This window comes from Coptis chinensis, chromosome 9, assembly GCF_015680905.1.
Source record: "Coptis chinensis isolate HL-2020 chromosome 9, ASM1568090v1, whole genome shotgun sequence".
In the NCBI taxonomy this organism is placed as follows: Eukaryota; Viridiplantae; Streptophyta; class Magnoliopsida; order Ranunculales; family Ranunculaceae; genus Coptis; species Coptis chinensis.
Window position 1 is genome coordinate 52,172,485 of NC_141464.1, and position 59,539 is coordinate 52,232,023.

The 59,539-nt window shown below is 38.4% G+C and overlaps 7 protein-coding genes across 34 annotated transcripts; 3 read left to right on the top strand and 4 right to left on the bottom strand.

Moving 5' to 3' along the window:
* The first annotated feature begins 4,057 nt into the window (after positions 1-4,057).
* LOC147476597 (protein NUCLEAR FUSION DEFECTIVE 6, mitochondrial-like) lies at positions 4,058-7,562 on the top strand. Of its 6 annotated transcripts, none has more exons than XR_015209575.1 (4): positions 4,171-4,383; positions 4,477-4,598; positions 4,698-4,792; positions 7,150-7,562. XR_015209575.1 is itself a non-coding variant. In XM_086584968.1 (3 exons), the coding sequence occupies exons 1-3, from the start codon at positions 4,235-4,237 to the stop codon at positions 4,718-4,720; spliced, it is 294 nt and encodes a 97-aa protein (XP_086441094.1). In that variant the 5' UTR covers positions 4,058-4,234; the 3' UTR covers positions 4,721-4,992. The 6 variants fall into 6 exon arrangements, 3 of the variants coding, with proteins under 3 accessions (XP_086441094.1, XP_086441096.1, XP_086441095.1); XR_015209573.1 differs by having other exon boundaries at positions 7,164-7,562; XR_015209574.1 differs by having other exon boundaries at positions 7,174-7,562.
* Positions 7,563-8,526: 964 nt separating this feature from the next.
* On the top strand, positions 8,527-10,496 carry LOC147476598 (protein NUCLEAR FUSION DEFECTIVE 6, mitochondrial-like). The gene is made up of 3 exons (XM_086584955.1): positions 8,527-8,733; positions 8,853-8,974; positions 10,159-10,496. The coding sequence occupies exons 1-3, from the start codon at positions 8,594-8,596 to the stop codon at positions 10,176-10,178; spliced, it is 282 nt and encodes a 93-aa protein (XP_086441081.1). The 5' UTR covers positions 8,527-8,593; the 3' UTR covers positions 10,179-10,496.
* A 1,538-nt stretch (positions 10,497-12,034) lies between these two features.
* LOC147476599 (uncharacterized) lies at positions 12,035-19,375 on the top strand. Of its 21 annotated transcripts, none has more exons than XR_015209569.1 (5): positions 12,038-12,266; positions 12,351-12,472; positions 15,041-15,058; positions 15,555-15,641; positions 17,472-17,861. XR_015209569.1 is itself a non-coding variant. In XM_086584960.1 (4 exons), the coding sequence occupies exons 1-3, from the start codon at positions 12,043-12,045 to the stop codon at positions 15,049-15,051; spliced, it is 357 nt and encodes a 118-aa protein (XP_086441086.1). In that variant the 5' UTR covers positions 12,038-12,042; the 3' UTR covers positions 15,052-15,058; positions 15,555-15,844. The 21 variants fall into 21 exon arrangements, 12 of the variants coding, with proteins under 12 accessions (XP_086441082.1, XP_086441086.1, XP_086441090.1 ...); XR_015209565.1 differs by lacking the exon at positions 15,041-15,058 and adding an exon at positions 19,022-19,375 and having other exon boundaries at positions 12,040-12,266; positions 17,472-17,582; XM_086584960.1 differs by lacking the exon at positions 17,472-17,861 and having other exon boundaries at positions 15,555-15,844.
* A 7,729-nt stretch (positions 19,376-27,104) lies between these two features.
* On the bottom strand, positions 27,105-30,017 carry LOC147476600 (reticulon-like protein B17). The gene is given in 9 exon segments (XM_086582796.1): positions 27,105-27,384; positions 28,253-28,375; positions 28,478-28,543; positions 28,656-28,725; positions 28,796-28,863; positions 28,866-28,936; positions 29,017-29,091; positions 29,174-29,327; positions 29,454-30,017. Coding segments are annotated over 9 exon segments (1,209 nt in total). The 5' UTR covers positions 29,899-30,017; the 3' UTR covers positions 27,105-27,247.
* A 1,889-nt stretch (positions 30,018-31,906) lies between these two features.
* On the bottom strand, positions 31,907-34,006 carry LOC147476601 (uncharacterized). The gene has a single exon (XM_086583815.1). It carries the CDS (start codon positions 33,537-33,539, stop codon positions 32,130-32,132), a length of 1,410 nt encoding a protein of 469 aa, XP_086439941.1. The 5' UTR covers positions 33,540-34,006; the 3' UTR covers positions 31,907-32,129.
* A 1,294-nt stretch (positions 34,007-35,300) lies between these two features.
* Positions 35,301-43,095, bottom strand: LOC147476602 (uncharacterized). Of its 3 annotated transcripts, XR_015208192.1 has the most exons (11): positions 42,883-43,095; positions 41,565-41,692; positions 40,530-40,577; positions 40,301-40,414; positions 39,044-39,112; positions 38,875-38,931; positions 38,460-38,609; positions 36,029-36,109; positions 35,782-35,936; positions 35,577-35,609; positions 35,301-35,486 (listed from the first exon to the last, which is right to left on the bottom strand). XR_015208192.1 is itself a non-coding variant. In XM_086583284.1 (9 exons), exons 1-9 carry the CDS (start codon positions 43,067-43,069, stop codon positions 35,868-35,870), a joined length of 903 nt encoding a protein of 300 aa, XP_086439410.1. In that variant the 5' UTR covers positions 43,070-43,095; the 3' UTR covers positions 35,726-35,867. The 3 variants fall into 3 exon arrangements, 1 of the variants encoding a protein (XP_086439410.1); XR_015208191.1 differs by having other exon boundaries at positions 35,301-35,609; XM_086583284.1 differs by lacking the exons at positions 35,301-35,486; positions 35,577-35,609 and having other exon boundaries at positions 35,726-35,936.
* An 818-nt stretch (positions 43,096-43,913) lies between these two features.
* On the bottom strand, positions 43,914-44,634 carry LOC147476603 (signaling peptide TAXIMIN 2-like). Its single transcript, XM_086583285.1, has 2 exons — positions 44,388-44,634; positions 43,914-44,252 (listed from the first exon to the last, which is right to left on the bottom strand). Exons 1-2 carry the CDS (start codon positions 44,492-44,494, stop codon positions 44,129-44,131), a joined length of 231 nt encoding a protein of 76 aa, XP_086439411.1. The 5' UTR covers positions 44,495-44,634; the 3' UTR covers positions 43,914-44,128.
* Between the last annotated feature and the right edge of the window lie 14,905 nt (positions 44,635-59,539).

A 59,539-nucleotide genomic window follows, 5' to 3' on the forward strand; every position in this document is an offset into this window, starting at 1 on the left:
AGCTTTAGCCAAATTGTTCCTAGCACCAGATTGACTCCACAATTCTAGTAAAATGGCCATTAGCCCCTATGCTCGCAGAACCAGATTGAGCTTTTCATAGCAAATCACATCTGAAAATGTAGTTCGTATCTGCTGGTTACTAAGTGCCCGGTTATCACTTCTCTCCCTCGTCAACTGTCTCGACCCCTTCCAATACCAGAGATTCCCATCTCTTTCTAGCAGCAGCCATTTCATTCACCTGCTTAGTTTCACTATCTCCACCATCAACTCTCACTTGAAAACTAGCTAGAATTATGCTGCTGGCTTCTGTAACTGCGATTCAGTTTGAGAACGGATGTTGTAAAAACAGCAAGTCACGTGTTCTCTGTTTCAGTTTCTTACTCACTTCTTGGTGGAGATTATGGTTTGGAATGGTTAAATTATTGAGAGCTGGAAAACCACAAAAGCTTTCATTGTTAGAGACGACCCAGAGTGAGCATGTATTGTACAGAAGGACTATCCCTCGGGTCGCCACCACCCAAATTTGCTAGTCAGATCAGAGTATTCACCCTCGAGCCAGAATTTCTTCATTGAAGTTTCTGGTTACTTCACAAAATCTCTTAACAAAAGCTTGTTCAAACAATCCAAAACAAAACCACAAATATTTCAGTTCATCTGGGCGATTAGGATTATATTTTCCAATTAATTGGGATCGAAGGAGAGAACAAAATGGATTAATCGGAGAAAGAGAATGAAATTACAAAGTTGGGGTTTGTCTTGGCGAGAGAGAGAGAGAGAATGAAAATGGGAGGTGAAAAAAGAGATAAGAGAGAGCAATTAATGAGTGGAGTAAATTGTTTGTTCGCCACAGACGGCGCCATTGTGTGAACCCAGTTTGTACCCTTTAACCTCACATCTCCACTCTCCTCTGTCTCTTCTCGAAGATGAGACTCCCTCCTTTTGAACCTTTCAACTGAACCCATTTAGGACTGCCTATGTACCCCCGACTTCCCGGGGGATCAAGCTGTGCCGTAGTTCTCCTCTTTTTCCCCCTCCACTTTCATTTTTCTCATCCCCTTTTTTATATCCTCGTAACCGCTAACTGCTCTCTGGTTCCATGATCTCCACCACCTTCTCCCCATGATCTCTAACTGTCCATCTATCGCATTAGATATCGCGGACTGGATACTGTACACCTGACTCCGGTTTCACTATCTTGCATCTTCTTGAGTCACTGAACCCCTCCTTGCCACTATGTCTCTCTGGAGTCCACGTCCCTTTAATGTTTTGCGGACTGGATCCTATGCTCTCTCTCCCTTGTACCTTATATTACCTCGGTCCATGAGACGTGTCATCCTGATAGTCATGAATTTGGCCGATACAAGTATGTTATTTTTAAAGTGGTCGATGGGGATTTTTAGTGGCTTTTTAGTGACGTGTCATCGAGCGATTGAGCCGTATAGTACCGAAAGTAAGTGAAGGAGGGAAGTGGGAGTGGGAGAAGTGCAGGACATGGGGCAAGAAGAAGAGGGAAAATAGGTGTACTGGTGGAGGTGAGTGGTTGTGAAGGAGGGAGGAGAAGAGTGGGTAAAGCAGGAGAAATGGGTGGCTTGGGGAGAGAGAAATAAGAAGAAGCAAAATATAGAAGGGGAGGGAGTGGAGGAAGGTCAATTTTGTTTTTTAGCAGACAACTTTTTCTTATGCACCTAGGCCCAAGAAAACTCGTTTCACCAGTTCAGATTAAATAAATGTTAGCACCATATATTTTTACAATAGAGGTTCAAAACTTTTTAGTAAGGGAGTCACCCCAATAATGTTACTTTGGTTTTTGAAACGGTTATCTGGGGTTAAGGCAGACCCCCACCGGCTTTATTAAACCAGAACAGAGCTACAAACCATCCTATGTATGATTAACATGAAGGGGAGGGGGCAAGATTACAAAGCAATTCATCCATAGGCCAAGCCTTACGATACAAGAACACAAACATGTAGTCACCGAGTAACTCAATTTAAACATATCTAATTTCTTCTCTTGGTGTTTTTGTTTTTTGACTCTCCATAACTTCCTTGATCATGCTAAGTGTTGGAGTAACCTCACCTCGAGCGAATTTTACAACTGTCTTAGTAGCTTTTATAAACTGTTTTTCCCCTAAAATATTAATTTTGCTAGGAATACACAATTTGCTTACACAAACATTTACCTGTTTTTGTTGAGAATGTTGTATGTAGCTAAACGCCTAAACCTGATATTTCTATTTTGTTTTATTGTGTATATTTTTGTTCTTCTAATAACCATCTTCAAACATTAGATTCAAGAAATGGAAATCTATGATTTTTTTCTTCTCACACTTTTGACACACATACTTGTAACAAAACAAATGCCAATAAGCAATGCCTTTAAAGACTTTGATAGTCTCTCTTGTCGAGAATGATGCAGGATCATAGATGAAGTCTTCAATTTATCGATATGCAAGGCTGGACGCAAGACTTTGATTAAGTATGACAACTTAGTACTTAGTAGTAGGTTTATATTGTATTCAGGATTCATTTTTAGGTTCCTTTTCATCATGTAAAGAGCCTCGGTGCTCATATGTTGATTAGTATTGCAATGCTCGTAATAAAAGGTTTGAAACCATTTTTGATGGGTGAGATTATTGTTCTAGTTCTTGATTGCTTGCTTTCTATGTCTCGTTATTGAAGAAGCTTCACTCCATAGCTTTTCATCAGAGATAAAACCTATTACAGATATTAACAAGTGTTTCTGTGCTCCAACACAATCCATTTTATATATTTGGAAGTACTTCCTAACAATTTATCCAATCAATACTCAAACTTTAGATTCCATGTACTTAAGTTTAATGTTTTGTCATTGTACTAATGTATGTATGTAGATAATGATCGCATTGTCCTCATTACGACATTACCTTTGTAGGATATATATTGAAAAGCTTAAAAAATGATTGATACAGCATGAGGAGCACCATTCAATGATTCATTTTTTCTTGAAGAAATGACATTTTGACAAAATTTCTCAGTCATATTAAACTGATTGATACTCTCTGTGGTTAAACGATAATTATTGCATCTATTTTAAGGGATTGTCAAATTGTTATGTTGTAGGAACAATTGCGGAATGTAATTGTTGGCAAGTCCAGAAGAAATGCATAACTTAGAGTATCGTTAGCCGTTTAATATACTGTACAGATGCGTGTTGTCAGATGATTTAGACCAACAAATCTGGACGATTGTTTCCCCATGATTTGAGCATTTTATTCTCTGAGTGATGGTTCTAACCTTTGAACTTGGTGGCATTGTATGAGCAGGTCCTTAAACTTGGTTTGATTGCTCAAGCGACAGTTGTGCACAAGTTCCAACGACCCCCCAAGTAGAACTTTCTCCCAGGCGGCTAACGGAATGTTCCCAAACTATTCCTAGACACAAAACATACTTCGGGTTTTGGAAAGGAGAACTTGTATTACCTAAATGCAAATGAGAGATTTTATGTTCCTATTCTTAGTTTTGGGAGGAGGGATTTTTTTGAAGTTTTGATTGCTCTAGTGCCTAGAATATGTTTATGGATGTATCATCCACACACTGCCAATACTCAGCCATGAACACTGCTTCTGGTGGATTTAAAAAATTGTAGTGCTTAACATTCATCATGATTCATGACTTGGTGCTGAATAAACTTACGAATGCTGAACGTGTTTTTTAATAGTCCTGAATGGGAAATCCCAAACCAAAATCTTGTTTATGCAGAATACTTGTTCTATAAAAATAAGGGCCGCAGTATTGGCACCCCATAAAATATTTCTATCACTCCTTTTGGATGTTATATAGTGTCTTGATGCATCTTATTTAGTGTTTTGAATAGTTTATTTAGTGACTTATATCATCCAAAGGGGCTAGTCCCATTTTATGGGGTGTCAATACCGCTGCCCTAAAAAAAAAAGGGCTCACCGCATTTCAGCATTCAGAATGCGAAACAAACTCATCCTACGCAGTCACAATGGGACGGAAATTCACAGGACAAAGCACTGAAGATCAAAGTGCCAAATTTTGGAATATCAGCAACCTGAAAAACGAAAATGTCCAGATAAAAACCCGATTTCAGCACATATCGGCAGCCAAACCATAGTTCAGTTTGAAATTCCGAATATGTCGATGAAGTATCGATAATTTTCACATCAGTAGGGTTTTGACTTTTGAGACCTAAAACCTTCAACACCAAAAAAAAAGAATCAAAATAATATCAATGGCAACCTCGTGCGCCAGATCATTTATCCGGAGCTCCACTTTCCGCAGTGCAGCGGCTAAAGTGACTCCTCAAGCCAAAGCCGCTCGCTCATCGGCTTCCCCATTCCGTCTTCCAAAACAAACACCTCTCACTAATCCCATTTTCAGGTACCAGATTAATTATTAATCCACTTCTTTTTTTAATTATTTATTTATTCATTTATTAATCAATATTTTTTTTAATGTGTTTTATATTACCAGGTCACCAGTTGAATTGAGTTGTGCTATGGAATCATTATTACCATTTCACACTGCCACTGCTTCTGCATTGCTGACTTCCATGCTTTCGGTTACTCGACCCGGTCTCGGTTGGCTTCCCGAAGGTAGTTAAATGTAATACTTTTGATTCTTTATTGCCATTGTTTTTTTTTTTTTTTTTTTTTTTTTTTTATTAGTATTTGTTTTTGTATTGATTTGATTAGGGAGAAATGACGGGACTGATTGATTGAAATTCTTCTTGCTTGTGAAGATCCGTAGCTGTTTTTGTTTTAATTGGATGCGATGAATTTGAATTTGAGTATGTATTGTTCATTTTGATGAATAAAATAGCCTTGGATGTTCAGATTGTGTTTATGTATTGGTTCCCTGTTGCAATACGTAAAGTGAATTTTTCATTATATCTGGTAGTTTGTTGCTCTGACTTTACTCTGTACTTTTTTTGAGAGAATGTGGAGTACAGTAACTTTTTGAGATAATACATATTCTTGGTTACCTGAAGTTGAACATTGGTACCATACACGGCACCTAGGTGTTGAATAGTTCTTATGTCTTCGTTAGCAGGATACCGTTATGACTTATGACCTTCATTTATTCCATCTCCAACAACTGTTTTTCAATGGCGAACAAATTTCCCACGCACATTCAAAAAATGTATACTTCGGTTCCGAAATACAGTTATAAAAGTAAAAACAAGTGTGAAATATTGTATTGCTATTATCTCGGGGTTTGATGGTCTTGTTCGTTGAGAATGTCGACAGTTCTTTGAAATTTCGAATAAACCACTCATTGTGCCATCTTCATCATCCATGTCTCTTTCCTCTCTAACCTCTTCTTCATGACCAAATGACTCTTCTAACACTATATGTTGTTCAATTTCTTCAACACTTAGAGATAGATAATTGTGTTGAGATAAATTATCAATTTGAGAGTTGAGTATTGATGAATCATCCTTTGGAGAGTTGGATATTGGAGAGATTTAATGTTGTGAGAGTTAAGAGGTGGAGGGGTTGAGAATTGAAAAGTGGAAAATTGAGTTGAGTTGAGATTGTATGTTGATTGGAGAAGGTGGAGAGTGGGGTTATATTTTTATGGGGTGTGCCCTCTTAGATTTTTTTTTTTTTTTTGGAAGCCTGTTTTAAATGAGATCAGTAACTTGGGCAACTCGGATGCTGGCAGGGTTCGAACCCGGTCCTCTGGTAGCATCACCCAAAGGTTTTACCAACTAAGCTAGCTGGCACTTGCGAAAACTTGGTTTTTTGTTGGGACATAAATGTAATAACATTTTTCCGGTCCGGGTATGCACTCTTAGGAATGGTGTGCGCCTATAATATCAGCCCTCAGTAAAGGACCTTGGTCAGGTCTAGACTCTAGCACAAATAAACTATTAGCCTCTCATACTTCCACTAAAACCTTTCCAAAAAGCCAAAACCCCCTTCACAGTCCAATCCCAATTTCTTCCCAAAAACTGTGGAGATCATTTCTCCACTCAGCCTCACCGCAACGCAGCATTAAGAGTACTCACTTCTGAGGCCAAAGCCGCTTGCACTTCCGCTTCTCAGTTTCGACTCCCAAAACAAAAACCTCTCACCAATTGCATTTTCAGGTAAAATCTCAAAAAGCCTTATTAGCCAACTTACTTCTGGTTTTTTTATAACTAATTAATTGATGGGTTTTACATGTATCTTTCCTGGTCAGTCTTGAATTGAGTTGTGGAATCACTAATTCTCATTTCATACTGCTACTGCTTCTTCATTGTTAACTTCTATGCTTTCAATCTCTCCTGCTTGTTACAGTCCGCTCCCAGAAGATGCTTAATTGTCGTATTGATATTTACAGACATTTTATTTTTTTCCCGATTGTTAATAAATAATGAGGCGAAGAAAATGTAGTGTTGTTTTTATGAATTTAATTTTGAAATTGTCGATGAGAAATAGTGTGCACTGATTTCATTACTTGTGAGAGATTATACATAAGAACAGATTCTATGAATTGATATTTCAAACTACCACCATTGGTTTTGTATTACCATATACTAGTTCACCGCATATCGGTGAGTGAAGGAGATGGAGAGGGAAAAGTTGGGAGTAGGAGAGGAGCAGGCCAAGGGATAAGAAGAAGAGTGAAAAAGAGGATGTGGACTGAGGAATGTGGTTGTGAAGATGGGAGGAGAAGAGTGGGTAATTCATAAGAAAAGGGTTTTGTGTTGCTTGGAGGTGGAACAAAGGAAGGGCAAAATTTGTTTTTACATGACGAACGTCAAGATGTTGTTTTCTTATGCCCCTAGCCCAAAAACACTCACATCGGTCGTTGGGGATTAAATATATGTTAGTACCTATAGTTCTCAATAATATGACCTTCCTTTTTACTAATGTAGTCCCCCAGAATGTTAATTATGCTCTTGAAAGGCGAATTACTAGTGCTAGGATTACAGAAATGGCTAACTAGAACAGTATACAGAACGTTGGATGTAGCTAAACCTGAATCACGATAAAAGTCTATTTCTTTTATGTTGTGTCATTCTATTTCTGTTGATAACCATCTTCCAAACTTTAGATTCGAGATATGGAAATCCATGATTTTTTTTTCTCACACTATTGACACACACTTGTAACAAAAGTAATGCCAATTAGCACGGCCTTTTAAAGACTTTGATAGTCTCTCTTGTCAAGGATGATGCAGGATCATAGATGAACTCTTCAATTTCTTGATATGCAAAGGCTGGATGGAAGGCTTTAGTTAAGCTCTGCCAAGTTAGTAGTAGCTTAGTAAATTTGTGTTCTGTTTAGAATTGTTTTCAGGTCCCATTTTATCATTTAAAGAGCCTGCGTGCTCAATGTTACGTTGTTTTTTCACACATGTTTTCTTGTGGGAAACCATTTTTACTGTCTAGTTTACTGTTATAGTTCCTGATTTATTCCATGTTTGCTTGAGTTTTATATGTCGTTATTGAAGAAGCTTCAGTCAGTAGCTTTGTGTCAGAGAAGAAACCTGTTACATACAGATATTAGTGATTGTTATGTGCGCCAATGACCCATATATTTTTTAATTTAAAAGAACTTTTCAAATAATCGCTCCAAGCAATACTTAACATTTTAATTCCATATGTTCTTTTATTGCTATGTAAATGTTGAGTCCATAGATTAGTTGCATATTATTTAAGTTCGATCTTATTTCATTGTTCTAATGCATATAGAAAGATAGCAGTTGCTTTGTCCTCAGTACGCTTAGACCATATATGGAAAAAGCTTAAGATACATGAATCCAACGCAATTGGGACAAATTGTGGAATCTATTTAATTGCTGATGAGTAGAGAAGAAAATCAGGAATGATGACTTAACCAAACCAATAGGATTGCCGCTTTCTGTACTGTACGAATGCGGGTTGTCAGGTGTTTTGACCAACCAATCTGAAAAATATTTTTGTAATGATTTGAGCATTTTTCTAAGTGATGTTCTAACGACTAAATCTGGTGCCTCTGTATCAGCAGGTCCATAATCGTGGTTTGATTGCTCAAGTGATAGATTATGCAGAAGTCCTAGGCGAGTACTGACACCAAATGTTTTCTTCATAAGTGGGGAACAGAGTGTTCCCAAACTATTCCTTGACGTAAAACACACTCGGAGTTTTGGAAAGAGAAACTTGTATTGCCTAAATGCAAATGAGAGGTTTTTGTTCTTATTGTTTTAAGAGGTGGGATACTATGTGTACTTCATAGAATAGATACATTTATTCTGGTTCAATGAAGTTTTAGTTAGTAACATTCATCACGACTAGTTCTGGGAAATGATAGGTAAAAGGTTTCAAGCGTTGAACAAGCTATATTAATCCATCTCTCCATCTTATTTTCTTTCAACCACATTCACGGACACAGCTGTGCTGCATTGCATTTTTATCCCGATACCAGTCCCCACTCACCAGTCACTCTTCCAAATTCAAGACATGTATCAAACCAAACTTCCAACTGAAATTCCAAAATATCGATTTCCGATATTTCGCGTGACACTTAACTTGGTCACTGATAGGGTTTTAGACCTGAAACAAAAACCCCATTTCATTCCCAAACTTACAAAACAAAAAAAAGAGGAAGCAGAAAAAAAAATGGCAACCTCGTGCGCCAAATCATTTCTCCGCAGCTCCACTTTCCGGAGCGCAGCTGCAAAACTAACTCCTCAAGCCAAACCCGCTCGCCCATCGGCTTCCCCTTTCCGTCTTCCAAAACAAACACCTCCCATTTTCAGGTCTCATCTCAATACTCCTAATAATAATATTTCACTTCTGTTTTTTAATTTTTAATTTTTAATTTATTTTATTTATTAATTCACGTATTTTTTTTAATTGTTTATTTTTATATTGCCAGGTCTCCAGTTGAGTTGAGTTGTGCTGTGGAAACTTTGTTACCATTTCACACTGCTACTGCTTCTGCATTGCTGACTTCTATGCTTTCGGTTTCTCGACCTGGTCTCGGTTGGCTTCCAGAAGGTACCTAAATGTAATGCTTTTCATAATCATGGGGTCACAATTTAATTATGTCTAAATCACGTATTAGCAATACTTTAGCCATAAATGAATAATACAAGGACTTGTAGATTCTTACCTGGTGACCCTAAGTGGTAGTTGAGAAGCATAAAAGCGGTGAAGACTATTTTCCTTAGATTGATATGTGGTGGCGTTGTGGATCCTATTTTGCATGAATACGAAGACCTTGCATCTTCAGAAGTCATCCTTGGCATGAAAAGGGAACCAAACAATACTACCAAAACAATCTCTTTTTCTTTCGTGCAAGTGTTGGGCATAACACAATCAGAAGCCATTAATCCTCACAAAGCCCAAGCGCATAACTTCCCGAAACTGATATCAACCTTTGATAGGTCTTAAAGTTAGTTGATCATTATGTAATTATAGAGAGGTGGTAACAATATTAAATTTGATCTGTAATAGTGTGGCACATCATTATGATTTGACACTACTTTATTTAAGGATGTAAATGAAGCAGTTAGTATTACCTATGCTTCAGCCACAAACGAAATATAAGGTACTCTAGCTACTCACTTGGTAGAATGTGGCTGGAACCTATTTTGTTAAAGGTGGCACCGGGGCGGCAATTTTCAGTAAATATAGTTGCAATTCGTTGTCTAAGGCATTACTAACACCTTGCACCTCACCCCTGCCAACATAGTCTGGAACTAAGATTGCGATATTAGATTTTATCTTTCTGATAAGTAATGTGCATGTCAGTATAAGCTAAAGCTTATGCCATAACTGAATGTCCATCATATAGAATTAATGCTTGTACAAAGATGTCACAAATACCATCTCCTGCATGAGGGATGAACACTCATAACTATTTATCTTAGTTAAATATGTGGTAGTGTTGTAGATCCTCTTTCTATTCTCTCTATCTTGCTAGAATAAGAACACCTTTCATCTTCAGAAGTCATGCGTGCAATGGAATTGGAATTTTGGAACCAAACAATACTCCTACGTAAACTTGAATGTATGTCAGATCTCCCTTTTGTGTGAAGGTTAGATTAATGTAGAACTAGGTAAACCATTCTACATTAGTCAAGATCAGAAACAGAGCAGTATACAACTGAGCCAGTTCTGACTTATGCTTAATCTTATCGCATCTGTTTATTGTTTTTCTTGCTTTTGAGAAATTGTAGGAAGCGTGGCTGATAAGTGAAATGTTCAGGTGCATGAAGTAGAAGGGATGGACATATGGAAGAAGTTTGCATGGATTAACACTCGTGACTCATAAAGATTAAGAGTTGTACCTGATAACAGAAGTTTATTTACAACTGTCATAAATGAGATGCATACTGGAAACTTTTTTTTAATCAATTTTTTGGGAATTCTTATATGATCAATGTACTTGTTTTCTTGATCAATGTTGTTGTTTTCCTGATGAGATTGTTGGTCAAATTCATCAACTTTGCTGCACCGTACCTGACCCTGAGCTTGAAATGTTTTTTTTTAATCTAAGATAATTAATTTGCTTTTAGTTATTTATGTCATTTTTATGCTGACAGTATCTTCAAAGTTAGATTAGTTTTAGATGATTCAAGAAATAAAATCTATGTTTTTTTCTTCTCCTTACAATTTTGGATGATACCTCACTGGCTACTTGGCTAGAATGTTTGCTATACCAGTATATATCCCCTCATTAGGCTGACGGTAAGTGACATGGTATTAGAATTGTCTAATTGTAGCTATGCATCACTTTACCAAAAAAAGATTGTAGTTATGCCACTATGTATTTTACTAGAAAACTATATAGCAGTGGGTTTTGGAAGCCTCAATTCCTTGAAATTCCCACAGATATGAGACATCGATCTAGTAGAGGTTTGGTTATCTAAATCTGAGACAATATTCCATGAGATGAAGACCAAAATGAGGCAGATGCAGGTTTTCCGGGAAATAAGCAAAAGGTTCGCGCAACATTTTTCAATTCTGGTCGTGTGGGTGAATGTAGACAGATTGGAGTTTGAAGATATAGGTGAGAGTGTGAGACAAATAGGGGTTTTGCTGGGTTTAATGAGGGATGGAGAGATATTGATGAGACAGTCTACTAGACAGTTGTGAGGGACTGAGGGTAACCCGAATTTTGTAAACTACATTTAGGTTCCCACTCCCTCTTCGGCAAGAGTTCAATTCACTCACAGTTAGATTTAGTAAGAGAAAAAATGGCACTTTCACATTAAAAATTGATCCATTACAGAAAAGAGACAAGCCCAAAAGTAAAACTAGAATTTTAGATTCTAATTGATTTGATATTTTCAAAAGTAAGAGTGCTTGCATGTCATAAATCAATTACAAATTTGTTGATAATCTGTTGTTACAGAGAAGGTGAGCTGGAATTCTGAAGTAACGATACACATTGAAATTGTCTTCTCAATACACCTTCACAAAATTATTATTTATAATTCACTCTCAGAAATAATTTGATGTGTAGTCTGTACTCTGTTTTAGATCCACCTTCAGTTCTCTCAATCAAAACAAGTTCAATTCTGAATTTCAAGAGTGTAGCAAATCTACTATGACTCTCCTCTCCAGAAGACCTAGACTTCCGAAGCCACCCATTTCCATTGGTTAACAAAATTTATAGGGTACAAATAAAACATAATTTCCAAAGAGTGAGATGCGCTATTAAAAAGAGCTATGGTTAGCTATGGTTAATATAGCATACAGAAATTTTCCGGTGGTTATGAGATAAGGAGATATTGGTATTATTAGAATTTTTCAATGAACCAACATAAAGACATGTTGGAAAGTAACGCACAAATCAGTGGCAAAAGTCATGTCAAAATCATGCGACTTAATGATAATTGCGTTGCTATGGTAAGTTGGTGATCATCAAAATCGCATTCATATACATAAAAGAGAAAACATTCTCGCCTCTTTTGGACTAAGATTGAGTGCCCAATTATATCCTAAGCATTAAGCTTTATAGGCCTACCAAAATCAGTTCACAGCACTGTAACCACTGTTGTCTCCAATTCTAAGCAAGGAATGAAAGCTTAATGCCTAGTACGTTTCATAGAAAACACATGGGTCTGGACCCTGGCCCAATGAAAGAAGTTACCCACCAGGGTTTTAGCCTTCCTTTACTCATCATTAATCATTTTTCCCCGCAAACAAAAAATAAAATGGCCGTAGCCACCTCGTGCGCCAGATCATTTCTTCGCTCAACCACTTTCCGAACCGCATCAAAATCCGCACGCTCTCCATTCCAACTTCCAAAGCAAAGCCCTCTCTCAAGTCGTATTTTCAGGTCTTATCTCAATAGGCAATACCCCCCTATTAGTTAACTCTTTTATTATTATTGTTTTTTAATGTGTTTTATTCTATGGGCCAGGTCACCGGTTGAGTTGAGTTGTGCTGTCGAAACATTATTACCATTTCACACTGCTACTGCTTCTGCATTGTTGACTTCCATGCTTTCTGTTTCTCGACCCGGTCTCGGTTGGCTTCCAGAAGGTAGTTAAATGTAATACTTTCTTATCTTTGCATTTTTTACTTTTTTTTTTTATTGTTTGTTTGTGTATTGTGAACTGATTCATTGAAATGCTTGTCTTTTTAAGATTCGTAGCTGTTGATGGAATGATGATGATGTTTGAGTTTGAGTATGTAATGTTGGTTTTTAAGGTTTCGAGAAATTACATCATATTTTTGCAGTTTATGTTAAATGTTTGAAGATCCTATTGAATAAAAACATTCTTCCTTTTTGGATTTTAATATATGGGATTCCATGATTATCTATTTCTGCTGCATTTAACACTTTTGGGGCCGGAACTACTTTCTTCAATTTATGAATATCTATCTCATATGGGTGTTACACTTCCTGAATTATGTGAAATGAGTTTCATGGGTTTCTAAGGTTCATGTCATGGTTTTATTTGCCACACAAAATGACACTCCTTAGCATGCCTTCCCTATTCTATGCTCTTAGCCTCTGAGTGAGCTTTTGACCTCCCCTACTTGCTGTGCTTAACATTAAAGAATACTAGCTTCATAGGATTGTGATCTTCTTATATCGTGATAAAAGCCACAGATTATTTGGTGTTGACTTTAGATTTTGGGGGCATTAAGTATAGAATTATTAGAAACTAGGAGAAGATCAATTTGAAGCTATCTCATGCTGCTAGCACATCTTTAAAGAGAAGGAATTATATTACCATATCCTTAGCCTATATATGTGGGAGGTACTAATTCTTCATACGAGGAATTTTGTTGCGGTTTACGGTGTTGAACAGTTGCAAAACAGTGTCAAGGTTACTTGATAGAATACATGAGAGAAGATAAAGAGTTACCATGATTGTTACATATGCATGGCAAGGTTTGTACTTAGTGGCCAAATGCGTTTGGTAACAAATATGTCAAGACACTGGGGCCCATAAAAAATTTGCTAGGTTTTACTATCTTGCATGCATACCATAAACTTCGTCTGGTGAGTTCAGGGTTCAATATTTGTAGAATATCTAGAAATCTTAAATTGGTTCTATGTTCTCAATTACTTGAGTGATATGTTGAGACTTGAGACCCATTTATCGGTGTATATCAGTTGGTCAGGGAAAAAAGAGAGCGTTCAATGGCTACATGCTTGGGTATAGACCTACACCAAATGGGTGGGAATGGATATGGAGTTGAACATGTATCGGCAGATACTATCTAGAACAAAAAAGGTTTTTTTTCAAAAGTGATCAGTGTTCACACTTTCTAATGTTTGTCAGTAAAAAGGTTGAATTTGGGAGGGAGTTCCTGTACCGGTTATAACCAGGGTAAAACAGGCACTCCAATAGTTATGTTTGTGCCCTTGTCGGATTCTCCTCGACATGCCAACATAATTTGTTTTTTTTGGGACTGGACAGTAGGACACCTTTGGTCAAATCTATTCTTTGGTACGTATAACAAAATTGCAAGTTTGTGGAGTGCTGTTAGGCACAATGCCATATTTACTTTATCACATGACATGCCTTTAAGGCTTTAACACTTTTTTCTCTTATCTGAAGTTGATCACGAAAAAGAAGATGGATGAGAAAATGAGGGATATGTAGAGCATAAAGACATTGGGATACTTTTGGCTTATTTTTCTATACCATATTCGATGAAGACTATGAAAGTTGTTGGAGTCTTTTCGTATGAGCTATATATACACTTAAGGCGTGAATGTACGTGGATGGAATGTAGACGTAATGGATGTTGTTACTTAAATACATATATATCCTAGGTGACTATGGAAGTACTGGATCCTTCAGCAACTGTGATGTAGAACTGCAGAAGATATTGTAGGTTTACCCTGTTTCAACAGGGGTAGGGGATATGCAGGTGGCATATATGATAAGTCTGCTTGATAATGTGTTTGTATCTCTGTTGCATGGGTACTTCATATTTTCTGTTGTGTCTCGTGTCGCCGTGTCCGACACTCCCGTATCGGCGTGTCACGACCCAAATACGTCACCTACACTTCTACAGTAAGAGGTGTAGGATAATGTATCTTTTATAAGATATAACCCACAGAAACATAAAATATTAGAATTGAGATCCTGTAACCACAGAATTTTACTTATCTTTTCAATAACCTTATTGCCAAATAGTTTTTCTAATAAAAAAATTAAAATTAAAATAAATATTAGGCGTGTCCACGTATCTGCTTTTTAGACCATGCCGTGTTCAAATCTCCGTACCGGTGTCCAAATTGGACACCCCCATACCCGTACCCATGCAACACAGGTTTGTATTGTGTGTTTGTTGGTCTGCAACTCTGCATCACTGCATGTCTTCCTAAAAGGTTTTTTTGTGTGTATGGATGGGGTCCTTATTCCTACATATGTACTGTATGTATTATGGTGTACTTACTACTAATAACAAGTGATTATAAAGGGAAAACTCAATTAGTTTATTTTTTTAATAATTACTCCCCCATACTTTTTTGTTTCATAATATTTTTTGGTAAATGTTTCTGAGAAAATTTTCGGATGTTTCTAAGAAGAAAGTTTTGACAAATTGGGTTACCTAATGATCCTGTTTTCTTGGATAAACTTTTAGGGGGTACTTAATGGCGTGGTAAGCTTTCTTTCACAACAGAATATAACAGCTTATCACCCAGTGTCCAAGAATAGAAGTCTATCCAGTGGCCTACTGCTCAAGACTTGGGAGGTTGGACCCAAGGTCTTGCGATCAGTTCCCACCTTTGCTGGGGAAAGGAGGATTTAAGGGATTTTGGAACATAGTTCTTATTACCAAAAATCATATAAGTCTTTCCAACTAGCTATAAAGTAATCTAAAGGGAAGTCTCTAAGCTCTCTGAAAGTCGTTGACCACCTATTAAGAATGCTTTATGGATTTGATAAGCTAAAACTGAATCGGGAAATATCAATGTCCACTGTCAACATAATACTTTAGATGCTGTGATCACGTCATATGATGTTGGCTTACAGTAGGTTTCTCTTTGTAATAGATTTGTTTGTATTGGTTTTTTATTTAATGACGGCAACTTGCTGCTATCCCCTTCCTCTGCCTTCAGTTTTGAAAGACTAGTGCTTTTTTGTTCCTGTTGTAGGCAAAGACAAGACTAGATGAAGGGCAAGCAATGATGAGATGACTTGGATTTTTTGTTGTTTGTCAAAGGGTCTCTTCTATAGATTAGGTGAGAAGGTTAACTTTATGAAATAACGAGAAGTGTATGCTAATAATGTTGAAGAGGGCCCATTATATTACATTCTGAATTTGTTTGGGATCCATATGTACTTTTTACGAGGTGCTATTCTTCACAAAAGGTGGAAAACGATTGTTATTTTGATTGAGGATAAGTAAAGTATGGATGCAAACCTTTTTTTATGGGTACTTAAAGTACTGACATTCCACATTCTTATTTAGTGGGTTTCCTTAATGGTTATTTTCTCACTTCAGTTTTGTTGCCAATTATTTGATTTTCCTTTCAAATGCTACCTATTTTATATTTGGGATGTCCGAATCCCCATGAGCCATGACCTTGAAATTTGCATTAAGTGGGAATGTACCATTTAGGCATACATACCTTCTTGTACGATGCAAAGTTGCAGAGTGAACCATAATTACACATTTGCAGTGGTGGTTTATTCGAGGCAAAGTGAGCGACTAACTATATGAGTGTAGTTTCGATCTACAATCTTCATCCCCTAGGTGCTTTTCAGCGGAAGAACAATTATGTTTTTGACGCTTGAATCATGGCCTCCGCCTTCCAGTTTTGTTTCTCTTGTCTCAGCTCCCAAGTTTTGATTAAGGTTATTTAGGAGAAGGATTTATGTTGTTTTTCTGAGGACTCAAACGACGTTTTCCTATTGATGTCAGTATAGCAGTTGAAGTCAAGTACTTCTGTATGCACTATATGGTTGTGTCAAGTTTTTGTTCAATCAGATCAAGAAGTTTTCTTGCTATTTGGGCTCATGTAAGCTTGCTGGTTCCATGAATGGATTTAGGCATCTCTCATGTTGAGCTAAGGCTGTGTTTGGTGCATTAGGGAGTGTAACCTATGGGTCTGGTGAAGAAGACATTTTGATTGTTTTTTAATTTTGGTTCCTCCCTTATGTGAATAGCGGCTGTGCCCAGGTAATTAGTGCATAAAGAAACGGCTCATTAATGTGAGTAAAGAAGTCTGGCGTAGAAGCTTTGATGCAGTAATTCATGACATGAATAAGACAAATCAGCAAGGAAAAACACTTACTGAAGTGTTTCTTAGAAGGATAAGGTTGAATGAATGGGTTTTTTTTACATGTGCAAGTAGGACACCTTGTTAAGTGCACCAAACACATCCTAAATGAAGGCTATATATGAAGAGCTGCTCCTGAGGCCTATCCCTGTATTTACTTTGATGCTTTCAAGCTCAATTGATTGAAAACATATATTTCCTTTTACATGTTCATTGTTTTTGTTTGGTTTTTGTGGTTTGTGTGGAAGTTAGAGAGATAATATTTAGATACACATGCTGTCTTCTTTATGCTTCACTGAAGTATGCTGTGGTAGTAACTAATAAATGGTGCACAAAAGTAAAGATGATCTGAATATTGTAATGAATTCCGACCAGTTATAAAGTATCTGTTTGTATTATGACTAAAGTAGCCTTTACTGATTTGCTGTATTTAATCAGCTTGCACTGATGATGTGTGATGAATGCGGTGGATATGAGCAAAGTCTTGTGTACCAAAATCCTGCATTAAGACAGTGACAGCCGATAAGTTGTTAAGTGTTGAATAAGCTGGGAGACTGCTAATTTGTATTTAAGAGAAATTGACTTTTAGAATTCATGCGCAACTTTGATGCCTGAATTCACAAGATATTTGTTATGTGCTTGGTATAAAGTCTAGTGACCATTAGATATTAAAAGATGCCCAAGTACTTTTTGAATTTTATCTCCATTTTTTGTTCTTCTTTCCTTAATGTGTATGTGTATATTAATATAAATTCTCAAGGAGTATACTGATTTCTTGTATTTAATCAGCCTGCAATGATGACGTATGATGTCCTTCACTGGATCGGAGCAAAGTTATAGGTCCAAAAGTCATTGATTTGTGAAGCAGTGACTCCTGATAAATTAGATGCACTCAGTGAGGTGAAACTCTTTAGTTTTTTTTGTGAACATCAAGATAGGTGAAGATGTCTGTTGCTTTATCAGTGGCCAAGTTTAGTTAGGGTAAATCCTTTTGTTTTGTTTCTGGTTCCAACCGTTCAAGGAATGGGATATCAAATGTCTAGATCTGCATAAAAGTTTTCACAAGTATGTATTGACGATAAATTTGTCATGAAATTGTAGCTACTTTTTGTAATTGATTTTCTTGGTACTAGTAGATTGGCACCTGAAAAGCTAAATGGATACACCTTAGGCACTTAATACCTTGTATAACTATTTATACATTTCTTTTTCTTGTTTTATTTTTGTTTTATCCATTTTACCCTAATTTCTTCCTCCATTACAAACAACTTTGAAAATCTCAGAGCTATCTATTAACTTTGTTAAATAATGAGAACTTTCTGGTTAGTAGGGTTTAGGCCAGATGCAAGAGTTCCCTCTTCTCAATTGAATCTTTCGTCATTTCTACTTCAGTTTTCCTTTCAAACCACCAAGTTACTTTCAAAATCTAAAGTTGCCACCAAGGTGTCCCATCCACACTGGATGTTAGAATGAATTGCATTCTGACCATTGTTAATTTGAAGAATGGTGGAATATGTTTGTCAGATTTGTATTCCTTTTACCTTGTACATGCTGATGAAGTTCTGAATTTTCACCATTTGTGTGAGTAAGTGAGTTCACACAGGGAATGTTAAGGTATACTTTGTTGTGGTTTCACTTTATGGAAGTCCTAGTGATTCCCATTTTACTTTTGTTGTGGTATGATTTGGAGGATGAGTTTCTATGTGTTTATTTGTGGCATTTGGCTGGGGTGAAATCGGAACACTTTGAGGGGTGGCCTAGAGGTGGGACAGATGCTATGTGGCAAAAGTATCTAAGGATGGAATTCTGACATAGATATGTCAGTTTTGCATTTGATATTGGAGTATTCCACATGGATATGACACCTGTATGGAGTATTGCTTCCACAGGACTGATATTGTTGTGTAGGTATTGGTATTTATAAAGACTAGAGTTATAAATGACCATTTTGATGCTTTTGCATTGCTGCCGTTTCATATTAGTTATTACCGTGCAATTATGCTGTACATATAGATGGGAACATCCTCTTCTGTCTCCCAGCCAATTAATTCCTTTGTTTTTCCTCCATTTCATTTAGAGTGGCAATATTTAAGTCTGATTTGTTGTGGAAAGTCTATGCATCACACACTGAGGTGCAAAACAGTGATTGAATTCATTTTCATCCCTCATTTTAGGAAGCTTTTGGATTGATACCTTCTCCTCTTTTCTTTTCTTTTTTGATTTTTCCCAGAGTAATGCTTTCTTTTCTTGTGGGTATATAATGTAGCTGGCAACACACACATATATATATACATGCATGTAGGTTTTTGATAGCTTCTACACGTGTTCTTGTATTGTAGATGGATGATTGTCATTCAAAATGTGCGGTGCGCTGGTGGTACTTTCCATGGATTTCAGACGGAATTTGTAGAGCTTTCCAGTTTTGTGTGTGGAAATTCCAAGTTGGAGATTTTGTGTATCGAGTGATAAGTTAACAGTAGATTCATATTCCCAAAAATTGAGTCTTGGTGTGAATTTGATCAAATTTTGAACACAAGTCATAACCAATTACAATGAGCTTCACAGGCTAACATGGTTAGACTATCAGTAAGCCGATTGGGTCAGGGTCACAAACTCGCAATGCTTAGCTTTTCTTGTGTGTAACCACAACAGTGTATGATTAATATTGTGGTTGCTGACATGTTTTGAACTTACCTCTATATGGTAACTACCTAGCAACTCCCACAAACTTTCCCATGCTTCAGAATCTTAATGAGCACCGCTGCACCGTCGGTACCACTTTTTAACGTTCGTAGTTGGCAATTATGTCTCCTTTACGAGGGACCCAATTTTGATGAATTAGGAACACATGAACTTCATTATGCACTTGAGTATGCCAAAGGTTAGATAGTTGGGCTAACAAGAGGTGGTATTTCGTCTAAAATTTAGCATACACTAGACGGGGAAGTGTTGGTTTCCTACGTGAGAACTGGGGCAGCTGTGGCGTGAACACTTAAATGTGGTCGTAAACATGAGCTTTTGGATGTCCGATACCCTTGGGTCCTTTAAATATACATTAAATTCTCATGAACTTTAATCTGTCATTTTGTTAGTATAAATTTTAACATCTATAAGCAACCACTTATAAAAGCAAGATCATTATTTTTCCCGATAATTAAAGCAACGAAGTTGAGGTGTGTGCTCGATCCAAATCGGGGGAGGCATAATCATCCATAGGATAATGTTGTTCAAAGCTCTCCTATTCCAAATGGTATACACCCATGTGATAAGGTTCAACTCCATATTTTCCGACATTGACATAGCCTTCACGGTTATCATTGGTGAAGTAAATGCTATTCAGTTTACATCCAGGAAAGCCTGAAGCTGCTAGAGAGAAGGAAGAATTATGACCCACACAGGCTCTTCAGTTCAATCTACTTAGTAGAGTCCAGGCCAGCTTGAAGACAAGGAAACCACGACTATAATAATTAACTAAATACACATCATCAATCTACTTATCCCTCCTGATTAGTAACAAACTAACAATTCGCCAGGTGATTCCACATTTCCACCACATACTCGCCTACCACAGAATCGGTCGCAAAAGGGGACGGTTGGATGATTAAATGTTTGGGTCCATTCGGATGAATGAGATCATAAATAGCTACAGTTTCAGTCTAATCCACCCTTTGTCACCCGGCTTGCAGAAGGCTAGTCTACATCAATCACCATAGATTGCCATAACTAGATAATTAGGATTTGATGCCGGGTTTGCAGATAAAACTGCCTTATGTAGATAACCGGGGAAGCAAACCGTATCCAGTGTAAGTAAAAAGAAGGAAATCTTCAAATTCTGTTTGTGTGACAGACTGACACTAATATCCATCAATGAGAACATTTGTGGAATGCCAACAAGTTTCGGCCAGCTTTGCAAATTGAAAATGCTACGTCTAGCAGACTAGCACTGGTGCGGTAACTATAGTTTTAGATGAAGTATCTGTGAATTGTTGGGATTATTACAGACACAATTATCTACTTTGTTTTGGAACTTGTCCTCAGATTTAAAGGTCTTACAACCAACTCGGAGGGAGCCTTTCTCTACGGACTATAAATTATAAATTGAATGTCAACATGGTCTTCTAAGGAAGCCGTATCTCCTCTACTTGCATTTTCTACAATGAAAACCATACATACATCTTAGTAATAACTCGCTCTCTGGAAATAACCTCTCCAACATCGGTGAGATGATGCCAATGTTAGATATTCCGGCAAACCTAATATGCAAGCCTAGGATTGCTAAAATGATTAACTATATTCCTGCACACCGGACATAGAAAAAATCTCTGTAAATATCTAAAGACAGCGAATGTGAAAGGCTCTTGGGATTTACATTGATGCTTTCCGTGTATGTTGGACAAGTACACAAAAAATTTATTCAATGCACAACATTCAAAATGTTATCACTTCAATCTCCACATATTTCATCTTTCATATTGAAGTATCTGTTTCATATTTTAGTACCAGATACTAGGTAAACAGAACCATCACTGTCTGCATCTAATTGTAATACACGTTTCATATTTTAGTAGCAGATCATAGCACCTGAATGCGATCAGGAAAACAGAACCATTGCTGTGTGCACGTATTAACCATGCTACGTTTACGTGCTTCTAGCACTTCAGGCTCTGGTCTATCTAGATAGCGCCGTTTTGGTTATGGATAGTCCACCTATATGGTTAGAACAGAGTCTGGAGCAACATGATGTATCAGTCGGCCATTTAGATTAGTACATCTAGTAAACTGCATCAAAGTACGCAGCTCTTTGACGGAATTGCAGTTCCTAACAACTTGAGGCTGTTTAGTCAGGATGCAAAAATGCAAATTTTGAAGTCATATGTTGACTCTAGAATAAGAATTTCCACTTAAATATAAATAGCTAAATACAAGTAGATTTAGTTGATGTTGCTACTAAACATTAAAGAACAATGAGCTGATTTAATATTTGTTGGAGTTATCCCTCACATGAGGAGAGAAAACAGAGCTGAGAGAAAGATGTTGAAATGTCGAATAGGGGATTAGCTGACTTCGCTTTGGTTCCAGAGACTAGGGCGACCAAAGCCATAGAGGGCGACCAGCTTCGATCTCCAAGATTTGAAGGCCAATGTCTAATTTTTTAGGTGGGCTTTGCTACAGTACCCGCGAAATTTGGTTTTTGGAGATAAAAAAAAAACCCAAAATCAAGGTTTTGGAAAACCTAACCTAACAAGTCAGAAGGATTGGAATCCAGACTAAAACAAAGAGAGAACTTTTACGAGATACAACCCTCAGAAAGAGATAAAGAGTGATCTAGTAAGGTGAAGAAAGGAGAAATCTTCCTTCCCACTTTATTAAGAACCGGCTCTTGTGGAAGTAGGCATCATTGGCGAACCACGGTAAATCTTTGTGTTGTGGTTTTGCTTTTACGCTTTACATTATTATCCATTGTTAATAGTTGTTTAGCGAGTTGGGCATGTTAGTATAGGTTGTAGTTGATATTTAGATTTTGTCCCGAGTTGAATTGTGTTCAAATACAAGTTATCCGTGTAATTGGGAATCGATTGGTATTGATATAATCCCCAACAAGTGGTATCGAGCCTTGGTTAAATAGCCTAAGGGTGTTATCCGAATCTTGGTCGGGCGGTGTTTGACGTAAATTCCCCGAGAGAAGATTTGAGATTAAATAACTTGTAGAGATAGACCATTCCGTGAACACTCGTATGATGAGTCCGGAATAGGAAGAACTACACCATCCGAAAGCCAAGATGGAAGACTTGCTATATTGCAAGGACTTGCACTTCCCATTGAGAATGAGGAGTAAAACCGTAAAAGACCGATGAGGTCGAAAGGAAAAAGCTTGACAGAAAAAAAGCGATTGGATACATTCGACGATTGGATTGACGATGTTGTCTTTCACCATGTGGCCCAAGACTACTACCTTCCCTATGGAAGAAACTCAAGACCTTTTATGAGAGGAAGTCGGGTGGAAACAAAGTGCTAGTCGTTAAGAAGTTTGCGCACCGGTACCAAGAAGGTTCTTCAATGTCCGAAAGCATCTTAATGAAGTATAGAATATCATCAATCGATGCATTTGATGAAGATCAATTTGGGAGACGGTTGAGGCTTTGTTTCTATTAGGCTCTACCCGAAAGTTGGGAGACATTAGCGTTTCTCTACATGGAGCGTACCAAGGATGGAATTGTTACCATGGAGATGGCTACCACGCCTTTGTTGAATGAGGAGACTAGAAGGAGTGCAAGAAGCAAACTCTTCTCACTCGTAGATCCTTTTCACGAGAAACGGGGAGAGGTCAAAACAGAAAACCATCTCGCTCTAGAGGTGATGACGTAAAATCTAGGGGTGAAGCTAGAACTCCTAAAGCGCAGAGGCAATGTTACTATTGTGCCACAAAAGGCCACTTCAGATATGAGTCGCGAAACAATCAAAGAGGGATGAGAAGAATAACCGCGGTACATGAAGACATGGTGCGAGAGGAACGGAAACACAGCAGAGATACTACCGCACTAGTCGACGACTCCCAATGGAATTGTGGTCGATTGTGGTGTGTCTTTGTCTTAGTACCTCATGTCGATACAAAGTGGGTGATAGATACAGCATCCTCCTATCACGCCACAAATTTTATTCTTCACTACCTACAACCGTGGTGAATATGGTGAAGTGAGGATGGGTAAATGGCGTCCTCAAGATTATAGGCATTGAGATGTTCATATAGAAACCAATGTCGGCTACACCTTGACACTCAAGGATGTAAGACATGTCCCCGACATACGGTTAAGCCCTAATTTCGGTGGGAAATTAGATGACGACGGCTTTGTAAATTCGTTTGGTAACGGGTATGGAAACCAAGCGTAGGTTCCATTGTAAAAGAGCGGAGGAAAGAAATTAAACTTGCTCTTTTACAAAACACAGGCTAGTTTGTGTAAAGCGAGGAATCTTGTGAAGAAGAAGATCCGAATCGTGGGCACAAAGAAGGCGTGTCACATGGGCATAAAAGGGATGGAAGTTCTTGCTAAGCAAAAGGCCGTGCGCTTGCATTAAAGGTACACATTTAAATACATGTACTCATTGTTTGGTAGGAAAGCAACACAGGTGTCTTTCCAAAGATTCCCGCCTCACGAAAGACATCGACCTAGCTAGTGCACACGGTTATCATCCTATGAGAATGAAGTCCCACCAGGGAGTTTCAGACTTTGACATTCATTGATGATCGCCAAAGAAAGATATGGGCCTATAGTCCGAAGACCAAGGATGAAGTACTTTGGCGTGTTTGAGAAATTCCACGGATGGTGGAAAGAGAGATCGGGAAGTTGTTGAAGTGTATTCGGCCGATAATGGGGTGAGTACATTGGGCCATTTGAAGAGTATTGCCGCGAGTCATGGGATTAACTAAATAGCGCACCGCTCCCAAGACACCGCAACAATAATAGAGAGAATGAACCGCACTATCAAGAAAGGATGAGATGCATGCTATCTCACTCTAAGCTACCTAGAAGCTTACTTTGGGTAGAAGCAATGCGCATGACCATGCATGTGATCAACCTGTCGCCGGCAAAAGCCTCCGAATAGTGATTATCCGAGAGAGTATGGTCGCAGAGATGTTGATTATGGATACTGGTGGTATTTGGGTGCGGGGCATTTGTGCATATTCGATGGATGAGAGATCCAAGCTTGATGACAAAGCCAAAGCATTTTTCCGGGTTATGGAGATGAAAAGTTTGGTTACAAACTCTATGATCCGATTAACAAGAAGGTAATCCGTCGAGATGTTGTGTTCTTAGAAGACCAAACCATAGCCGGAGGAGGTGAGAAGTTCTGAGCTTTCACCAATGATCTTGTTGATTCGAACCGTAAGTTCCTACCGTGGAACGTCACGCGTAAGGCATCGAGAATGCTGAGAGAACCATGAGTTTGAAGCTCATGATGAGAATCCTATTGCTCATGATGGGATAGAACCTATTGGTATAGAAGATGCGCCGATGAGATGCATAAACCACCACCACCGAGCAAGTAGAAGTAACCTCCCCGGTGGCACCATAGATGGGGCAAGGAGGTCCGACAGAGGGAGACTAGCTTCAACCGGTATCCACCACATAATCGCGCTACTGTCGGATGGTGGAGAACCTATGTACTATCAAGAGGCACTTGAAGGTACCAAAGAAAAGTGGTTGAAGGCCATGATGACGAGATGGATTCTTTGCAAAGAATCACACTTATGAAGTTAGTTGAGAAACCCACGGGAGAAAAGTTCTCAAGAATAAGTGGATATACAAAGTCAAGCATGAGGAGAACAATCCTCACCCAAGCACAAAGCTCGCCTTTGTTGTGGAAGCATTCGGTCAAAGGAAAGGGATTGACTTTGATGAGATTTTCTCTCTCAGAGTGAAGATGACTTCTATCCGGGTGGTATTGGGTATGACCGCAAGTATGAACCTAGAGGTTGAAAGCAGATGTTAAGATTTTTCTTCATGGAGACCTTGAAGAAGATGTCTACATGGACCTTCACCCGCAGGGTTTGAGGTCAAAGGCAAGGAGCACCTAGTATGCAAGCCGATAAAGAGCTTGTATGGGTTGAAGCAAATTGGTACATAAAGTTTGATTCCTTTATGGCTCAAGGATACAAGAAGTCCGCTTAAGGATTGTGTGTTTGTTCGAGATTTCTACTTGGGATTTCATTGGCTATTACTTTGTATGTGGATGATATGTCGATACCCCAAACATCAACAAGATATCCAAGCTAAAAGAAAGACTCGAGTAAGTCCTTTGAGATGAAGGATTTGGGTCAAAGCAAAGCAGATACTTGGGATGCGGATCACCGCGGATGAAAAGAGTGGAAGTTGTGGCTTTCTCAAGAAAGCTACATTGGTAGCGTGTTAAGATATTCAACATGGATCAAAGCGAAACCTCGGTTGTCCGCTTGGTGGCTAGTTCCACATGACCAAAGAGATGTGTCCTAAAATGAGCATGAGCAGAGTCGATGGAAAAGATTCCTTATGCATCCGCAGCCGGGCGCTTTGATGTATGCCATGGTGTGTACTAGACCGGATATTGCTTTTCGCCGTTGGGGTTATAAGCATTTCACAAACCGGGGTAAGAGCATCGGAAGGTGTTAAGTGGATATTGAGATATCTCAAAGGCACTTCCAAATCGTGGTTTGTGTTTTGGTGGAAGTAAGCCCTTACTTGGAAGGCTACACCGATGCATTGGCGGTGATGTTGACTTTGAAGTCCACCTCCTGTTATCCGTTTTGCGGGGACAAGTTTCTTGGCAATCTAAGTTGCAAAAGTGTTTGCTCTCTCCACTGCACAACATTGCAAAAAAAGAGTTGCTATGGATGAAGAGGTTCTTCTCCGAACCAGGGCTAAAGCGTAAACAAATTTGTAGTTCTATTTTATACCGAGCTTCATCCACTTGAGCAAGAACCGAAGTTTTCATTCTAGATCCAAGCACATACACGCGTTATCATTGATTAGAGAAGTACTTTCGAAGACAAACATTTGTGTATCGAGAAGATCCATACCGAACCTGAACGGGTCTGATATGATGACCAAAGTCTTACCGAAGGTAAGTTTGATGTTTGTTGCTATTGCGGAATGGCAACCACTCCTCCCCGCTGATTTGACAATTGCATGGAGGTATCCCCCCTCACCGCTCGAGGGGAGATTGTCGAGTTATCCCTCACATAAGGAGAGAAAAAACAGAGTCGAGAGAAACGGGCTGGGGCGTCTATCTAGATAGCCAGATGGGGCTGACTTCGCTTTGAGTTCCATGGATAGTCCACCTATAGGGCGACCTTAGAACATTGAAGCATTCAGTCAAAAGAGGCAACATGATTTTCGTATTTGCTTCAAGATTCGCCAAATTTGGTTTTGGAGATAAAAAAAACCAAAAATCAAGGTTTTGGAAAACCTAACCTAACAAGTCGAAGGATTGGAATCCGCACTAAAACAAAGAGAGAGAACCTTTACAGAGATACAACCCTCGTGAAAGAGATAAGAGTGATCTAGTAAGGTGAGAGAGTCAGGAGAGATTGTAATCTTCCTTCCCACTTTAAATTTTGGAAGTAGGCATCATTGACCACGGTAAAATCTTTGTGTTTGGTTTGCTTTTACTTTAACTTTTAATTATTATCCAAATAGTTGTTTTAGCGACATGTTAGTATAGATTTAGTTGATATTTAGATTTTGTCCGGAGTTGAATTGTGTTCAAATACAAGTTATCTGTGTAGTGGGGAATCGATTGGTATTGATATAATCCCCAACAATATTATGGAAATAATAGAGGATTACACCAACTGTACTATACATATCAACCACTTGTAGTCAAGTGTACATAGTCGTTGTTGCTAAAGAAAAGAACAATTAGCTGTATGATTTAATAGAAAAAACATATGGATTTCTGGTCCAAACAATTAGCTGACTTCGTTATAGAATTTGTACAATTAGACTAGGCCACATTTGTCTAGTAAAACGAAGTTTGCACTTTCAGGCTCATTGTTTAACTCTGCTATGCATGTGTTCCCTCTTGCTCTGCTATGCATGTGTTCCCTCTTGTACTACCACCAGGGCTTGCTGTGGCTGTTGGCTCTGTTCATCTTCTACTCCCACTTCTACAACTTTTTCTGCTGACTTTTGGCGATGGTATCGCAGTATCACTGTAGAAATAAATGCTGCAAGAGAATTACATTAAAGTTAACATTGAACAACAGTTTTCTGCACTGTCGTTAGAGACATTTTCAGTTGATTTTAAAATTATGTTTATAGTCTTGGGCTCAGATCATACAATTGTGTAGGCATATAACTCTATAAGGTCTAGGTTACTTCCTTAATGAAGTATACACACTTTTACATATGCGTCAGTAAATACTTTTACCACACTGCATCACAGGAGTGTTCTTTTTGTTATACCCTAATTATTGGGCTCAGATCACACAATTTGTATGCTACGATTCGTCTGAAGATATCGATGTAACATCTTGGACGCCTACTTTGTTTTCTCAGGTATATATATAAAAAATAGTCCCATTAATTAGCGACCTTAAATTGTTTTCTTATGGACTACCTGTTCAGCTGATGTAAAAAGACGCCAATATGCAAGTTCTGTCTAATATTAGATATTCTAGACAATGTTTCAATTCTTTTGATATGGCTAGACATATATATACATAGGAAGATACATTGGAATCAGATCTAAGTCACATGCTTTTGTTGAAGATATAGTGGAGTTTTCTTATTTTAACAAGAAGATAGAATACATGTTGCCACCCCCCACCCATAATTGTAGTAGGCTATACGAAGATGTGACAGTAACTCAAATGCAAGAGGTACATGAACTACGATGAACACATTTGGGAATAGGCCAATATAGACATAGTCTCTAATGTAGGAAGCAGTGGCGAGATATCATATGTTGATGAACCCAATATTTTCATACTGCTGGATATTAATGAACAGAAAGCTCAACAATAAACATAGTATGTAACTCTTAGGTAGTGCATTCTCATCAATACATACCGAAAATGAAAAACAAAAACAAACCTGTAAAAATCCGTGTCTTTACACTAGATAAATTCCAAAATACTGTAGCAGCTGATGCTGCAATAATCTTCTTATGAGAACAGGCTCCCCATGCTTCGCAGACCGAAGTTTTCAAGTATTCAACTGGTTACCGAAACAACAAAAACACAGTTGCATATGTTAGACAGACAAACCCCATATATCAAATACATGTGCTAACCCATTAAAACCAAATCATATATTTACCGTGCCTACTTATCTGCACCGAGTAACAACGGTAAAGCCTGGGGACAGTGAAGCTGATGAAAAATCCTGTTGAAATGTACACAAACCATCAGAAATTTTCCTCGTGGACTTCAAATTTGATAGAAAAGCACCATTTCACAATTTTAAATATGTCAGACCTACAAAATTTTGTTCTTACCAATTGCACAAAGCCTCCATAGGGTAATAAGGTGGCCGTATTCGGCTCCAAAGAGGAGAAAGGGTGCCAGCTGCAACAGAAAATATGTCAGCTCTATCTAAACAATCAAAACCCTTTAAAAGAAGAAGGTAGGGATATACTTTGAGAGTTGTAGACGGATCACCAGAGAAGATCTCTCTTGTTTTCGCAATTACAAGATTCACCGCCGAAGGAATACTCGAGCCAACCTAGCAATGTCTCCTTCCTTCAGCTTGAAATCAACTTTAGGGTCATCCTTATTTCTGTAAATTTCACCAGTTCTTTAACTAACTAAGGAAATAGAGGCACACAATACACAATGTAGGAGGAAACAGAATGCTACCTTTTAGAGAATGTGTTATAAAAAAACGACACAGCCAGAAATACTAAGCCCATTTGAGATATCATTGAAAAGATGCTGCAAATGAAACAGAAGTACTCAATACCGAAATCAAAGCACGAAAACACATTGAATTGAACAAACAAGGCAACTTACTAACCTCCATCTTAAGCCATTTGTAAAACAAGTAGACAAGAAACATAATAAACCTAATCCAAACCAAAGGGCCGATTTTGCAACATCCTTCCACATAATCAAATCAGAAACTAGCTGCCTCATAGTATCTAGACTACTTTCATCATCATCGTGCGTTTCTACACACCCAAAACAAAATAACCCAAATCATTCATTAATCTATCAAAATAAACAAAAAAAAAAAAGACTAAAACCCAATACAAGAAAAATGATCAAAAGAAAAATGGGGAGAGTTAAAAACATACTTGGAGATAAACTTGAAGGAGGAACACTCGATTTCTCCTTACGCGGTCTAGTAGTCTGTCGTCTCTTTCTTGGCTTAACATTCTCATCACCCAAAACAACTAATAACTCCCTCTCTTCTTTACTTTCTTGATCCAACCTCCTTCTCGACCTTCGAGTACTTCTTGGTGATGCACATCCCATTACCCCCATAGGCGAAGCTCTACTTTTACACCGTCTTCTTGGAACAACTAAATCAACTGGTTCTTCTACCATTTCAGGCCTTTCAATAAGTCTAGTTCTTGATCTTTTCTGTGGTGAAGGTGAAAGGAGTAGAAACTCTTTAAGGGGCAGTTTTGTTATTGTTAAAGAAGGTGTTTCATCAAGGTTATCGTTTCGAGATAGACGAGAAGCGGATTTGGATGGAAGACGGGGTGAAGATCGATGAGAAAGAGGTGTTGAATCCATTGTTGAGTGAAGAAGAATGAGTTGGGGGTTTTGAGAGAAGGAAAAAGTTTTAGGGTTTTGAGTAGTAGCCGTTAAAGAGAAGACTTTTTTTTTTTTTTTTTTGAAATGGACGGTGGAGATGGTGGGGATAATGGGGACAACCAACGGCTATTATCAGAAACTTTTTGTTTGGTTCCGTTTTAAACTCGTCACATCACATAGCTGGAAAATGTTGCGATATATTGAGATTTTTGTGAAATTTTGAAGATCTAGCACGAGACTTTGTAGTGTCGGCATATTGGTTTGTGTATGGACTTCTGAGTGACTCGGCCAAATCTTGTTCACTTATGTCACTTACGAGATTGAAAATTTGAAATTACATTTGAGCAGATTCTATTTTAATTGCAGGTCACCATCATGATGGAGTGGAACCTAATTAAGAGACATTTCCTACTTATCCAAATCATGGTACCACTGTGATCCTGACAATAGGATTGCAATGTAAATAAATTCAGTTGAAGTATAGATTCTTAGAAGGTGTCGTACGTCCACAGTCCACACTCCACAGAGCATCTACGGATAAAATTTCATGCTTCCTACATGAATATGCATTGCTCAAGTTCTTGCTGTGGTAATTTTGTACTTTCTTTTCACTAATTTATCCAAAAGTAAAAATGAAATCTCTCAAAAAGGATGAATGAAGCTGAGACAATGTGTAAAGGTGGCTGCATACATTTTTCATGGTGGCAGATGATCACATGAAATATATGCAGACAGCATTAACATGTGCAGTAGTATCCATGAGTTCAGAAGAAAAGGTACTATAGCAGCTTTGAGTGAAAGGGAGTATTGGTGTGGGGGAGTGGGGAAAAAGTGGGTGGGTGGATGTGATTATGGGTTGAGCTATCCAAATCGCCACTTTGTTGTAAAATCATGACTCAGAGTGCTTGCACAATTATTTGTTTCATTTACACTGTTTCATACCATTAAATTAGTTGAATGGAATGAAGACATGGAGGCGCAGGTCTCTCTAAAGTCTAAATCTAACCCAACTGGGGAGGGAACAAGGTAGGGACTACTTTTTTCTTTGACACAGTTGCACTAGCTAGTGAAAAAAGCAAATCAACAGGACGGACAAGTCTTGATGGCCAACTGGCAAGGTCAAATAAAAGAAACACAATTGTGCAGGAGAGTCCATATTTTTGCAGGTTCCTTATCATCTTCATGTCAAATGTCTAGCTTGCAAGGTTGTTATACTTCGGCTCAACCATTTGTTAACCTTCACAACAAAAGTCAGCAGATTGTCGTAATTTAAGCAAAGGCAAATTGAGTTTGTGGAAAAGATGTTTAAATCTGAAATGGTTAGGCCCCGTTTGACTTCGCTGGATATTTGCTTTTCCTGCTTAGTACCAACAGAATGGTTCAAAATCAATATATATGCAGCTATTCCAAAAATCCCAAATGCAGCTATTACACTGCTCCAGTTCACTGGCCTTAGATCATAAATCAAACTAGTATTAAGTTATGCAGTTCTGCTAGGTGAAGATGCATTCATTTAATGAACGTCATGAGATAAACCAACTTTTGAGCTACTCAATGGTGCAATTGCGCATTATTTGCACCATGAATCCTCGACACCATAAATTACATTGGCCCTGCTTGGTGTAAAGCAAAATATTATAGAAGGAATCCTAAGTTACGTTAGGAATCCTCAGGATGCAATGTTGTCCGGAACCACCCTGCCACTACTAAACTAACACATTCGCCATTTGTAGACGAGTAGTAAGGCCTCCTACCAACACAAAAGAGACCCCTCGGCAACACTGACTTCAACAAAGCTAGCCCAGAATTGCTATTCAGAAATACAAAAGCAAAAAAGAGACCCACCCCCTCGGCAACAGTCTTCAACAAAGCCAACCCAGAATTGCTATTCAAAAATAGAAAAGCAAAAAATGTTTTTTGGTTCTTTTGACTTGGTCCAGTTTAGCTAATCGATATGTTAGCATTGTGATCTTTTTGAACAAGTATCTCACTTAACTAATTCGCATTTGATCAAAGTTGTACCATAAAATGTACATAACAAACTTTAAATACACTTGATTTCCTGAGAGATTAAACACCATGAAACGCAAAGCAAGAACACCTATCTTTTATAAATTAACAGTACATAATAAAATTAAGATTGCAAACTACTCACATACATGTAAAACTCAAAGCATTCTCTTGTTGTATAATTAACTCATATACCAAATTTAGGGTGAAAATTCGTCCTGGTTCTCTTCCTGATTCTGTTCCCCTTGATACTGTGACTGTCCCATGGAGTTATTGACCTCATACGTGTTCTCTTTGTTACCATAGCTGTATTTGTTCCATGAATCTATGCCTTGAGACGGTTTGAATCCATTGTAGCTCCTGCTCACGGGCTGGTACTCGTTAAGATAAGAATTCTCATTATTAACATTGTAAAAATACCTTCCGTTTTCCATGAACCTCGTGTCACTGAGGCCTTCTTGCATTTTGTTGGACAAGCTGTCTTCTCTGTAGTTTTTGTTGTAGTTTGCATTCTCTGGGAAGCTTGTGTCACTTGTGCTGTATTGCTTGGTCTCAAGACCGTTGTTGTTGTTGAAGTTACCATTGTCCAAGAATCTGGAATCACTCATGCTGAATTCCTTGGTCTTGTAGCCATTATTGCCACTCTCTGGTAAACTTGTGTCACTCATGCCGTATTCCTTGGTTGCATAACCATTGTTGTTGTTCGTGTTGTCATTGTTCATGAATCTTGTGTCACTCATGCCGAATTGCTTGGTCTTGTAACTTTTGTCGCCATTCTCTGGGATGCTAGTGTCACTCATGCCATATTGCTGTGCTTCATAACCATTGTTGTTGTTGTTGTTCATGTTGACACTGTCCATGAATCGTGTGTCACTCATGCCGTATTGTTTGGTCTTGTAACTTTTTCCGCCATTCTCTGGGATGCTAGCGTCACTCATGCCATATTGCTGTGCTTCATAACCATTGTTGTTGTTGTTGTTCATGTTGCCATTGTCCATGAATCGTGTGTCACTCATGCCGTATTGTTTGGTCTTGTAACTTTTTCCGCCATTCTCTGGGATGCTAGTGTCACTCATGCCATATTGCTTTGTTTCATAACCATTGTTGTTGTTGTTCATGTTGCCATTGTCCATGAATCTTGTGTCACTCATTCCGAATTTTTTGGTCTCATAACCATAGTTGCCGCTGTTACCATTGCTATAGCCCCTGTTAACCACTCTGTCATCTGGCATGTTCGCATAAGTATTCTCTTGGGTACTTCCAGTGGTGGTGGAAGGAAACTGGTTTGAATTATGACCATAGAGGCCATAGCCATTAGTGGTTTGCTGAGTGTCCACCTCTTGCTTAACTGAAGGAATTAGCTCCTGAGGGATTTCAGTCTGCTCGGACTTATCCTTTGTGGTGGTGTTGGTAGTGGTTGAGTTGGTGAGATTGTTAGTACTCGTTGTAGTGGCAATGTTGGTAGGGTTAGTACTAGTGACTGGGACAGTGTTGGTTTTTTGGTAGTGATTGAACTTACTGAAGAACTGGCTTTCTCTTGCATGCATTTGGGTTGAAGAGAACAGGAAAATGAGAAAACAGAAAGAAAGATGTTTTGCAGGGAGAGCCATAAGTGTGAGTAGAGGCAGAGGATGGTCTTGGTTGTACTAGACTTCTAGTGCATTAGGAAAAGATTGGTGATCCAACTCCTTAAATAGATCTCTCTCCCAATCTCTCTGTCTCAAATCTCGATGGAGAATGGCTGATTAGTTACCAAAACATAAAGAAAATGGGCAATGGTCCCATATAGTAGGCCACTTCAAGGAATAAAGGGTAATGACTGGTTTTGTGCATTAAACTTAATTATGACAAAGTAAGCTCTATGAAAATTTTATCTTATATATTAATAGCTATCCTGTAGTGTGCCTCATGATGCCTCATGATTTTGTCACAATAATACCTTGAAGGGTTGAACAACTTTAACATTATTTACAAAGGATTTATTATTTATTTTTATTTTTTTAACTTAGCTAATGCTTCAGGATCGTGTAACAACCACTACTTGCCTACTTAGCGCGTCACAATAGGAAGTACAGAAATCCCAATTCCACCACTCTAAATTGAACGAAAAAGTTATAAGTAAACAAACTCCTAATTTTTTTTTGTGAAATGCAGTCTAAAGTCAGGGTTGATTAAGATGTGGTAAGCTACAACTCAAGGGAGTTCAGGGAATTCAGGTATGCAAATCTTCCAACAGACTGGCCTTGCAATTATGCGTGACTTGAGGAAGTTGGTATTGAGATGATGACCTTAGTGCACGCAACATGTGCTTTCTTTTGAGTTTGTCTATCATGAGGACCATCACCTAATACTAGTTTCTCAAAATGGTCTGAAGTGGTTATTGATCAGTTGACCTTTTTCACCTCTTGTTAGGTAACAACAATATGAAATCAAGAAAGTAACCCCTTCCCTCTTTTAGTCCCACTCCTTAGCAGTGAGCCAGTGAGTGGTTGATACTTGGTAGGGTCAAATTGCATGCAGATCTTAGGGCTAGAGGTTGAAAATACAGTCATTTTGATAAACACTTAACAACCTGTTTGAACTTCGGCTGAAGTCCATTTATCTAATCTTAACAAAATTAGATTGGATCTTGACATCTTGCTAATAGTCCTTCGCTGATGGAAAGGAGAAATAAGTCCAGATAATAACCTCAGTATCTCACTAAAGCTTAAATTTTGCAAAACTTAGCTAACTTATGTCTTTAAGTTCCCTCTTAGTTCACAAGCTGTAAACATGAGTAGATGACTATAAGAATATGAAAATTGCTAGTGTCCTGCCCCTTTAAAGGGGTAGGACCATTCTTCTCCCTAAGTGACAAAAGATATTGACCTCACACCGATTATTTATGGTCTTTTTTCCCATGCCAAAATTACCCCTGCATAATAAAAAAAATAACTCAAACTAATGCCATTCTGTCTTCATGCGGGGAAAAATGGTCCTACCCTTTAAAGGGCCAGGACGCCTAGCAATTCTTCTCATGAGGATATCTGGCTTTTGCTCTTTACTAAGTCACTGAAGTCGCTAATAGAAGGTTATATCCTTTGTCAACATCACATGAAAGTTAGTCAACCTAAGAAATGCTTAATCAATAAGGGCACTTTCTTATTCCTTTGCTAATGGAACTTGCTTTTGGCGTGATGTGTGCAGCGACTGTTGCTGCTCTAAATGGTGGTCGGTTGGGAGGGAAAAAGGCCAGTCACCTTTGTTCACAAGCTCTACAAAATGTTGGCAATTAGCTACTTAGGCATTTAGCTTTTCGACAATAAGTTCAGATTGTTGGAATGACACTGGTTTTTGTTACAATCTAGGTGAAGAATTTTAACAAGAATGGCTGAAGAAATTAGCGTAGCAAATGCATGTTAATATGATCTATATGTAAAGCTTCACCTTTTTTTTTTTACCTTTCCTTTAGCAAAAGTGTCTGTAATTCCACTGACAGTCTTAGAAGATGAAATGGACATATCTGAAAGTAAAACATTCTTCATCTGCACCGAGTTTCTTTCTAACCCTCCCTTGACCTAACAGCATTTTCTATGAGATGTTTGAGCACGCGACAAATGCACACAGGACGGATAACTCGGAATTTTCAGACTAAATTGCAAGCTTACAGGAGCGTGATTGTGTGTTGGTCCACAGTTGACCTGATGCAATATGCAGTGAGGGAAAATTTTCATAACGCAATTACAAAAATTGACTGGCGAAATATGTAGCTTCAAGTAACATTCAGATCTCCCAAAAAAAAAAAAAAATGGAAGAATCATCCCAAAAAAAATTTCCATAAAATATACCAAAAAGATTCAAGTGCATTCTTACATGACCTATCTGTAGCTCTAGCCACCTTTTTTCTTCTACTTTTTTTTCATCCTCTTCTCTATAGGATAGATAGAGGGGCTTTTCTTTCATTTGCTGAAATAGCACAAAAGCATCATCCAAGCGACCCATAATGGAAAGAGAATCATAGCAGAAGCCTGAAACACAAATTAAGAATATGTACTCTTTTCTGAACAGCATATATGGAAATGATGCAGAAAAAGGTAAAGATCGGTAATAGTAAAAGTACCACAAAAAATATCACTTCTTGGTTGGCAAAAGCAGTAGTAAATAAGTTCCTTTCCATCGCCTGTTTGACAATTCCTTGCAGCTACAAAGAGAAAAAATATCCAAAATTGCACTCCTCAGATATCCTTGCAAGATAATTGGAACTGCACTTAACCAGTAAAGAAACTACACGACTTACATGACTCGATGAAATCACATCAATATGGGTTATATAGCAATCTTGATGTGGCATCATTCATAGTGGAATCACATCAATACCAACTTATTTCACAATATAGTTTGTGACGGATGATCACTAAAAATATATAGGAAATTCCTGTATTCCGTGACTCCGCGTGCTACATTGTTTTATGTGCCTATGAGAAAGTCAGAATTAGGAATTCTTGACGTCTCATTTGCCTGAACTTGATTTGATAAAAAGAGTACCACATTCATGCACCAACTACCCTATGTGAATAATGATCTTTTGCTGATCTGCGTTTGAGATATAGTTGACAGCCATCCAGCATTTTATCCCAAAAAGAAATATTCAATCAATTGGAACTGAACTTACAATATGACCTTTTCAGAGGGATCATCAGAAAACTTGGCCGGAAATTATCAAGATTGGATTATATTAAGTTAAACTTTGGAAGGGTTCGAACCAAGAGAGCTTACACACATTGTACCAATGAAGGTTATTATTTACTTAGGAGTTACAGAAAAGAAAATGAAATATTAAATGCTGTGAATCTATTACATCATATAGTGGTTAATTACTTTCATTTTCGACAAACACTTGAAAAGAAAAGGACAGGTTCCCTTGTTTGCGTTGTAACCTCAAAGTGGATCACAAGTTGATAAGCGTTAGGAAAAAACATAAATAACCATGAACTCGATGCTTTATATTCACAACATACATGACACTTAATTGAGCAGAGCCATTGTATCTCTCGTATTTTTGTATTTTTTCTAACTTCTATAATTATTGAGAAGTTTGACATGAAGGAGATGCAAAATGGAAAATGCAAAACGTTTGCAAGGAAGGACTAGGGCTGGTCATCGAGCTACTCGTGTCGAGCACTAGGGTGCTCAAGCTCGGCTCGTGTATCTCTCGAGTCGAAGCGAAGTTCGAAACTTTATTTCAGGCTCAAGTGCGACTCATCGAGTATTCGAGTAGCTCAATGAGTCTAGATTCCTATTCTTCTAGACTACAAATTTGAATTCGATCATAGGCTCTAGAGTTTGTTTTGACTTGTATTATGTATAGGCTCGACTTCAACCACAAACTAGAGATAATTGAGCACAAATAGACTCTAAATTTTACCTCAAGACCAAAATAACTTGTTAAACTCATCTAAATAAAATACTAAAATGCAACTACAATTCACTAATACCACAATAACCACTATCAAACAACTATTTCAAGGTGTGCACATTATAAATACAATCAATATGTGTTGAGTAATTATAATCCAACACACTAACATAAATAATTATACCAAATAAGTGTTAACATAACTATGTAAAGTGTGAACTGCACGAACGTCTCGAGTTCGAGCTTGAGTTTTAAAATGTGCTCAAACTCGACTCATATTATTGAATGAGCGAGTTTGAGTTGAGCCTTCGACGAGCCGAGCTCGAGTTACTCACAAACAGCTCGACTCAATGACCAGCGAAGAAGGGTTATGGTTGGAAATGATATTAGGCAATCCTTGTTTCCTTTGGGAATTTAACTTTCAATAACACCACGAAATAATTTGAATAAACTGTTCAATATAGTAGTAAAATTATGTTATTGCTAATGAAGAAGAAAGTTTAGAGAGAAAAGAGAGTATGGCTTAATTAGTTTCGGCCTTCATTCCAATTCTTATATAAGAAAATAGTCTGTTCACAATATGGAAAACCTTTAAAAAATTATTCTGTAGTGGGGGCCCCTTAATCCCCATGACCTGGGGGACACTTCCCCACCGCCCGGGTGGGCGAAATGTCCCACCTATCTAATGACTTGCACAGAACCATCAACAGTGATTAGTTAATTTACAAATTGAGAATGCTTAAACAACAATGGTGGCAGGGCAATAAGCCAATAACTGATAAGTACTACTTCAATCTATAAGGATGGATGCTTGACAATATTACATAGTCAAGTAGAGAAAAATTGTTGACTATAGGACAAACAAGTTCCAGTAAATTATTGACTATAGCCATGAACAAATTGTGGAAGTGTAAGAGTTGTTCTTTTAATAGGTGAAGTATTTAGGGCCAGTCAATTGAGATGAGTATGGGCAAGGTAGAGCACAATTAACAGATATATGTCAGACAACTGATTTAAAAGAGCAGACAATAACTGAAAGATAACATCAGGAGTAATCTGTAGATACTCTGCACTTGCTTTGTTAAACAAGGACAATAATGGAAAGATAACTAGTTAATGGGAACATATTGCACACCTCATGATGACGCATTTTTACTGCTGATAAGGGTTTGCTCAGTTGATGGAGAACTTGAGAAACATAGGAAACAGAGTCTTTACTGGGCAGATGTGGCTCTAAAACCCCAACATATCTTAGGAGATGCTGTCCAGAAATGTCCTTGATGAACTGTGACACAATTGTAATCATTAGTACTTGTTGGACCCTCAATTAAGGAGGGAAAGTATAGAAACACTTGGAAATTTGGAATGATTTACAGCACGAGAAATTGCATATACATATATCATTATGCATAGTAGTACAAACTCAATGTTATATCTCCCTTCCACATACTTTTCAGAATTTCGAAGTCAAAGGATTCTAGTATGAAATGTAGAATGATGTCTAAAGTAAGAAATATGTCATCTAAAGTGATACACAAAATCAACATTACCTTCAAGAATTTGCATCTGGTAAAAGCTGCTCTCCTTTTAGCTCTTAAAGTTCTCATCTGGTCACAAAAGAAGAAAGGAAATTAAATATATGCTCAGATATAATAAATACCTATTTCTTGGACTAACTATTTGATGACACAACACAAGCTGGTTTCAATGAGGTAATACTTCTGTGAGTTTAAATGCGTGGTCAAGTTGCCGAATCTGGATCCATTGTTCTGTAATAATATCCTCCATCTGGTAGTCAAGGAAAAAACAGAGAGCAGTATCACTGTGTGGGCTCTTCTTAATATAGTCTAAAGAATTAATAGAGGACAATTCTACAGAGACAGAAGAACATCATGCAAGGTCAATCTCAATTAGCATATCAGCTCAAATAAAGTCTAATAAAAATATAATAAGACTGTAGAATCCTGATATTTATTGTTTATACATTGTGATGAAGTTCAAGATGGAAATACGAAAAAAATGTACTATATGGCATATTGTAAGACAAATACAACAAGAATAATAAAAATTTCCACAGTACTAGTTTATCAAAAACGATGCAGTTGAATCGGGATTGATTGATGATTAATCACTAACCATGCGGGGGCAGATATACTAATTAGTGATTAATTGTTATTGGACTGGACACCTAATAGGTAATCGGTACTAATCGGCATAATTGGGACTTATAGGAGTTAATCAGTGATTGACTAGTGAGAGGCAAAGGCTATCGACTTCGACTTTTGAGTAATTGAAACCACACATCTACCAATAAACCATTGCCCTGCTACTGCTAGCTAGCCAGTATAATCACCCCAAACTTGTGGTAATTCTAAATAACCGAGAAACTGTTGAAGACTATAGAAATTTACCCAGTTTTAACCAAATTGAAAGTCGAACACAATGTGAAATAATTGTTTTTAATATTTGAGTAGCAGAAAGCAGTTCTTCATGTTTTAAGTATTTGTGAATTTACTCCCCTTCAGACAAACTCCACAAAGAACCTTTGAGTGCAAGGAATCGGTACTCAAAATTGTCTACCTTGTCTCCAAACCCTCTAGAATTCCTCTTTTAGACTCATTTAGGATTTCCATAAAATCTTCTTCAAAAAGGGTCTCATGTAAGTGCTAAAGTAAAAGGCTTCGGGTCCAGATAATATGTTGTTAATAATACCAATGTATTACTTGAAGGATGGTTCGTACTCTGATTGTCGGCATCCTAGCAAGTGCCAAGTTATTTGATGATCAAACTAGCTGTAAACATTCCACCGTATGAAATGAAAACGATCAGCCTCACCAGGTACTGATACAACATGCCCATATTTTATACAACTACACATGCCTTGACTAAATATATTGGCCAAGATAAAATTGTGCTGCCTACTATAATACATTGAAAATGAAATCAAGTAATGGTGAACTTCAACAATATAGATACCTTTCGAACTTTTGAAGTAATGGTTTGGATTTTTCTGTTGGCTTCTTGAGCTTGAGATTCTAAATTGTGAATATCAAAGTTGTTCTTCCTTGATGCAGCCCAAAGAAGTCTCACCTACGCATCCTTTTCTTAATTTGTCAAATTTGATTTGAAGTCAAAATCAATGGAAACTAAAGCTTATAATGGACAAGAGAAGACACATATTGAAAAGTTCAGGAGAATTGGAGACCTCTTCTTCTAGTGCGCTAATCCTTTCCTCAGTATATTTTGAGCCAACCTGTAATTTATGCAACTGTTATTATGTCACATAGAGATAGACTAAGTGACTAACTACAATGTCACCATTCATAAAGAAGATTTAATGGAATGCTAGATAATAATGACTGATTTGGTATAATCTGATCTTGAAGTTTAAATTAAAGTTGAAATACTAAGGTGTTATATAATTCTTTCTCTTCTGTACAAGAAGTTGAATAATTATTTTAAATTACATACTATGGGTTTTTGAGTTGTCTGGCAAGGGAGGGCGAAAAAACGGAAGAAGTAGAAGATAAGTACAAGAAGAATAATTTCAACTTTGTTCCTCATCTGGACCTCAAAGGAGCTTTATACGTTTCCAACCATAAAGCACAAAGATAGCAAAATGGATCAAATCTCACAGACAAAACAACGATAGAAGATAAGCACACAGAATCTATGCAGTCAAAGGTGCAGGCGCTAACTAGGTAATGACCTTTAGTTTGGTTGAAAGTATTACAAAGTTTACAACAACTAGAGTCCACAATGATGTAAATACCACTTTAGGTAATGGACCTTGATGCAAAAAGAACAGTACCACGTCCATGGCTTTAATAGCTACCTAGATCGCCTTGTCCTACATGGAGCACTCTGTCTCTCTTCCCTTCCTCCTCAGCTTTATCCATGGTGGTTATAAGAAATTAGGGTCAAAGATGATTGAGACTGGACCTTTACGGATTCTCTTCCCAAAATGTCAAATTCATCAGTTCATCTTCATATTACTAACCACATAACAGTATGTACAACAGACTACAGAATTCATAATGTCCTAATGTCCTAATTCTGTATATAGACCTATACGCTACAGAAGATACATACTTTATGATTAGAATATGAAAAGGACAGTAAGGAACTATATAATCAGTAACATAGTTTTTACAGTTTCACATCACGCACTTAACAACCACAAATATTTGTTGCCATAGAAATTGTAAGGAGTTTTAGTATCTTATATTAGAAAACCAACCTTCATGTTGGCCAGAACAGTGTGTAGGAAATCTATTTTATGTGTCATCCCCTCAATCAGCTTCTCCTTTTCTCTAAGATAATGAAACTTGATATCTAAGCTTTGGATACTCTGCTCCAGTATAATCTCTGCAACCACATTCAGCACATATACAAACTATCAAAAGTTTACCACAAAAAAAAAACCTTGATTATGCTGCAAACAGAAAACAAGTATCATATTTTGTAAACCCTATGGTTCTGAATAAGAATGTGTTTAAGTACTCAATTAGACATTGAAGAACAAACAAGAACCACCTACTTGATCTGAAGCTTTAAAAAACTTTCATTTGGAATCAACTCAAAAGAGTTATTAAAAAAAATAAAGTTTTGGAAATTATCTGAATTAACTTTTTTTACAAAAAATTGCATAGATGTATGAATTTAATACAAAAGTTTGTCTTGTAATCCTTGTCTATTGAATTATTACAAAGAGTATAAAGCTTAGTATACTTGATGACATAACTTATCCAACTTTTGAAAAGCGCACATCAAACAAGACACATTGTATCTAGATTTCCAAAGATCAGAAATGTGAAGACAGAGAAACAAGCATTGCTTCGAGAGAGAAAACATTTCAAACTTGACATATATATTTCTTACAACTTAATAAATTAAACATTACACTTATTTTTCAACTTCAATAACCATTAAAAATTCACAGTGCTACACAAATGACAGGACAATCCCCAAGTAGTGTAAAGTACACTAATTACTATGAGGCACAAACTCGAGGAGTTCCTTAGAGCGATCCCAAGGCTTAACGAAAACAACTGCATCAAATATCTTGGGCATCTCATTCTTCGGTATGCTTAACCTTGAGGTAGTACTTATATCCTGCAACTACTTGCATTTGACCTTCCACAACCTCCAAGAACTTAACAATCATTTCATTTCCTTTCTCTTTTTGAATTTTAACATTATATTCTTCCACTGAAAACTTCCCAAGTTCTTGCACTTCTTTATTCTTCTTCACATCCTCAATCTCCATTCTATTACCTACTTTCCCACCTCCCATCGACAAACACGAACAAACCAACCCAAATAAAACCAAAAAAACCAATACACTCTTCATGATTACTATACAAGAGCTCAAAAAACTTTACTTTAAACAAAATGATGACATGGTTTTACTTATAAATAGCTAAACTTGTACATAATACAAGAATTTCGACAAGTAAAATTTAATAAAACATGAAAAGCATGATGCATTACGTGTTGGGTATATTTTATTCAACGTAATTAACTAAAATAAATCTTCTTTCATTAAAAAAAGTTACCTAAATGAGATATTTTCAGCTTCATTTGGTGCATTTCGCATGTTAAATTGCTGCTCTTGGAATTGCGAACCGAATGAGATTGTTCACTGTGAGAAACTGTGAATAACGTGGTGATCATCATCAGAAGAAGAGAAGATGCAGTGAGAATGTTAAAAAGAGATGATGCCATTTTTTTTCCCTTCTCCATTCAAAATCTCAACTCAATACTAAAATGCCAACTCTTGAAATCTCGGTATATATGAAATGTCGACACTGCAAAATCTCAGTAATTACTGGTGTGTTGATGCGAAATTCGACATATATCGAAACATTGCAATATATAGAGATAATGAGATATTTCGTTCATATTTGTATGTGTTCAAAATCTCAGCTCAGAATTCATTTAGAAAGAAGATTGATTTATTCTGGTGTACGTAGTTAAGAACTAACAAATAATTTTAAGTATGTGTGTTTCCATGTTCCAGAATTTCCACTCCAGCATATCATTTGTGAATTTGACAGACGATGATATCCAAAGTAATCCCTCTGATCAATGATAGCAAAACAAATACCAAACGACCACAATTGCAAATTCTTTCCTTCTTTAACGTATAACTCATCGTGGCCGTGGTGGTGCAACAATGTGTATCAAGTTGAAACTCCCACATAATTTGCAACAAACAATAGTTGTAAAACTCATAATGTAGTGATTTTGATCTAGACCAAATAATATAACAGCCAGGGTATTGGTATACTTGTGCTTTTGTACATACATGAGTTTCTGAGTATGCAATTCAATACTGAACCACATGGCTTGTCTCAAATCTAGTAATCCAAGATTTAGCTGCAGCCTGACACAAATCAATCCACCATCAAAGCAATTCAAACTGGGAATACACATTGCTCACTAATCTATTCAGTGTTACTATCCATATAAATTTAGAATCACAGTTTGGTTTGATTTCTTTATTTCAATATTCCAGTTAAGATTGAAACAAGAAACGATTTGAACAAAAGAAAATGGTGCACTAAAGCAAGAAAAGAAACAGAAATGTCAGGAAAAAAAATCCTCTACATTAACAACCAATCTGCTGAAAGTTTACAAGAACGATACTCCAAAATTCACCAATGCAAGAAATCCCACACTTGAGACTTTTAGTATGTCCCAAATCGCATCACATATCAAGATATCATCATGTATACAACGTCTTCCAGAAAAAATAAATGAGTGAAACAACAAAGAATTATTTGACAATCATCTTCAAGATCAACAAGGAATCTGATCAATGAACCATCTGATTATACTAATTGGTAGCTTAATGAGAGACACCGCGAAATTCGCCAATCCAGCACAACAGCAACAGCATGGGCACAAGCAACTAATAACAGTCCTGTCATTAACAAAAACTTACATCAGTACTGTGAAAAAAAATCACGTTCAACCTTGAATGGTGAATCAAGAATCAGTACCATACATAACTACCAATCGATAAGAAACAAGAAAAAAAGGAGAAAGAAAAACTGACCCAAGAATCCATATGATGGCACCAAGAACAGAAATAATCAACGCAACAAGAGCAAAAGGAAGTCCAATCAAGAAACCCAATGGCCTGCAACCTCCTTCTTCAGTCATCTTTCTTTTCTCTTCTTCTGCTTCTTCTTAACAACTCACAACTTTGATCTCAATTCTCACAACAACAACCAACTAGTTTGGGGCTGTGTTTTTATTTATTTTTTCTCTTTGTTGGTTTGCAAGCGAAGAGACCAAGAAAATAGATCTTTCCTTGTTTAATAGAAAAACTTACAAAACTTACTAGCCTTGACGTGTATCTTGTACGCGGATTCTCATTCAAATTTCGGAAGAAAAAGTCGTTAAATTTCTTATTGGACCAAAACACCCTTGGAAATGGGTTGATTTTGGTAAGTAATTATTTTGTTGCGAACAAGATTATATGGGTAGTTTTGGTATGAGAGAGTCAATCTTATGGCCAATTTTGACTTTTATGGGCAGTTTTGGTTATCTGAGTATTATGACTTGTGGAGCTGTGGAGTTGAGAAACGTGTGTTAGGTTGTTGGGCAATAGTGGGCGAATCTTTCTATCTAAGGCACCTGGATAATGCGAGGAAGCATCGGCAGGCCTTCCTTGCTAGTTATCGATGGGAATACACAAGGCAAAGATAGGACATCACATCATTCTTACATTTCCAATTTCCCAGTATAAAAGATGACCCTACACAGAGAACCAAGCATAGATGGAACTAGGGCGCACCCAAAAATTTGTAAAAATCACATAATGTGATAGTAATTTCCTAGAAAAGTGGTAAGACTATAAGGATTTGTACCCCAAATATTTTACAGAAGCTCCACTACTGCACCTCCTACTTCAATTACTGAGTTGCATATACTCTTGCACTCCCAGACTTTGAATCCCGGTTCCGTCCCTAGAACTACGGTTGATTTTTTTTTTGCGTGAGTTGAACTACTTGAATGTACTTACGTATTGAGGGTTATAGACTTCTGGTTATTAACACTTTTTTTTTTTGGTAACTAACGATATATTATATATTAGGAAGTGGGCTTGTACAGGTGGGGGTGGTGCCTTTGTCTATACTTATAGCATCTACTATCCATAGAGGAGGATCTCCTTCCCATTGATAGGAGTCATTTAGCAGTATTGCTTTATGAGATAATATGTTAGCATGTCCGTTTATCACACGGTTACAAAAAGATATAGTAAAATGTACAAAATGTGAGCTCAAGGATCTGATATCCTTTATAATAAGCTCGGATTTTCATGCAAGATTAGATGTATGATTCTCCCAGTACGTAGCAATGGCCTGGGCGTCCGTCTCTATCTCTAGATGTGAAATCTGTCTAGCTATGGCCCATTGAGTGGCCATGAGTATACCTCTGCATTCTGCATCCTCTGCTGAGTTTGCATATCCTATCCCCCCGTTCCTACCGCTAAGAATGAACTGTACGAGTTCCGTAGTATAAAACCAATACCAAAACACTATGTCACAAAGGTAGGTTGCATCAATATTTAACTTTTGAGATAGGTCAGTTGGCAGTTTCCAGTGCGGTGGTTGGTTTGTGGGTGAGATGGTTTGGAGTTGAAGGATGGAGTTATCTGTGGGGTTGTTCATCCTGCCTTTTCCTTTATATTTTTTATAGGCTGAATTAGTTATCATTTTTGCTTGGAATTGGTTCGGTATTAATTTTTTAAACACCGCATTGCAACGAACTTTCCATATTGCCCAGGTAATATTGATACAGAATGTACTCCATTTATCATGGTTGAATTTCCAAAGCTTTGGTGGGGATAGCCAGATGTCGATCCAATGGCGCGTGGAGACGTGTGCAATGGAATGGAGAGTGAAAGCCCATTGAGAAGTGAACCAACATGCCCTAGTGAAAGGGCATGTGAGGAGCATATGGTGGAGAGTTTCATTTTGGTGGTCGTAGAGTGGGCATTGATGAGTGGGTATGGGTACATGAGCCCCTATTTTTTCTCGTGTTGGAGCGAAATCGTGGTAACATTTCCAAGCGAAGTTAATTGCTCTTGGGGAGGCATTGACATGCAAGATCTTGAGGAAACTCTTGTTTAGATGGTTTGGATCATTAGTATAGGGAGTGAGTTTTTTATACAAGGATTGAGTTGTGAAAATGCCTTTTTTTTGTGAGGTTCCACTTTAGATGGTCATGTGTTGCTTGAGTGTTGCTCAGATGGATAGTGCGGATTTGTATGATTGTTTCTGAAGAAAAAAGGTTTTGGAGAAGTGGGATGTTCTACTTTCGATTGGATTGGCAAGGATTAGGTCTTTGACCTTTGTTAGAAGGGGTATGAAATGACTCAAGAGTTCCTCGACTAGGGGTTGCCTCGATCCAATGGTCGTCCCCATATGGAAACATCAAAACCATCACCAATATGCCATATGGCATGCACTTTTATTTGCGCTTTCGATGCCTTTGCAAATCTTGTGCCAAATCCAAGAAGAACCTTGCTTTGGTTTGGAATTTATGGGCGCATTATTGGGATGATATTTAGCTTTGAGGATAGTGTCCCGGAGGGGAGGAAGGTTCATGATTAATCTCCAAGCCAGCTTTGAAAGTATGGTAATGTTAGAGTTTTCTAAGTCACGGATACCATGCCCTCCTCGGCATTTGGGTTTGCAAATGAATTTCCAGTTTTTTAAGTATAGACCATGCGAGTAATGATCTTCTTCATTTTTATTATGTTTTCCCCACTAGAAGTCTCGTTGAAGAGAGTCCATTTTTTGCAAAATCTTTTTTGGAAGACTAAAGTAAAACATTTGTTAGGTAGGGATAGTTGTGGTGACAGATTTAATGAGTACAGTTATTCCTGCTTGGGAGAGAAACTTATTTTTCCAACCTGTAATGCGTTGTTCAACTTTAGAGATTAGCGAATCAAACATGTGCATTTTTGTTTTCCCCATGAAGAGAGGGCACCCTAGGTATCTATCGGAAGAAAAAATGATGGCCATGCCTAAAATGAAACGGAGGGATTGTTTATCAAAATGAGTCATATTTGTACTAAAATGGACACCAGATTTTTCAAAGTTAATAGTTACCCCCGTGATAGCGGAGAACTGGCTGATGGTGTCCTTTAGCTCCATAGCCTCTTTCGTGTTTGCTTGACAGAAAAGGAAACTGTCATCAGCAAAAAGGAGATGGGAGATTTCCGGGCTGTTTCTTGATACGTGAATACCATGAAGTTTCCCTTGTTCTCTCTTAAGGTTTAAGAGTCTCGTAAGAACTTCCATACAGACGATGAAGAGAAGTGGAGACATGGGGTTACCTTAGCATAGACCGTACCCCTAGAACTATTGAAGTAACCATAGGGTGAGTCATTAAGGAGGATGGAGTAGTTAACGATAGAGATAGATGCTCTGAGATATGTATGAAATCCATTTTGGATCGAAGCCAAGAGTGCGGAGGATGTTAAGAAGAGGTTCCCATTCGATTATGTCGAAAGCTTTTAACATGTCGAGTTTAATGGCTATAAATCAAGTTTACCTTTCTTTTTTTTCATGGTGTGAAGGATCTCATGTGCGATGAAAAATATTGTCCGTGATCTGGCGCTTTGTGAGGAAAGCACTTTGGAGAGGGGAGATGATGTTATGGGGGAGAGGTTTGAGTCGAGTCGCAAGAATTTTTGAAATGAATTTTTACGATATATTGTGAAGGTTGATAGGTCGGAAGTGGATCTTAGGGACAAGGGCTAAATTAGTAAAGTTGATGTCGGAGAGATTATGAGGATGATCAAAGAATTTTTGGACGTAGTGATAGATGTCAAGGCTCACAGTATCCCAAGAATTTTGGTAGAAAAAGCTAGGAAAGTCATTTGGTCCTAGAGCTTTAGTGGGGCCTATACCAAAGAGAGTTGCACAGATCTCTCTTCAGGTATAGTAGTGAGATCATGATTTTCCTCTGGTGTGATGACGTGGTTGAAGAGGTGTGTGAGAGAGACTTGTGGGGGTTAGGATGACTCGAGGTAGAAAAGAAGTGGTTTTGAGGGAGATCACCCAGCTTGCTACGATTAGAAATCTAGTTGTCATTGGGGACTTTTAACCACTCAATTTTATTAGATTTTCTTCTACAAACCGTCTGGGAAGTATCGTGGTATTATTATGATCTCCATTTGCAACGATGTTGTCTCTAGATTTTTGTTTTTCCAAAGGGATCTGTTTCTCTTTTATAGTTCTCATGGAGTTTGGCTATAAGGATTTTTTCTTGTAGGACATTATGAGTTGTGGGGTTTAACTTCTGAATGGATTCAATTTGGTGTTTGATATTTTTGGTTTCAGTGAAGATATTCCCGAAGTGTTGTTTATTCCATTTTTAAGAGTATTTTTAGTTTTGTTCAAGTTAAAACCAAGATGAGCAATGGGTTTAATGAAATGGGAGTCACGCCAGTTGGCTGATATGAGTTGGGGGTAGGTGTCGTCTCTGATCCACATAGTCTGTGTTAGTACCCTCCACTCTCAACCACTCATGGCAGACCACGTGTCCAGACTACAAGCAGGTCGTGCATGCGACCTAAGGTCTGGTCGTTCAAATGACCTAGGAAACGTAACCGCTACAAACTAGTCAACAGCATTATTACTGACAGATCATTACTTTGTAACGGAAGGAGTAAAAGCAATCATCAAGACAGCATAAAAGGGGGATCTACGCCTATAAAAGGAGGCGTCTTCTCTATTCTCGAGAGGGGAGGCTGACATTTTTCTCCATCTCCAACTCAATCACTCAAGATGAACTACGTTTGACTTGATTCCAGTTCATCAGAGAACTGGATACGTAGGTAGCTTAGAACACCGACCTGAGTTCAGTCAAACATCTTATACAAACCCTATTCTCCAAAATTGTAAGGTCATGACTAAAATTTTACCTATACATTGGCACTATCTGTCGATTTGTTTTCTTGAGAAAAAACATTCACACCATTTTCTCCAGCCCACAAAACTTGGTAAAACCACCATAGAAGAACAGTCAGCATTCTTCCATTCAACTATCAATGGCAGCAAGCGAAAAGTCAGCGTTCTAAGAGATAAGTCCACATTCAACTATCTTTTATTTATACTAATCTTTAATCTTTGGATCAGTTCGGATAATCTATGCACACTTCTATGTTGCAAGATATATTTCATACTTACAGATCACTTGCAGTCGATCCAAGATTTCAACCCAAGGGCTACCACCATGTCACACGTTTCTTTACGGTGAATCGATGACAATACAGATCCAGGAATCCAGCTTACAGGTCATTCCTTACTAAGTCAACTAAGGTGTTGGTTCAACCAATCTCAAACAAAACTTTCAGAGCATGCTAATATCAATGAGGAGAAGTGCACACTAGCACAACTCACAGAGCTATATCAAAACCTCAGCCATATCTCATGCAAAGACCTCTGCCAAGTCATCCATCAGCCAAGTCGTCATTAGTCATGGCATCCTCAGCCAGGTCGTCCTCAGCCAGGTTGTCCATTAGATCAGCGCATCATCAGCTCAGGTCGGACAAAAACAGAAAAAAGTGAATTTAGAAGGGAAAATAGTAGAATTTGACCTAGAAAATGACCACTATGGAGCAAAGTTCAGTGATGACAACGTGTGCACCGCCGAGATCTTTCTAAATTGGGCTCACACACATAATTCTGACAACTATAGCCAAAGTTATGGCCAAAATACCAAAACACATCCAAACTTACTCCAATTAGCTAAAGATCGCTCATTCTCAGATCAAGTCATCCTCAAGTCAAGTCGTCCTCAAGTTAGCTCATCCTCAGATCAGTTCATCCTCAGCTCAAGTCCTCCTCAGATCAGGTCATCCTCAAGTTAGCTCATCCTCAGATCAGCTCATCCTCAGCTCAGGTCGTCCTCAAGTCAGCTCATCCTCAAATCAGCTCATCTCATCCTTAGATCAGGTTGTCCTCAGCTCAGGTCGTCCTCAAGACACCTCATCCTCAGATCAACTCATCCTCTAATCAGGTTGTCCTCAGCTCAGGTTAGGTCATCCTCAAGTTAGGTTAGAGCAGGTCTACAACCTGGAAGAAGCAACCAATATTCTAACTATCAGTTCAACTCGAACACAATCACTATCAGTTCAGCTTGTACATAGGTTGTCATTAGTTCACTAGAGATTGAACGAACATCAATATTCCAGGTCGTCCCAGACTGACCGCACCGCAAAGCTCACGTCGATGATGTCAATCAATCTAAAAAAGCTCACTTGCCATGGAGTTATACCACACACAAACCCATCATCAATTGAAATAACAAATCAAGGGGAAACAATACTTTGTCGAATCAAGGAATCAACAATTTTAAACCGAGAAGCATCCAAGTGTTCCCGAATCAGATATAACAATTCAAAGCACGCAGTTCTCTCCTCAATAGTTCACATATACTATAAACTAGTGAGTTGCTCGAATTGCAAAATAGAAGCTCACTCCCTTGCAATTTATTGCAAGCCAATCAAGCTGGGGGCTAACCATAGCCATCTCCGAACTGGGACAAGTTATTGCCATCTAAACATGTCAACCAAGCTCCAACACTGGGGCTAAACAACATTAACACCCACAGATGGCTACTTCTACTACGAACTGGGGGCTAGCTATAAGCATGCCAGCTCAAGGCTAACTATTAATCACAGTAATGCCCCCAAAAGGCTTACTATCAGTCAAGCAAATTGGCATCTATGATCATAGTAACGCCCCCAAAAGGCTTACTAATCAGCCAACTCAAAAGACATCTACGACAACAATAGCGCCCCCAAAAGGCTAGCTATTAACCAATCAGCTTGACACCCTGCTAAGGATCAAGTTTAAACCACGCACTATGATGTCAGATCGCAAGCAAGGACGCTCAACAGGAAACAACCATAGTGACACTCCCAAAAGGCTAGCTATCAACCATAGTGACGCCCCCAAAAGGCTAACTATCAACAAAAGCGCCCCCAAAAGGCGTACAAATTAACTTAACACCAACACCAGGGTTAAGCTTGATTCAACTGTAATTACCACTCAAAGGCTAATTATCAGTCAAATCTAATTTTACTGGTACCCCAAAAGGATGACAAATCAACTTAAGGCCTCTGATATGATTAAGTTTGATTCAACTGTAATTACCACTCAAAGTTTAATTATTAGTCAAATCCAATCTACACACTACGAGCTACGACATACGATTTACGTACTACGAGCTACGATCTGCGCACTACGACGTAAGACCTACCACATCAACTCCCAACAAAGCTCTAAGCAACAAACGACATCCAGCCTATAAACACAGAAATTTCAATTTGCAGTAATCTCCATTTTCAACCAAGTAAGACACGCGGTCTCCTTTATTATTTTTCTTTATACTACTTTTCTACAAATAGTGATATAAAGAAAGGGGGCAATGTCAGTATCCTCCACTCTTAACCACTTGTGGCAGACCACGTGTCCAGACTACAAGCAGGTCGTGCATGCGACCTAAGGTCAGGTCGTCTAAACGACCTCGGAAATGTAATCGCTGCAAGCTAGTAAACAACATCATTAATGACAGATCATTACTTTGTAACAGAATGAGTAAAAGCAATCATCAAGACAACACAAAAAGGGGATCTACGCCTATAAAAGGAGGCATCTTCTCCATTCTTGAGAGGGGAGGCTGACATTTCTCTCCATCTCTAACTCAATCACTCATGATGAACTACGTCTGACTTGATACCAGTTCATCAGAGAACTGGATACGTAGGCAGCTCAGAACACCAACCTGAGTTCAGTCAAACATCTTATACAAACCCTATTCTCTACGATTGTAAGATTATGACTAAAATGTACCTCTACAACCTGAAAATGAAAAAGATGAGGTAGTGTTGTGGTGTTTGGTTGAGTATCTTGGAGTAGAGCAGCATGATATGAGGTTGTGGTGGAGATGTGGTTTAGTTTGGCTTTAGGGAAGATCAGTAGCCATTCTAAATTTGCTAGGCTACGATCTAATCTTTTCTTCAATTCACAGAGTTTAGACTGGATTGTTTGTTCCACCGTAAAAGGGTTTCCAAAGAAACCAATATCAATGAGACCGTGATCTTGAATTAGTTCAGTGGCAATAAGGCTCTCATTCGAAATGTAGGGGTACGGTCTCCCCCTCTTTTTTCTGATTGGTTGAGGATGATATTAAGATCTTCGATGATAAGCCAAGGTTGAGAATATTCTTCTGCTAGAGTTCGAAGAAATTGCCAACTATGTCGTTTTAGTTTTGGATACAGACTACCATAAAAGAACGATATAAGCCTTGTGCGATTATGTGGGTGTGATGTAATCAAGACAACAATCATGTATTGTCCCTAAAAAATAGGTTGTAGTTTAACATGATCATTCCAAAAAATACATAGACCGCTTGCAGTTCCTACGGGGTTAACAATTAAGGAGTGCTGGTAATAAATTTTAAACTTAAGGGAATAAACATATGGTTGTCGACATTTAGTTTTTAATAGAAATATAATATCGGGTTTATTATTATTGACTAGGTCCTTAAGCTCACTAAGCGTATAGTTGCCCCCCGCAGCCCTACAGTTCCATGAAAGTATTCTCATGATGACGACGGGGGACTATTCTCGATAGTCACCAAACCCCGATGGTTATGCATGAACATATATCTATTATATGTAGTAATTCTTGAAAATGAAAGTTTAGGTTGGACCTCTGTATTTCCTCGTTGTGCCGCTTGGTTAATCCCCCTTAGATGCTCAGAAGTGGCAACATTGCTAGTCCCCTCTCTAGCAAAGTGAGGATGCCTATGAACTTTGGAGCCATGCCTATGATAGTAGGGGTTTGTAGGGTGCATCTGTGTAGCATACTAAATTTTTTCTCCATATAACTGTTGGTGAGTAATTTCTTGGGGTGTTTAGGTCATATTATGTGCAACCATTATGTTTTGTGGTTCAGTGAAAGGTGGCACATAGTCATTTGAATATGGGACCTGTTGATCCTCTTGATTGTTCTACATTAGATTTGGAGGACCATTAAACATGGTGCTGACCAAAGGGAGGTTGCGAAGTTCTCCGGGAGTGGTTCCCATAAAATAATTCCTTTGTTGGAAATTCCCAGTACCTTGTACTCCAGTGGCGTGTAATTGTTCTTCGATGCCAATGGACTCAAACCTTGGTGGAAATGGTGCCAGATTCGAATTGGTATATCCGAGAGCAGAGAGATATCGAGACATGAACAAACCATTAACAAAGCTTAACAAATTCGAAGTTGTGTCATTCCAGTAAGTTGGGATTGGTGTTGGGATTACTATATATGAGTTGCGAAGAGTTATTGTGGTTGGGTTGGTTGATGGAGGCACAACTTCTGGTAATGTGTGGGGACAATTGTGTCTTGAATTTTTGTTTTTTTTTTGCGCTATCATGAGGAGTGAATTGAGAATTTGATGGTCTTTTGCCGGTAGAAATATGTGGTAGTTGTTGTTGCGTGGGTGTTGGAAGCATTGGGAGGTCGGTTGTAGGACTTGGTTGTTGGTTATTTGGGATTGTTGGAATCATGGTTGTAGAGGGTGAGGTGTAGTTCTGAGGATTGTTGGTTGGTGGTGGTTGTGAGGTGGGGGTATTGTTGGAGGTGTTGATGGTGATTGGATTTGAGTTTGTTCCTGTTTTGGGTGGTGGTTGTTGTTGGGGTGCTGGGATTTCCGGTAGATTTGTGGGTGGGTTTGTTTTGGTAGTATTCGGGTTTGAGTCAGTTGGGCTTACCTCCTGTATCTTGTCAAGATCCATGTCCACTTGTTTGCTTGGTTCGCCAGCCCATAGGTTATCTCTTTTGCCCGTTGGTTTTGAATAGATATTTTCTCCGGGGAGAGGTGATGTCTCACATGATGTTTGATTGGTGAGACTAGTTGCCACATGTATCTCTTCCAAACCATGCAAATTGACCGGAACAGTGTTGTTTCCCGAGAATGTCATAACGATAATCATGTCGTCTTTTTCCAAGTCACCTATATGTGATGATTTCCTGCTTCCGATCGGTTCGTCATGTCCAATTGCTAGCGGCGGTGGAAGTGCCAGTAGTGTCCCGATTGGGTGAATATATGGTGGAGCATGGCAGACGATTGTTGTCCAGTCTTGAGACAAGTGGTGCAGAATGGATGCGGCAACCTCTCCGGTTTGAATTTGACGTATACATATTCACATTTAAGTGTTGATGCTTCAATAGCCGATATGATTGGATTCTCGACGTTGACGTCGATTCTTGCTCGATACATTTCCTGAGCCTTGGAAAGTCGTCTGGTGGGTCCACTTTCAAGAACTCACCGGCACTGGAGGATAGTTCTTTTATGGCTTCTTGGCTACAATGATCAAAGTTGTCCTTCAAATCTGAACCATAAAGGAACACTGCTCAACTAAACTTTGTTTGGATCCATTCCTGCGTCAAATTCCTTCATGATGAAGAGATGACCAAGAACATGGAGAGGCTGATCAATAAGAAATCTCATTCTTTCAGTGAAGCTGTTAAAGTTTAACATAAACAAATTTATCTTCTAGAACAAGGATGTCCATTCCATTTTGTTTCTTCAGTTGTGTTCGGATTGCAGTCATGGCGTTGTCGACATCAAACGGAATTGTTGTGTTGAGTTTACCGATAATACTGAAATTCCATTTGTTGTGATTTTGGAGTAGAGTCCCATGTTGCATCAACATTTTTCCTTGGTTTATGCTGAGAGTCTTGGAGAAAGATTTAGTAATAAGATTTTCTATTTATGTACCCATCTCTGTTGAGAGATGCTTGTTGTAACTCTATGGCGGTGAGTAAGGAACTAACTATATGTTGATCTTCTGGGATTCTGTAGTATTGGAAGATATAGAATATACTCATGTTGATTTCTTTCCATATGTAGATTATATGATTTTGTATTGTAGGAAAGTGTAATATCTATGAATCAATAAATACGGCTATTGTCTATTAAGAAGATAAGCCTTTCTACCCAATCTACTTGGTATCGGAGCATGTCTCGATCCAATGAACTCATTTCCTTATCTTCTTTTTGTTAGAAAACTTCTCTATGAGGCCAAAGTGTCGGAGTAATCATCGGTTAAAGACGACTTGGATAGACTGTAGAGAAGATGTTGTGTGTGTGTTTTTTTTTCCCCACGTACTGAAGTTTGCTGATTAATATCAACTCATTGCCACATGCTGGTCAGTGCCTCTATATTGTCTCTAGCTGGTCGGTGTCTCTTTGTTGGAAAAGAATAACTGGAGATCGTTTCTTTTTCTCTCTAGCAAACCTTGTTCTTCTTTGTGGGCTTCCTCGCAGCCTGCTTTGACGATCTTCTTGTCAATTTTTTTTCGGTTCATAATGGCCGGTGAGACTGTAGTTAATTCGTCAATGCATCATCGCATTACTAATTCATTGCTTAGTGGCAGTAATTTTCCTGCTTGGTCACGCTCAGTTAATTTATTTCTTGGTGCTCGAGGGAAAACTGGTTGGTTGCAAGGGAAGGTACCAAAACCAACAGATTCTACCAAATTGGCGGTAATGGGAAACCCGGACCGTGTAAGATCTTAACACGGTTATTTAATTCTATGGAGCCCGATGTTTATGAATTATTTATGTTTTATGATACGGTTGATGGGTTATGGACTCCGGTTGAATGAGATGTATGCACATTCGTAACCAAATCCGTGAAGTACGAAATTTATGGGCACGTTACTCATGCTAGTCAAAAAATGACTCGGTGAAGGTTTATTATGGAAATCAAGAAGGGATGGGGCGAAGTTAGCTCATTACAAGTCTCAATTTCTGGCTAGTATTTCTGTATGACTCTGTTATTGCTAAGGAACTCCACAAAGCGGCCTAAGATGAAAGGTATACCAATTTCTTTTGGGCCTTCGAGATGAGTATGAGACCCTTCGCTGTCAGATTTTGGGTACTTTTCCACTACCTTCTCCGAGTGAGGCTTATGCTATGGTAGAAAGTGATGAACGTCGCCGCCATTTAAAAGTCACACCATCTTCAGAGACACCTACTCCCATTGATCAGATGGCATTTGCTGTTAATTCCGGATCTCGATTTCAGGCTTCTTTTGCTGGAACTCGCAAAAAGGAGCCATTCGCTTGTAATCAATCCGCGGGAATACGGGACATACTAAAGACCGTTGTTTTAAATCAGATCCGGAGTTGAGATTTAAGACCGTTCTCGAACTATTCTAAGAACCGTGCTCCTCGATCTTCATCTGCGATGGTCAAGCATCTTTTGAGACTCCATCGGATGCACTGCGGACATTAATCAACCGAAGTTCTAGGATTGATCGACTTTTCACTATAGTTCAGAATTCTCGTGTCCGAATTCAACCGTCCCTACAAACTATATCGCCTCGGGGTACTCCTAACGCTCTTCATGTTAGATTGGATTCGCTAAACCCACATGGGTTCTTGACTCGGGGCTAATGACCATATGGTGGTGAGTCTAATCTTTTTACATCCATCAGTATCTACCGGCCCATCGGTGCATGACGCCTTGCGATGGGTCATCTACCCCTATTCTAAGTAAGGGGAGGTTTGTCTTTCACCATCTATTACGCTTCACCGTCCCTACATGTGCCAAACCTTTCCCTTAATTTGTTATCCGTTAGTCGGCTTAGCCAAAAATCTCAATTGTCTTGTCATTTTTCTCTCTCGACCCGATGTTTTATCCAGACCGAGAGTACGAGGGATCGATTTTTGGCATGGGGTATGAGCATGACGGACTTTACTATTTTGGGAACCTCCACCGTCAACGCCTTACAAGGCTCGTGTTGCCCGGCTTCGGCTCTTATGTTTTCTCTTCTGATCTTTGAACTTATGGCATGCTTTCGCTTAGGACATGTTAACTTCGAAGATCTTTGTTTGTTATTTCCTAATTAATAAAAGCTTGCAAGTCTCATAAGTTTCATTGTCACATTTGCGCTTTGTCTAAGCATACTCATTCTAGTTATATCTCTAGAATGCATCGTACTCCACGCATTTGATCTTGTTCATTCTGATGTTTGGGAACCGTCTCCAATAACATCCTGGTCAGGACACCGGTACTATGTCACTTTTATTGATGATCACACCAGGTGTACTTGGGTTTATCTGCTCAAGCAAAAATCTGAGGTTCTCTCTTCATTTACCAATTTTCTCAGAATGGTTAAGACCCAGTATAATGTTATCGTTAGGGGTATTCGATCTGACAATGCCAAAGAGTATGTTTCAAATGCCTTTGTGTCCCAACTTAATCAACAAGGCATTCTTCAACAACTTTCCAACACCTACACACCTGAACAAAATGGGGTTGCTGAAAGAAAAAACCGGAGTCTTATGGCAATCGTTCGCTGCCTTTTACGAGGAATGAATGTTCCCAAATCTTATTGGCATATGGCTGTTTTGACTGCAAGTTATCTTCTTAACCGTACACCGAGTCGTGTTTTGAATAATAAAACCCCCTTCCGTCTTCTTCATCCGGATAGAGTCTTATTCCCGATAGCTCCCAAGGTGTTTGGATGTACTTGCTATGTCCAAAATCGTAGTCCAAGTCGAACAAAGTTGGATGATAAAGCAATTAGATGTATATTTCTGGGATATGCTGTCTTCTCAAAAGGATATCGTTGTTATGATCCCCACACTCGTAAGTTGTATCATACCATGGATGTGACTTTTTTGGAGGATACACCATTCTTTGTTCAAACTCTATTTTCAAGAACAAGATACCTTTATGGACTCTTCTTTTCCACTTTGGAAATGAAAACTCTATCCCTGTTTATCCTTTTACCTTTTTTATACTAATTCACAGTGTACTTGAGCAGCCTTTTTACAGAAGATGTTCGTCATTCCCATGTTCCACCCCCGCCGGACTCCTCTCTCCCCGGTGCCTCTTCCCCGGTAACTCTAGTCCTATTTCGAGTTTATTACATTATCTGGTCCACATGTTACCCCACCACCACCACCACCACCACCGCTACCACTTCGTAAGTCTTCACGGGATAGGCATCCAACTGACCGTCTCATTGTTACCTGTTGCACTCACCATCCTATTAGCAAGTTTGTTTCTTACCAGGGACTATCTAGCTCTTATCGGGCTTTTTTGGCTGCAACATCTTCGGTTTTAATTCCGAGATCAGTTTCTGAGGCTTTGCGTGATCCCCATTGGGTTACTGCAATGCACTGTGAAATGGAAGCCCTGGAACGGAACCATACATGGGATATGGTTTTCCTGCCACTTGGTGAGAAAACAGTTCAATGCAAATGGGTGTTTTCTATTAAGTATTTGGCAGACGGTACTATGGATCGTTACAAGGCTCGATTGGTTGCCAAGGGGTTTACCCAGGTTCCTGGCAAAGATTTCGGTGATACATTTGCTCCAAAGGGCAAAACTCTTTCAATGCGACGGCTTTTGATCTCATTAGCATCTTCGTGATTCTTGGCCTCTCAGACGTTGGATATCAAGAATGCTTTCCTTCATGGTGATCTAACAGAAACTATTTATATGGATCCTCCACCTGGTTTTCGCAGTGAGGGGGAGTTTGCTGAGAAAGTGTGTTGTCTTCGGAAATCTCTATATGGTTTGAAACAAATACCACGTGCCCGGTTTTTCGCTTCACCCGTGGTCTTTGCCTCTTGGTTTCCTTTTGCTAATCTGATCACACTTGCTTCGCTCGAATGAACAAGTTTGGCCATCGTGTCCTCCTTCTTGTGTATGTTGATGATATTATAGTTACAGGTGATGATATATCTGGTGTTGCTCAGGTAAAATCTGATTTGAGTAAGGCATTTGATGTGAAAGATTTGGGGCTCCTTCGCTACTTCTTAGGTATTGAGGTAGCACGTTCCCGACATGGGATCTCTCTATCTCAGAGGAAGTATATTCTAGACTTGTTGGAGGATACAGGCATGTTAGGATGTAGGCCAGCTTTGTCACCTATGGATCCTAATGCAAAACTCTCTTCTGAGTCTGGAGAATTACTTTCTGATCCATCTCAAGATCGCCGTTTGGTTGGGAGATTGATTTACTTGACTAACACCGTGCCCCGATGTAGCCTTTGGCGGTTAGTATTGTTAGTCAATTTATGCATGCTCCCCGCACATCTCACATGGATGCTTGTTTATCATATCTTGAGGTATCTCAAGTCATGCCTGGACTTGGTTTGTTCTATGCATC

Coding starts and splice junctions, on each gene's coding strand:
- LOC147476597 (XM_086584968.1), top strand. CDS start 4,235: ATGGCAACCTCGTGCGCCAGATCATTTATCCGGAGCTCCACTTTCCGC. Junction 4,384..4,476: donor CTCACTAATCCCATTTTCAG/GTACCAGATTAA, acceptor TTATATTACCAG/GTCACCAGTTGAATTGAGTT. Junction 4,599..4,697: donor TCTCGGTTGGCTTCCCGAAG/GTAGTTAAATGT, acceptor TGATTTGATTAG/GGAGAAATGACGGGACTGAT.
- LOC147476598 (XM_086584955.1), top strand. CDS start 8,594: ATGGCAACCTCGTGCGCCAAATCATTTCTCCGCAGCTCCACTTTCCGG. Junction 8,734..8,852: donor CAAACACCTCCCATTTTCAG/GTCTCATCTCAA, acceptor TTATATTGCCAG/GTCTCCAGTTGAGTTGAGTT. Junction 8,975..10,158: donor TCTCGGTTGGCTTCCAGAAG/GTACCTAAATGT, acceptor GAGAAATTGTAG/GAAGCGTGGCTGATAAGTGA.
- LOC147476599 (XM_086584956.1), top strand. CDS start 12,043: ATGGGTCTGGACCCTGGCCCAATGAAAGAAGTTACCCACCAGGGTTTT. Junction 12,267..12,350: donor CTCTCAAGTCGTATTTTCAG/GTCTTATCTCAA, acceptor TCTATGGGCCAG/GTCACCGGTTGAGTTGAGTT. Junction 12,473..14,004: donor TCTCGGTTGGCTTCCAGAAG/GTAGTTAAATGT, acceptor TCTTATCTGAAG/TTGATCACGAAAAAGAAGAT.
- LOC147476601 (XM_086583815.1), bottom strand. CDS start 33,539: ATGGCTCTCCCTGCAAAACATCTTTCTTTCTGTTTTCTCATTTTCCTG.
- LOC147476602 (XM_086583284.1), bottom strand. CDS start 43,069: ATGGAGAAGGGAAAAAAAATGGCATCATCTCTTTTTAACATTCTCACT. Junction 39,113..40,300: donor TTACTTCAAAAGTTCGAAAG/GTATCTATATTG, acceptor CTTGACTACCAG/ATGGAGGATATTATTACAGA. Junction 35,937..36,028: donor AAGAAGTGATATTTTTTGTG/GTACTTTTACTA, acceptor TTTGTGTTTCAG/GCTTCTGCTATGATTCTCTT.
- LOC147476603 (XM_086583285.1), bottom strand. CDS start 44,494: ATGACTGAAGAAGGAGGTTGCAGGCCATTGGGTTTCTTGATTGGACTT. Junction 44,253..44,387: donor GCCATCATATGGATTCTTGG/GTCAGTTTTTCT, acceptor TGTTAATGACAG/GACTGTTATTAGTTGCTTGT.